Consider the following 72089-nt stretch of genomic DNA (forward strand, 5'->3'; position numbering starts at 1 on the left):
TGTCCCTAATTATCCCCTGTGTTTCCAACTACAAGTGTATCCTATCCCTAAGAATCCTCTCACTGACAAAAGACTCACCAGCCTGTACTTACCATTTAAATTTGGGACGTCCATTTTAATTCTGGACAGCTGGCTATTCTGGTGCAGTAAATAAGGAAAAACTCTTTCCATTGACATGAAGGTCAGTAACTAATAAATGTAAAACAATTGCCAGGTGAATTACTTTTGAATTGAGGCAATTTGCAAATCTCTTGGAGTTGTTTACTGCATCCAGTGCTCCCAATGGAGCCACTTCTACATGAGTGAAACCCAATGTAGATTGAGGGACTGTTTTGTCAAGCATTTTTACTCCATCCACAAAAGACGGGATTTCCCAATGGCCAACCATTTTAATTCCAATCCCCATTCCCTTTCTAACATGTCAGCCCATGGGTTCCTCTATTGCCTCTCAGGTTGGAGAAGCGACATCTCATATTCGATCTGCAAAGCCTCCAACCTGATTGATGAAGATCAATGTCTCCAACTTCTGATAATTATTCCCCTCCCTTCCCTCTTCTTCAATTCCCCACTCTTGTCCCCCTCTTACCTCTTCTCTTCTCCTCACCTGCCTGTCACCTTCCTCTGATGCCCACTCTTGTATCAAATTCCTTCTTCTCCAACCCTACCTTTTCCACCTATCAGCTCCCAGTTTCTTACTTCATCCCCATGTCCCACCCACCTGCTTTCACCTATCACTATGTAGCTTATACCCTCCCCCCTCCCACATTCTTAGTCTGGCAACTTCTTCTTCTCTTCCTTTGATGATGGGTCTCACGTGAAATGTTGAATGTTTATTCATTTCCATAGATGCTGCATGACCTATGAGTTCCTCCAACACTTGTTCTGGATTTCCAGTATCTGCAGGATCGCTTGTGTTTATGAATTACTTTCCCAACACAGCTAATAAATGAGATAGGTAACTCTGCAGTTGAAAGGATATTGAAATCAGACTCCATTCAATGTTTCAGAAACTAGAAGGATATGCACAGGGAGGACAAATATGTGGGATAAAGTAGAAGAAATTGGAGAAGTGGGTGTAGTTCATTCAAAGAACCCACAATATTGAACAAATAGTCTCCTTCTCTGTTGATTCAATCAGGATCATCCTAACCTGCCTAAGAAGCTCATCAAACAAAACTGCCTTCACAAGTACTCACTTACTGGTTTAAAATCAGACTTGAATTGGCTATGAATATTTGTAATGAAATAACCTGTTTCTACATTCTGAAAAATACAATGGCAATTAAAGTTGGAAATTTTTAACCCAGAATGAGGTTCCATACTGAAACAGAAGACCTGTGAAATACCTACAATCACACCTAGTCTTGTAGTTTGTAAGGCTTCTGACCTTGAGTATACCATTCAAAAGCAACTGTATTGCTGGTTAGGACTCCAAATGCAAAAGCAAAATTAGGGAGAGCACTTCTTCTAAAACTTGGCAGTTTCAGTGTACTCTCTAGTTTTGTTGCTCACCTTTTGCCTTGAGGTCTCTTGAGATAAGAAACTTTCGCTTATATAGAAATGAACTGCAACACCATGAATAAAGCACATTCAAGATGTAACTTGAATAAACACTAGAAAGAATAATTTTTTGCATCTCTTTATCTAATCAACAATGAATAAGCAAGGTAAACAGGTTTTCAAAATTCTTTGTCATCTTAAATATTAAGAATTTGCCCTTTCACACTGTCTGGAAAGCAGGTTCAGTGGAGTTTGGTGTATGGCAGCAATCCTTAACTAAAGGGCATCAGTCATTCTTCAGCTAGTACTTACTAACAATGAAATATTTGAGATAGTTAATTTACTTTGGCAAAGGATATAAATATCCAATTAGTAAACAGAAATGGTACTTGCTTTACATGTTCTAAAGCAATGAACTGCAAATGCAGATGGGACCGGTATAAATCACATTAAGGCACAGTCCATTATTTGATAACACATTGTTTATTCAGTGATTAAGGCAGTAAACAAAAATAGTATTTAGTGATATTATATTGCAGGGTAAGATTATGCTATTGTACACTGTTAAAATAAAAAGGCTAAAATCTTTAGTAAACCTGTAAGGAGACTTTGCAAAAGCTTGCCAAATTTGTCTGCACTAAAGGTATAATTTCATCCTGAAGTACAGTGCAATAAATGTAAATGTTAAGAAATACCATCTGAAATAAGTATTCAAGATTCAAAGTACATTTATTATGAAACAATATATAAATTATATGCCTTGAGATTTGTCTACTTACAGGCAGACACACTCTTTTTATCACTCTTCAATTTTAATAGTTATTTTGCTATTTTGACAATGTCACAAAATCAAACCTCATTATATAATACTATTTAAACCATCCACTAATCATTCACCGTTGAATATATAACATCCTTAATATAGCAAGCTGCTTCACAAGTATATTATCAGTTAAGTTTTACACCAATTAGAATGGTGATATTAGAACATAAGTTGAAAGGCTTGATCAAAGTGATAATTTTATTAAGAACTTTATAAAGAGATAGAATTTCAATTTCAGCTGGTTTTGGCATGGACGAGATGGGCATGATTCTGTGCTATACTTATCTATGACTCTATTATAGAATCACACAGCAAAAAAGGACAACTTTCAGCCCATCATGCCTGTGCCCACATTTTAAAAGAGCAATCTAATTAGACCCACCGTTACACTTTTTCAATGTCTTGTCATTTTATCCTCTCTTGTACTTATCAAAATCCTATTTAAATGTTATTTAATCCATTTCTCACTGCTTTGAAGGTTGCATTTTTTCCAGATCTCAATAATTAAATGCATTTTTTAAAAAAGTAATCTCCACTTCATTTCCCAAGTAGCTTAAATCTTAGAGTATAGCAGTCTCTCAATTACTTCATTACAGTCATTTGTCTTTGAGCACCTCTATCAAATTTATTTTAAATCACATTTTCTGCTAAGTTAAACAATTGCAGTACCCCATACAATATGTCCCTTATATCAGTTACCAATCTACTCATTCTTATTCCATCCTTTCTAAAGAATCAAACTTCTATGCTGTCATTCCCAGAATAAGACCAATGAGTGCTTTACGAATACAGTATTTACTAAAGTTCAAAGTAAAACTTATTATCAGAGCACATACATGTCACCACTTAAAACTCTGATATTCTTTTTCTAGTGGGCTTACTTATTAAACCTAGAGAACAGTAACTGTAGATAGGATCATTGAACAACAAACTGTGCAAATGCAAATATAGATAAATAGCAATGAATAACGAGAATGAAATAACAAGTTAAAGAGTCCTTACACTGAAACCATCAGTTGTGAGAACACCAGAAATAGAATTACCGGTAATGTAGTTATCCCCTTTTTTTCAAAAGCCTGATGGTGGAGGGTAGTAACTGTTCTTGAATCTGGTGGTATAAATCCTGAGGCACTTGTACCTTCTACCTAATGGCAGCAGCGAGAAAAGAGCACGGCCTGGGTGCTCAGGATCTTTTTCAGGGGCTGGGTACTGCTTTTCTATGACAATGTTTCAAGTAGATGTGTTCAGTGGTTGGTAGGGCTTTCCCCATGACGCACTGGGCCGAATCCACCACCTTTTGTGGGATTTTCCACACAAAGACATTGGTGTTCCCATATCAGACTGTAACACAGCCAGTCAATACACTTTTCACAACACAGCTTTAAAAGTTTGTCATGGTTTTTGATGACATGCTGAATCTCTGCAGACTTCTGAGGAACTAGAGACACAGTTGTGCTTTCGATGCAATAATATTTATATGATGGGTCCAGGACACCTAGGAATTTAAAGTTACTGACCTTCCAATGATTAAGGGCTCATGAACCTCTGGTTTCCCTCTTCTGAAGTCTACAATCAGTTCCTAGGTCTTGTTGACATTGAATGAGAGGTTACTGTTATAACATGTATGCTGATTCATCATCATCTTTGATATAGCCCAGAACAGTGGTGTCATCAGCAAACTTGTATAAGGTGTTTGAGCTGTACTATGACTATTATCCGACTGTACCTAGTTTCTCTATTAACAAAAAGTACAAGAATCTGCTTTTTCATTATGGTTCAGCTCTCTTTAACAATGTACCAACAGCTACATAACTGTGCCTACCCATCTTATTAACCTGTGTCCTCTTGAAATCTGCTACTTGCCTCCTATTTACCACCTTCCCAAGTTTCTGTTCACCAGATGCAATCTCTCATACCCACCATTATATATCTCCATCCCTTCTGAAAAACATACAGCCTACTTTCTGAACCCTACCCATTCACATCAATTCTCCCTATGTCAATTTAATACCAATTTACTACTACTGAGCAATTGTAACAATTCAGCTCTCACTTTCCACAGCTTAATCACTTCACCATTATAGATCAACTTTGAATCATTGACCATTAGTATGCAACAAGCTGGCAGGACAGGCAAAACAGCACAAGCTGAATCAAGCAACACACACAAAATGCTGGTGGAACACAGCAGGCCAGGCAGCATCTATAGAAAGAAGCACTGTCGACATTTTGGGCTGAAAGTCTCGGCCTGAATCATCGACAGTGCTTCTCCCTATAGATGCTGCCTGGCCTGCTGTGTTCCACCAGCATTTTATGTGTGTTGCTTGAATTTCCAGCATCTGCAGATTTCCTCGTGTTTGCAAGCTGAATCATACCAGTAGCAACATGAAATGTGTATTGTGGCAAACCAAGTTTAAATGGCATGAGCCTGTTTGAGATTTAAAGTAATGCAAGTGCTAGGTAGCAGCTTCTAAGTATGTTGTTAAAGAACAAATGTTAAGCAATACACACCTATAGAAAGATAGCAATCATAACCAAAGATTAACTAACCTCTTAGCTCAGTTAACAAGAAGACAGCTGTGACGTTAAATTCAAACAATTACACAGCTTATATTTCTTTAAAAAATGGATGTTGAAATTAACTGTTGTAAACACTAACATATTCTAAAAATCACACAAACAATAATTCCAGTAACCTAAAGTTTTCTTTCACTCAATTGTTCCTCCATTTAAAATCAGAATCACAGAGTTACAGAGAGAGCATTGAAGGTCTATATTTGCACAGTCATGTCCATATTGGCTCCATTCAAAAGAAAGACATCTCATCCTACTCTCCTGCTCACTCCTGTACTTTCAGATACTAATCTGATTTTCCTATGAACACAACTATTGAATCTACATTGACTACTAATCTTGGCAGAGCATTCATACCCTGACTACTGATAATGTAAAACAAGTTTTTCAAGTCTATTTTGGTGGCTTAGCCAATCATCTTCACTCTAACTCCTCTTGATCCTTCCACCAATGGGAATGGTATCTCTTTACAATGTGCAATTCATGATCTTAAATGCCTCTGTCAAATCACAATTTTTTCTTTTCCAAAACAAAACATTCTGGTTTCTCTTGCCACCCACAGAAATACATCATCCCTGGAATTATTTTGAAAAAGTGCTCTGCACCTTCGTTAGTGGGCACTCACAAATGGACCCGATATTCCAGCTGCAGCCAAATCAATGTTTTATATAGGAGACACAGATGCTGGAATCTGGATTCATAAATAAGCTAATGAAGGATTCCTCCAATAGATTTGTTATTGTTCCAGAGTTTTAGAAAGACTCACCATGCCTTGGTTCCTTAAGATTGCCATAGCTGGGGAGGAGTGTAGTGGAGATAAGCTCTCACTACCTATTAAATACTCCCATTGGTGTGTATCTCAAATCGTCTCTGACAACCACATCCAGCTCCTGACCTTCATGTGTGGCTTACCTGCTGGAGCCCAGTGGAACAGTTTCTACTGACAAAAGAAGAGATAAATATGGGTTACCGGCACCTTAAGAAGTTTTGGATAAGTCGTGCTCATCAGCTTGGTTGGCAGCTCATTTAGAAGGAAATCTCTGATCTCAAACCTCTACTGCCTTGCAGCTATACCCTCTGATGGGGAAGGTTTCAGGAGTAAACCAAGGGAAAATATGGAGCTGGAGTCCCTAAGGCAGATCAATGTTGAGTTGTCCTGCTGGTGCCAAACTGATCAGTCTCTGGCGATCCTTTGTATTCATCAGCGACATGTAGAGGAGGAGACTGCTGCATGAGGAACAGCTTGCATTCCATATTGTATTACCCTGGCTATTATATTGAACATAGACAGCTAGGATGAAAGATCTATGGTTAACCCTGAGCAACAAAGGGTCTCATCATCCACCAGGCTTACTTGCTCTTATACTAAATGCCTCTTTTCCTACAACTCAGGATACTATATGCCCTTTTAACCACTTTCTGAAACTGCCATTTAACCTTCAATAAACTATACATGGGTATGCCCATTCTAAAATTCTGCCCTCTATATTGCCTCCCTACTTCATATCAAAAGGCAACAATTCACATTTCTCAGCATTAAATTTAATTTTTTGTCCATCTGCCCATTCTACCAGCTTGTCCATATCCCAGTGGTTAGAGAAATGGAAACCATATAACCATAAGCATATAACAATCACATTACGGAAACAGGCCATCTTGGCCCTCCTAGTCCGTGCCGAACCCTTAATCTCACCTAGTCCCACCTACCCGCACTCAGCCCATAACCCTCCACTCCTTTCCTGTCCATATACCTATCCAATTTTACCTTAAATGACACAAATGAACTGGCCTCTACTACTTCTACAGGAAGCTCATTCCACACAGCTATCACTCTTTGAGTAAAGAAATACCCCCTCGTGTTTCCCTTAAACTTCTGTCCCCTAACTCCCAAATCATGTCCTCTAGTTTGAATCTCCCCTACTCTCAATGGAAACAGCCTGTTCACGTCAACTCTATCTATCCCTCTCAAAATTTTAAATACCTTGATCAAATCCCCCCTCAACCTTCTACGCTCCAATGAATAGAGACCTAACTTGTTCAACCTTTCTCTGTAACTTAATTGCTGAAACCCAGGTAACATCCTAGTAAATCGTCTCTGCACTCTCTCTAATTTATTGATATCTTTCCTATAATTCGGTGACCAGAACTGCACACAATATTCCAAATTTGGCCTTACCAATGCCTTGTACAACTTTAGCATTACATCCCAACTTCTGTACTCAATGCTTTGATTTATAAAGGCCAGCGTTCCAAAAGCCCTCTTCACCACCCTATCTACATGAGACTCCACTTTCAGGGAACTATGCACAGTTATTCCTAGATCTCTCTGTTCCTCTGCATTCCTCAATGCCCTACCATTTACTCTGTATGTTCTATTTGGATTATTCCTGCCAAAGTGTAGAACCTCACACTTCTCAGCATTAAACTCCATCTGCCAACGTTCAGCCCATTCTTCTAACCGGCATAAATCTCCCTGCAAGCTTTGAAAATCCACCTCATTATCCACAACACCTCCTACCTTAGTATCATCGGCATACTTACTAATCCAATTTACCACCCCATCATCCAGATCATTTATGTATATTACAAACAACATTGGGCCCGAAACAGATCCCTGAGGCACCCCGCTAGTCACCGGCCTCCATCCCGATAAACAATTATCCACCACTACTCTCTGGCATCTCCCATCTAGCCACTGTTGAATCCATTTTATTACTCCAGCATTAATACCTAACGACTGAACCTTCTTAACTAACCTTCCATGTGGAACTTTGTCAAAGGCTTTGCTGAAGTCCATATAGACTACATCCACTGCCTTACCCTCATCAACATTCCTCGTAACTTCTTCAAAAAATTCAATAAGGTTTGTCAAACATGACCTTCCACGCACAAATCCATGCTGGCTACTTCTAATCAGATCCCGTCTATCCAGATAATTATAAATACTATCTCTAAGAATACTTTCCATTAATTTACCCACCACTGATGTCAAACTGACAGGTCTATAATTGCTAGGTTTCCTTCTAGAACCCTTTTTAAACAATGGAACCACATGAGCAATACGCCAATCCTCCGGCACAATCCCCGTTTCTAATGACATCTTAAAGATCTCCATCAGAGCTCCTGCTATTTCTACACAAACTTCCCTCAAGCTCCTGGGGAATATCCTGTCAGGACCCGGAGATTTATCCACTTTTAAATTTCTTAAAAGCGCCAGTACCCCCACCTCTTTAATTGTCATAGGTTCCATAACTTCCTTACTTGTTTCCCACACCTTAGACAATTCAATATCCTTCTCCTTAGTGAATACCGAAGAGAAGAAATCATTCAAAATCTCTCCCATCTCCTTCGGTTCCACACATAGCTGACCACTCTGATTCTCTAAGGGGCCAATTTTATCCCTCACTATCCTCTTGCTTTTAATATAACTGTAGAAACCTTTTGGATTTACTTTCACCTTATTTGCCAAACCAACCTCATATCTTCTTTTAGCTTTTCTAATCTCTTTCTTAAGATTCCTTTTACATTCTTTATATTCCTCAAGCAATTCCTTTACTCCATGCTGCCTATATCTATTGTAGACATCCCTCTTTTTCTGAACCAAATTTCTAATATCCCTTGAAAACCATGGTGCTCTCAAACCTTTAACCTTTCCTTTCACCCTAACAGGAACATAAAGATTCTGTACCCTCATAATTTCACCCTTAAATGACCTCCATTTCTCTATTACATCCTTCCCATAAAAAAACTTGACCCAATCCACTCTCTCTAAATCCCTTCGCATCCCCTCAAAGTTAGCCTTTCTCCAATCAAAAATCTCAACTCTAGGTCCAGTCCTGTCCTTCTCCATAATTATGTTGAAGCTAATGCTATTGTGATCACTGGACCCGAAGTGCTCCCCAACACATACATCTGTCAGCTGACCTATCGCATTCCCTAACAGGAGATCCAACACTGCCCCATCTCTAGTCGGTACTTCTATGTATTGTTGCAAAAAACTATCCTGCACACATTTCACAAACTCTAAACCATCCAGCCCTATTACAGAATGAGCTTCCCAGTCTACGTGTGGAAAATTAAAATCTCCCACAATCACCACCTTGTGTTTACTACAAATATCTGCTATCTCCTTACACATTTGCTCTTCCAACTCACACGCCCCATTAGGTGGCCTATAATACACTCCTATCAGTGTTACTGCACCTTTCCCATTCTTCAATTCCACCCAAATGGCCTCCCTAGAGGAGCTCTCTAATCTATCCTTCCAAAGCACCGCCATAAGATTTTCTCGGACAAGCAATGCAACACCTCCTCCTCTGGCCCCTCCTACTCTATCACACCTGAAGCAACTAAATCCAGGAATATTTAGTTGCCAATCACACCCTTCCTGCAACCATGTTTCACTAATAGCTACAACATCATAATTCCAGGTATCAATCCATGCTTTAAGCTCATCCACCTTTCTTACAATGCTCCTAGCATTAAAATAGATACATTTAAGATACTCTCCATCTCCTCCTCTTTTTCCATCCCTAACAATGCATTCAAATTTATTATCCTTTTCTTTCTTCTCCCCTACATCTTCGGGCTGAGCGCATCCCTTCTCCATCACCTGCCTTTCCTCCCTCACACACTGTCTATTTACTTGCTCCACTGGTGAACTAACCTCCTCTCCCATAGTCTCCTCAAATAGTCTCCTGCCCCCCATCTTACTAGTTTAAAGTCCGCCCTGTAGCCCTAGCAAACCTCCCCACTAGGATATTGGTCCCCCCCACGATTCAAGTGTAACCCGTCCTTCTTGAACAGGTCACTCCTCCCCCAGAAGAGGTCCCAATGATCCAGAAACTTGAATCCCTGCCCCCTGCTCCAATCCCACAGCCACGCATTCATCCTCCACCTAATTCTATTCCTACTCTCACTGTCGCGTGGCACAGGCAGTAATCCCGAGATTACTACCTTTGCGGTCCTTCTTCTTAACTGCCTTCCTAACTCCCTATACTCTCGTTTCAGGACCTCTTCCCCTTTCCTTCCTATGTCATTGGTACCTACATGTACCACGACCTCTGGCTCTTCACCCTCCCACTTCAGGATATCTTGGACGTGATCAGAAACGTCCCAAACCCTGGCACCAGGGAGGCAAATTACCATCCGGGACTCCCGGTCACCTCCACAGAAACGCCTGTCTGAGCCCCTGACTATTATGGACCTCTTTCTTCTAACCCTACCCTTCTGAGCTACAGGGCCGTCCTCTGTGCCAGAGGCTCGGCCACTGTCACTCCCACCAGGTAGGCTGTCCCCCCCAACAGTACTCAAACATGAGTACTTATTGTCAAGGGGTACAGCCACTGGGGTACTCTCTAGTACCTGCCTCTTCCCCTTCCTGACTGTAACCCACCTATCTGCCTCCTGTGGTCCCGGAGTGACCACCTGCCTGTAACTCCTCTCTATCACCTCCTCACTCTCCCTGACCAGGCGAAGGTCATCGAGCTGCAGCTCCAGTTCCCTAACTCGGTCCCTCAGGAGCTGCAGTTCGGCGCACCTGGCGCAGATGTGAACGTCCGGGAGGCTCGGAGACTCCAGGACCTCCCACATCCGACACCGAGAACAACAAGCTGCCCTCACACTCATACCTCCCAAATAACTGAAAATACAAGAACTAAAAGATAAGCCTACTGTGCCCTCTTCCGCCTAAGCCCTCTGAGCCCAAGCCCTACACTCTGCGCCCAGCTCACTCCGCTGCCCGCAAACGAAGCTGCCCACTTCTTAAGGCGGCGTTCTTTATATATCTTCCTTCCTTCCCGGGCCTCCTTCACATGCCTGCGCAGTCCCGCCTCTCAGAACTCCAATCTGAGAAGCAATTGGACAATTTGAAAATGGCCGCCGCCGCACTTCCTCTCAAGCCTCGCTGTCCTCTTCCAAAACAATGTCACTATTTCCCTACTTAAGTTTGAAAGAAATTTGCCTTTAACCTATATCTCTTAAAACTTCCATAGCTTTTCCTCTATTACTTCAATATAAAAATGAGTTTCCCTAGAAGTGTTTATTATTTTAATTATAAAAGGTGTCTGACCAAAGACAGTGATGTAATTTTATTTAATTCTGTAGGATGTTCCATCATTTATTGCCTGTTCTGCATTGTCACAGTTAACTACTCTTCAAAATTGAAAACTTGTCAGTTATTTTTTTAAAGTGTAAAGACATTTTGGGTTCCCACAGAGATATAGAGGCTACTAGCAATTTTGAATTTTAACAATCTTTACCAACTTGAATTAATATTGTTAGATGTTAAAACATTTACACAACTGGTATTTAAAAGTTTAAGCTTAAAATTAATTAAAAATGTTAATCAGCTACAGTAACAGATTTTCAATTTGTAAAGATTAAAAAGTATGCAATTCAAAAGTTGGAAATAGAAAGCAAAATGGAGTTTGGTTCCTTAGATTTGTGACATTGCCCCAGCTGTCACATGCAAAGAAATTAACCATCTCCACGGCAGCCTTGTTCTAATTCAAATCTTTTACTGAATATAAATTTATACATTGTCATCAAATGTCTACATTAGCATCATAAACTCAATAAAAAGCACAAATAGTTCATTGATTATGGCTCTCTCAGACCACTAATACATGGAGTACAGCAGAAAAAGAGCCAAATGTTGCAAGAATGCATCTGCGCAAGTCAAATATTGCAGAGATTGCACTGAATTGAACTCACAATTGTCAGAGCAGCAATGGCTGGAGTTTCTGCAAAATGAGGGAAGTGCAAGTCAGATATTTTCCAAATAAGAAGAAATTTTCAAAGGGAAGAAGGACACTACCATGACTGACAAATGAAGTCAGAGTCAAAGTAAAAGCAAAAGAGAGGGCATACAAGAAAGCCAAGTTAGTGGAAAGATAGAGGATTGGGAAGCTTTCAAAAACTTGCAGAAGGTCATTACGAAGGAAAAGATGAATTATGAAAGGAAACTGGCGACTAATATCCAAGAAGATACTACAAGCTTTTTTAAGTATATAATGGGTAAAAGAGAGTCAAGGGTAGATTTAGGACCAATACAAAATGACGCTGGAGATATTGTAATGACAGGTGCAGAGATGGCACAGTGGAAGACAACTGCAGTATACTGGACATTCAAGAGTGTCAGGGAAGTGAAGTTTGTGCAGTAAAATTACAACTGAAAAGGTACTCAGGAAGCTTAATGATCTGAGGGCAGATAAATCTCCTGGACCTGATGGAATGCACCCTCAGGTTCTGAAGGAAGTAGCTGGAGAGATTCTGGAGGTATTGCAGAGGCTTTGACAATGATCTTTCAAGAATTGATAGATTCTGTCATTGTACCAGATGACTGAAAAATTGCAAATGTTACTCCGCACTTAAGAAGGGCGGGAGACAGAAGAAACTATAGACCTGTTAGCCTGACATCAGTGGTTGGGAAGTTGTTGGAATCAATTGTTAAGGATGAGATTACGGAGTACCTGGAGGCACATGACAAGATAGGCCAAAGCCAGCATGGTTTCCTGAAAGGAAAATCCTGCCTGACAAATTTACTGCAATCCTTTGAGAAATTGCAAGCAGGGTAAACAAAGGAGAAGCAGGAGACATGCTGTACTTGGATTTTCAGAGGCCTTTGATAAGGTGCTGCACATGAGGCTGCTTAGCACAATAAGAGCCCATGGAATTACAGGGAAGTTACTACCATGGGTGGAGCATTGGCTGGTCAGCAGAAAACAGACAGTGGGAATAAAGGGATCCTATTCTGGCTAATTTGGGTTACCAGTGAAGTTTCACAGGAGTTCATGTTGGGACCGCTACTTTTTGCGATGTATGTCAATGTCTTGGACTACAGTATTAATGGATTTGTGGCTAAATTTGCCGATGAAACAAAGATAAGTGGAGGAGCAGGTAGTGTTGCAGAAACAGAGAGCCTGCAGAGAGACTTAGATAGTTTAGGGGAATGGGCAAAGAAGTGGCAAATGAAATACAATGTTGGAAAGCATATGGTCATACACTTTGGTGGAAGAAATAAACGGGCAGACTACTATTTAGATGGGGAGAGAATTCAAAATGCAGAGATACAAAGGGACTTGGGAATCCTTGTGTGAGGTACCCTAAGGGTTAACCTCCAGGCTGAGTCAGTTGTGAAGAATGCGAATGCGATGTTAGCATTCATTTCCAGAGGCATAAAACATTAGAACAGGAATGTGATGTTGAGGCTCTATAAGGCACTTGTGAGATGACACATAAGTTGTATGTGCAGTTTTGGGCTCTTCAGACACGGGTGAATTTGTTATGGGGAATAAGGAAATGGCAGATGAGTTGAACAGGTACTTTGGATCTGTCTTCACTAGGGAAGACGCAAACAATTTCCCAGATGTAATAGTGGCCAAAGGAATTAGGGTAAAGGATATTAGGCAAGAATCGGTGTTGGATAGACTTTTGAGTCTGAAGGCTGATAGGTCCCCGGGACCTGATGGTCTGCTTCCCAGGGTACTTAAAGAGGTGACACTAGAAATCGTGGACGCATTGGTAATCATTTTCCAATGTTCTATAGATTCAGGAACAGTTCCTGCTGATTGGAGGGTGGCTAATTTTGTCCCATTTTTCAAGAAAGGAGGGAGAGAGAAAACAGGGAATTATAGCCCAGTTAGCCTGACGTCAGTGGTGGGAAAGATGCTGGAGTCAATTATAAAAGAGGAAATTACGACACATTTGGATAGCAGTAGCAGGATCAGTCCGAGTCAGCATGGATTTATGAAGAGAAAATTATGCTTGACTAATCTTCTGGAGATTTTTGAGGATGTAACTATGAAAATGGACAGGGTAGAGCCAGTGGATGTAGTGTACCTGGACTTCCAGAAAGCTTCTGATAAAGTCCCACATAGGAGATTAGTGGGCAAAATTAGGGCACGTGGTATTGGGGGCAGAGTACTGACATGGATTGAAAATTGGCTGGCTGACAGGAAACAAAGAGTTGTGATTAACGGGTCCCTTTCGGAATGGCAGGCTGTGACCAGTGGGGTACCGCAAGGTTCGGTGCTGGGACCGCAGCTGTTTACAATATACGTTAATGATTTAGATGAAGGGATTAAAAGTAACATTAGCAAATTTGCTGATGACGCAAAGCTGGGTGGCAGTGTGAAATGTCAGGAGAATGCAGGGTGACTTGGACAGGTTGGGTGAGTGGGCAAATGTATGGCAGATGCAGTTTAATGTGGATAAATGTGAAGTTATCCACTTTGGTGGCAAAAACAGGAAGGCAGATTACTACCTAAATGGAGTCAAGTTAGGAAAAGGGGAAGTACAACGAGATCTAGGTATTCTTGTACATCAGTCAATGAAAGCAAGCATGCAGGTACAGCAGGCAATGAAGAAAGCTAATGGCATGCTGGCTTTTATAACAAGAGGAATTGAGTATAGGAGTAAAGAGGTCCTTCTGCAGCTGTACAGGGCCCTAGTGAGACCTCATCTGGAGTATTGTGTGCAGTTTTGGTCTCCAAATTTGAGGAAGGACATTTTTGCTATTGAGGGTGTGTAGCATTGGTTCACAAGGTTAATTCCCGGAATGGTGGGATTGTCATATGTTGAAAGATTGTAGTGACTGGGCTTGTATACACTGGAATTTAGAAGGATGAGAGGGGATCTGATTGAAACATATAAGATTATTAAGGGATTGGACACGCTGGAGGCAGGAAGCATGTTCCCGCTGATGGGTGAGTTCAGAACTAGAGGCCACAGTTTGAGAATAAGGGGTAGGCCATTTAGAACAGAGATGCAGAAAAACTTTTTCACCCAGAGAGTGGTGGATATGTGGAATGCTCTGCCCCAGAAGGCAGTCGAGGACAAGTCTCTGGATGCATTCAAGAGAGAGTTAGATAGAGCTCTTATAGATAGCGGGGTCAAGGGATATGGGGAGAGGGCAGGAAGGGGGTACTGATTGTGTATGATCAGCCATGATCACAGTGAATGGCGGTGCTGGCTAGAAGGGCCAAATGGCCTACTCCTGCACCTACTGTCTATTGTCTATTATCTTAGAAAGGATATACTGACATCAGAGAGAGTTCAGAGAAGATTCACAAGAATGATATCAGGAATGAAAGGGTTACCATATGAAGAACGTTTGGCAGCTCTTGGGCTGTATTCCCTGGCGTTCAGGAGAATGAGGGGGGATTCTCAGAAACATTCCAAATGTCAAAAGGCCTGAACAGATTAGATATGCAAAGTTATTTCCCATGTTAGGGGAATGCTAGGACAAGAGGGCACAGCTTCAGGATTGAAGGACGTGCATTTAGAACTGAGATGCAGAGAAATTACTTTAGTCAGTGGGTGGTAAATCTGTGAATGCCATGAGTAGCTGTGGAGGCAAAATTATTGGGTGTATTTAAGACAGAAATAGATAGGTTCCTGATTAGCCAGGGCATCAAAGGGTATGGGGTGAAGGCAGGGGAGTGGGGATGACTGCTAGAATTGGATCAGCCCATGATGAATGGCAGAGCAGACTCAATTGGCCAAGCGGCCTAACACGGTTAATCACACAACATCACAGTAAGTACACTTGTATTATAAATCACTAGCCACAGCCGAGTCCTGGAACTAATTGATAGCATGAGTTCTGGATTTGTTAGCTTTATTCTACAGATATTACCACTAAGGGTTATAAGAATGAAAGCAATTTCTATAATGCTATGGAATAAGTTGAATACTTTATTTATATAACAGCATGAGTGGATGAAGTTACAAATATGGATATATTTCCAAAGCTGTATTAAATAACAGAAATGCTATACTCAGTAGGTCAAGCACAAGGGAGGAAAACAAGTTATATGATGCACTTTTATCAGAACTGGGAAGTTTAGAGACAAAGAAGACTGCAGTATTACTTAAGGTTCTGAGTGAAAGGCAGGGAAGCTTGAAAGTGAATGGATCGGGAAAAGATGGTCAGTCAGATGTAGGATTAATTGAAGTTACATAGGAATGTTAACTGTATACTGAAACTCTCAAGTAAGAATTCCATAAATGCTTGTTGCTTAATATCGAGTCCCTAAGTGTATAAAATATAGAGATATTTCCTCATGATCTTAAACTGAACTTTGTTGGAATGATGTAGGAAAAATTTTGGAATAATGGACTGAGATGAAGAATTAAAATGAGTGGAAACTTGGTCCTACATAGCAAACTGCATTTCCTGGAGTATAGACAACTGAAACACGTGCACTGACTAAAAGAACACAAGAAAATGTGAATAGTAAGGCACCAGACCCTTCAAATCTGCCCTAACATTCAACATGATCCTGGATGATCTGCTCTAAGCTGCTGTGCCAGTTCCACACATTCCTTAGTTCTGCAATATTTGTAAAAGAATACCTACCTCCTTTTTAAATACCTCCAGTGATCTATCCTCAATTATCCTTCAGGGTAGAGCATTTCAAAGTTTCACTAAACTCTGCAATAAGAAATTCTCATGCATCTTAATTTTAAATAATCACTTCAGCTTGTTAGAAACATTGACATTCCATCCTATCAGCATTTAAGTTTGGTAAGATCAGCCCTCACTTGGTATGCTTGCCTTCAAAGGCCAGTATATTGAGTTTGGGTTGTGACGTTATGTTGCAGCTGTGCAAACCGCTGGTTAGATCACATTTCAACTACACATATAAATCTAGTCACCATACTACTGGAAGGGGTGGTAGCAGTAGAGAGGGTGCTAAAGAGATTCACCCAGATGTTGCCTAAAATACGGTGATAGGTGATTGAGTTCAAGATCATGAGGTAATGAGACAGCTCTATAAAACTCTGGTTAGACCACACTTAGAGTATTAAGTTCAGTTCAGTTCTTGATGCCTCAGTAGGGAGACTGTGGAAGCTCTAGAGTGCAGCGGACATTTTCCCAGATTAGAGAACATGTCTTTTGAGGCAAGGTCAAGCAACCTAGGGTTTTTATCTTTGGAGCAATGGAGGATAAAGGTGACTTGATAGAGCTGAATGGATTATGACAGTCATATATAGAGTGAACAGTCAGCAACTTTTTCCCCAGGGCAGCAATGACCACTATCAGAGGACGTTAGTTTAATAAGAGTGGAGGAAAGATTAGGAGAGATGTTGTTGGTAGATTTTTTTTTAAAATAGAGTAGTGGGGGCCTGGAATGCACTGCTTGGGGGTGGCTGAAGAGACCGATACAGAAGGGACATTTATAGTTAGTCACACGGATATTTTAAAAATGAGGAATTATCAGCTGTGTAGAAGGGTTCAATTAATTGGTCAGTGAGTAAGTTTTTGTAGGTCAGCACAACATAATGAACCAAAGGGTCCATACTGCACTGTACTGTTTTACATTCGATTTTGTTGTCAAAAGAATGTTAGAAGCCAACAGGTGGGCTTTTAGAGGTTCACAGAATTATAATGGGCATAGATAAAGTTAAATAGAATCATTCAAGATTTTTTTTCTTCCACACAGTGGCTACCTGGAACATGTTTTCAGATTGTGATTATAGAACATAGAAATCTACAGCACATTACAAGCCCTTTGGCCCACAATGTTGTGCCGACCTTGTAGCCTACTCTAGGAACTACCTAGAATTTCCCTAGCCCTTAGCCTTCTGTTTTGCTAAGCTCCATGTACCTATCCAAGAGGCTCGCAAAAGACCCTATAAATATCCAGCTCCACCATTGCCGCCAGCAGTACATTCCATGCAACCACTACTCCGTGTGAGAAACTTACCCCTGATGTCCTCTCAGTACCTATTTCCAAGCACCTCAAAACTATGCCCCCGTGTTAGCCATTAGAGCCCTGGGGAAAAGTCTCTGGCTATCCACAAAATCAATGCCCCTCATCATCTTATACACCTCTATCAGGTCACCTCTCATCCTCCATCACTCCAAGGAGAAAAGGCCAAATTCACTCAACCTGTTGTTATAAGACATGCTCCCCAATCCAAGCAACATCCTTACAGGTCTCCTCTGCACTCTCTCTATAGTATCCACATCCTTCCTGTAGTGAAGTGATCAGAACTGAAAACAGTACTCTCAGTGGGGTCTCACCAAGGTCTTGTATAGCTTTAACATTACCTCACGGCTCTTGAACTCAATCCCATGATTGATGAATGCCAACACACCATACCATTTCTTAACAACACTGTCGATCTGTGCAGCATCTTTGAGTGTCCAATGAACACAGACCCCAAGATCTCTCAGATCCACCACACTGCCAAGAGTCTTACCATTAATATTATATTCTGTCTTCAAATTGGACCTACCAAAATGAACCACTTCACACTTATCTAGGTTGAACTCCATTTGCCACTTCTCAGCCCAGTTCTGCATCCTATCGATGTCCCGCTGTAACCTCTGACAACCCTCCAAACTATCCACAACACCCCCAACCTGTATCATCAGCAAACTTACTCACCCACCCTTCTATTTCTTCATTCCGGCCATTTATAAAGATCAAAGAGGGGAGGCATTCCAGAACAGATCCCTGCAGAACACCACTGATCACTGACCTCCAGTAGAATACGAACCATCTACAACCACCCTTTGCCTTCAGTGGTCAAGCTAATTCTGGATCCACAAATCAAGGTCTCCTTGGATCCCAATGTTCCTTACTTACTGAAGCAGCCTTATCCAGTGCTTTACTGAAATCCATATACTGTACACTACATCCACTGTTCTATCTTCATCAATATGTTTTGTTATTTCCTCAAAGAATTTAATCAGGCTCGTAAGGCATGACCTGCCTTTGACAAAGCCATGCTGACTATCCCTAATCACATTAAGTCTCTCCAAATGCTCATAAATCCTGCCTGTCAGGATCTTCTCCAGGCAGATCAAAATTGGTGAGAGAAAGTGGTTCACCATACAGGGTGAAGTAGTGAGGAACACTGGTTTAAAAAAAGGTTTCACCCTGCAATTTAAATATACAGAATTTGGATCAAATATATTTGTCAACACTTTAAATATATAAAGCCATAGTAATGCTATATTTTAAAAAATTTACCCACACAAGTAAATAATGCCCAGTGAATTCATTTATAGTATTTTAATCTATTATGTTGCATACAATGAAAACTGTGCCAATGATTCATATAAAGAGCACTTTCACAGAAAGTCTGACAGTTTTGATACAAGTCTTTTGAATGAACAGTCATTTTATTACACAAATCCTGGTTATCAAATTGTTGCAGATCAGGAACCATGACAAGGAATAGAAAAAGTTGTAAACATCTTCATATCTTTCTGGTTTCCCACAAATATCCTCTGTAAAAACACTTTATGGCTATTTAGTGTAGACTGCAGCAAAAACCAGTTACTTTTGCTCACAGCACCATTACACAATGTGACATTTTAACTAGTAGCAAAAAAATTCAGTAAGTTTTCCTTTAATTAATGACAGCAATAACTGTACATTGCCCAGTAATGGCAGACTATTCCAGTGCAGTTGATTGCTAAATTAAAATTTGAGTTAAATCTCAAACCTTTTACGATTTGATCAATTTCAATGTACTGTTATGAAATATAATACTTTCATTTTCAGATGAAAAAGCCTAAAAAACAGCCAGTTCTTTGGTTGTCGTGCCCAGGACAGCTAACAATAATTCCTTGTCAGCTACTGTATTCAAAGGGTACAATGGATTGCAAGAACTCCCACCAAGCAACACATTTTATGTCAGAATATGTATGCTCCACAGACAAGGCATTGTAGTACAACCCAGAGTCAGAGTGGGAAGGTGGGTACAAAAGTCGGCCAGATAATGCAGAATGGACTGATATCAATGATTTGTCAAAAACAGGAATTGAAATGTAGTTTTAAAAGTACACAGAAATGTCATCTTCATTAATTCTCATTTAGGAAACCAGCTGGTGATTTGCACATTTTTCTGTTTTTAGTTCATGAAATATCCTTCAATTTAAAATGTTTTAGACAAATATTCAAGTTAACTCAATACATACACAGCCTTAAGCTACTGAGGAAAATAAAGTGGTTCCACATTCTTACAAGATTTAAATAAAGTTTCCCCTAAATTTTGTTAACTTTATTTCCAACTAACATGGAAAAGTCAGCCTGAAACCTGTCATTCCTGCCTGCATAATGGTTGTGTTTATAATAGCATCCTCTGATTTCCTGAGTGTAATTTCATTCATATTTACTGTGATTGCCACCAACTCAGAGAGCTATATAGTCTTCCTTCCCTGATTTGTCAGAGCTCAATAATCACTCTCTGGTGCAATTTGAGTAGAGGAAACTCATGATATCCTCCGCCTTTAACAGACGCATTTAATAAAACTATGAAGACAAGTGACTCAAAAGGCACATGAGTAACATAGCTGCTGTGGCTGGAATCCATAAACATGTTTTAATCCTTGCGTTTCATTTGTTACAGAACAAACTAAAGTCTATTGTCTTTCCTCAGCATTCAGAGCAAGACGTGTGGAGACTATACATTTGATGCATCCATCCGCCTGCCCAATGCTTTAAGATGACACAGGATTTTGAGTCTAATAATGTCCCCAGGATAACCTTGTTAAATAAGCAAAAACTTAGATAGTATACACATACTGCATATTGCAGAATAAAGTTAGTATGGTAGTGTTAGCATATAGTACATTATATTTAAATAGTCTTCTTCCCAGTCCCTTTCCTAACACAATTTGGAGTAATTTGTAGCAAACTTCATGTGTTTTGTTTATACAAAAGACTGCTCAACAAATTTTGATGCTCGATCACCCAACCTGGAAGCTTAATGTAATAAACATCAAGGCTAATCCAAGAATAATTTGACCATCTGAAGGTCACTGCATTAGTTAGGTGTGAAAGGCCACGAAAGAAAGGATCAGATTTTCAGAAGTTAAACATCATCATACTTCTGCAAGGCCTCCTCCAATTTTTGAGTCACCTTCTGGTAAAAAAGAATCTGCTGCTTAAGAAACTGCTGCATTTGTGTCTTGAAGTCTGATACACGAATAGTGTGAAAATGGTGAATTTCGGCTAACGTGGCGAAGGAAATAGTGTCACAACGTTCACGGACCCCATCTGCCTGATGTAGCTCCATCTTCCCTTCTTCCACATGTCGGTTACTCTCCTTTACTTTGGTAAGAGCACCTGTTGTAAACAGAAACCAGTCAGTGAAATGGGAAAATTTAAGCACCATTATGATTCTTAAAAACCTAAATATTAATGGATAGGTTTGAATTAAACAGCTGATCTTTAAAATTGATACAAGAAAAACAATGAAGAACACACTGAACTAACTATTCACTGAATATAATTAAACATAATAAAAATGCAAGTTTCCACAATTTTAAGAACGTTGCATTCAGTTCAGTGCAACTCAACTGGTTGTTCCTGGCAGAGTAACTCTAGAAAACCAGAGTAACAATAACAAACTGCTGTAAAAACCCAATAGGTGAATGTTTTATTCAGGTACAAATTGTTTAATGCAAAGTAGCATCATGCAACTTATTAACATTACAAAGTGTATCAAATTCTGATAGACTTATTCAACATATAAAATAGCTTCTTTTCACCTGCTTAACATTGCAATGCATAGGAGGTACAAAGGACCATGAAATGCTGCAATTAAAGTCCCACAGTATACTTATTCATACAACCTTTTAAGTAAACTAGGCACTTTTTGCTATAAAAAAGTACAATATTAAAGAATACAGTTGGCCCTCCTTATCCACGGTTCCACATGCGCAAATTCAACCAACCGTGAATCCAGAAAACACGGAAGTGCTCTTCCAGCTCTTGTTGTTCCAGCACTGTTTGTCTCACATCTCATTTGTTCGCTACTTTGTGTTCCTGTGGGGGGGGGGGGGGGGGATTACTCCTAAAAAGCAATTAGGTGGTCAAAGCAATTCCACAAAGGCAGAGAGAGAGAGAGAGAGCATAAAGTGCTCTCTCTCTCGCCAAGAAAGTAGAAATATTAGATCTTTTGAAAAGTGGCATGTCGCATTCCGAGACTTGCAAAGACTGAGAAAGCATTAAGTGTGTGGCTAGAGGACATGTCACAGAAGCATATCCCTATCGATGGCTAAATTATACATGAAAATGCTCTTAGTCTCGATGAGCACTACCGTGACGGGGTTGATGAGAGCGAATGAAAGTGTTTTTTTTACTCAGAGTGGTTGGTGTGTGGAATGCAATGCCTGAGTCAGTAGTGGAGGCAGATACACTAGTGAAATTTAAAAGTCTACTAGACAGGTATATGGAGGAATTTAAGGTGGGGGGTTATATGGGAGGCAGGGTTTAAGGGCCGGCACAACATAGTGGGCTGAAGGGCCTGTACAGTGCTGTACTATTTTATGTTCTAAAAGAGTTTAAGGCTAGTAAGGGATGGCTGGCTGGCTATGTAAAGCACTCAAGAACATAAAGATCACGGGAGAATTGGCATCGGCTAATGCCGAGGCCGCAGCAGCGTTCCCAGAGGAGCTGCAATTCTGAAGTCTCTTCGTTCAATGCTTGATCCTCAGCCCTCAACCTCCACATTTCCTGACTTTAGTATTATTGAGCCTCCTCCAAAGCATCCCTATTCCCTACACAAGACAGTGTAACTACTGAACAAGTATTACATGTTTTACGTCGTTTGATCATTGTTCGCGTCGCATCTCATTCGTTCGCTGCATCTGTTGTGAGCGAGAGAAACGTACAGTTTTTTTCTTCTTGTCAATATTCCCTAAATATTACAGTATAACAATTAATTACATAGAATTTACATTGTATTAGGTATTATAAGTAATCTAGAGATGGTTTAAAGTATACGGATTTGAGTAAGTTATATGCAAATACTACGCCATTTTATATAAGGGACTTGAGCATCCGCGTTTTTTGGTATCTGTGGGAAGTCCCGGAACCAACCACTCACGGATAAGGAGGGCTAACTGTATTTGCAAAACTGACTTCCATTAAGCAATCAAGTTGTTTTCGTTAACATCTATTCCTTAATGGAGCCCAACAGAGAGCGAATGACAAGATCAGGAAACATTGACTTGAGAATTCAAAAATCATAGCAAATCTTGTAAGAAATGGAAATTCAAGTTATGATATACAAGTGAAAGTAGTTTATTTCACAATTAGAATTAATTTTGCTCCCTTCTCTCAGGGTTATCCATAGGCAAACGTTGAATGCACGTTATTAAACCTTGCTTCCAAAAATAAACTTGAATTAAACGTGCGAATATTACTTGCAGGTGCTATGGGTAAAATTAAAATACACAATTTCTGTATGAATAGAAGTACATACAGAATGCCAGTTTATTTGAAAAGTTGGCTTGAGTTTTCCATTGATTTATCAATTTGGTGAATTCTCATGAATGAAGTTTTTTTTTGTTATTCTTTATGTATTGGTCACTGCTGGTGATGTTAGACCTTACTGAACATCCATAATTCTCCTTGAACTGAGGTGACGGCTGTGAGTCAATTACAATGGTGCATCAGGAATCACACATTACCCAGACTACACAAGGAATGAATTTGCTTCATTATTTCATGGTCAATATTTCTAAGAATAGTACTCTTTTTTAGTTCCAGGTTTATTTGATTACAGCAATTTTATGTTCCCCAGCTGCTGTTCAAGAATCCAAAAATGTGTTTGTGTTATGGTCCAGAATCCTAACTGCTAGCCCTATTTCTACTCTATCATAGTTGTCATGCCCTCATTACTTAAGTGATTCAAATTATTTGTACGGAAGGTTAAGCAAGAAGATGCTAAAATGCCTGCCACACATCTCCCCATTCTTAAGTATAACACCCTTTCCTTCAATTCACCAGATGCAAGTACAAATCATACATGTTCTCTATTCAAAAACTGTCTATCCACCCCCCACCCCCACCCATCACTGTTTGCTCGAAGCTGGAGTGCAGGCAAGGCAGATACTTAGAAGGTTTTAAATCTGTCATTTCAGCTTCATCCAACAATGGCCTCCTTTTCAGGCTAATGAAGCTCACACAGGAGACACAATTAGTGTTACTTGTTATTTTTCTAAGCAGTATATTTTAAAAATGTACACATGTGAAAGGAAGAATTATGACAGGGTAGTTAGAAGGTAATTTCTCTTGGTGAGGTAACCTAGAACTAGAATGCATAGCCACAGAATAAATAAAAATGTGCAAGATTGAAATTATATTTTTTGCAAATATTAAAAATCACCATTTTGCTTGCAGAGTGGACAGCTTTCAACAACCAATGCTGGAAGTAAGCTCACCTGGCCAAAAATATTTTTTTAAGCTTTTACCACAAAATCCTGCAATATGTATGGCACTTAGCAACAATAACAAATCAAAAGTATGACCTCAGCTTAAATTATGACTTTGGCAGTCTTAATTAATAGCAATGGTAGAAACCTATATATAGTGACCAGATTAAAAAACCAGGGATTAACATGCAGCATGGGTCATGTTAACAAGTACTATCAGCTGAGGTTACTTTTGGAAAATCCACCTTATGAAGAACTCATGAAAGCTGTGCAAGTTCTTAAAATAATAAAAACAAATTTCTGGTATCAAGAGCTTTCCAATGGCCTAATATAAAAAAAAGCTCAATTGTTTGACTACACAAACCAAGCATTTTTTTAGTAAAATAAAATCCAACCCAAAACTTGATAATAGTTAAGATAAACCTATAATACAAATTGTTTTTTGGTTTAAACTGTAACTGTGCTTAAAAGCTATACAAATGTTTTATCCAGCTCTTATTGTTATTACTAATATGATTAGCGTCTTCTAGGAACCTGAATAACCACACTCAGTGATTCAGAAACAGCTTCTCTCAGCCATCAGATTTTTGAATGGTCCAAGTATCTTTTTGTTTTACTATTTTTTTTGTAATTTATGATAACTGACATTGCACTATACTGTTGCAGCAAAACTAATTTGTCAGTGATAACAAATTTGTTTCTGATATTTGATCAAGGTAAAATCAATTTGATTTCTTTAATTGTTACTGTTGGTCTATTATATAAGTAAATAGAACTTGCCTTTTGTGCCCTCTTTATATTACTATCGTGGCAGGGTCATTGAGGGATCATACTAGAACGCAATTTGACTTTAACAAAACAAACTTGGCACTGCACAGATGCTCTCTTTGATGAGAGCACTACAATATAAACAACCCAAGCTTTCATCTTGTGAACATTGTGCATCCATTATAAGAAAAGTTGCCTTTAAGCAAAAATTACAGAATTAATTCTACATTTGAAGGCAAGCACCACAGGAAATAGGTCTTGACCTCCTTCTGCTTTGTGCCCACCATCATTGATAACTGTGGTATTAATCATGCAACCATAGCAAAAATATGATTTTGGGTGCTAGCTAACTGCACAAGTACAAGGTTAAATCAGTTAAAAATGTTAAAACAGCAGAAGCCATCTCTCTGGCACTACATTCCTCCTTAAAACACCTGGAGAATAAAGACACATATGTAAGGCTCTTCTTCATTGACTACAGCTCTGCCTTTAATACCATCATTCCAAATAAACCGATTCCTAACCCCTGGAACCTGGGTCTTAGCACTCAGATCTGCAGCTCGATCTTCAACTTCCTCACAGACAGGACCCAGGCTATAAAAATAGGGGACAAGCTCTCCTCTACAATCACTCTGAGCACCAGTGCCCCACAGGGCAGTGTATTCGGCCCCCTGCTGTACTCACTGTACACCCATGATAGTGAGCCAAGTTTTCATCGAACTCAATTTACAAGTTTGCTGATGACACCACAATTGTAGGCCATATCTTGGTAATGATGAGTCTAAGTACAGAGAGGAAATTAAGAACCTGGTGGCATGGTGCGAAGACAATAACCTATCCCTCAACGTCAGCAAGATGAATGAATTGGTTGTTGACTTCAGAAGGAGTAGCGGACTGCACGACCCCATCTACGTCGGTGGTGCACAGGTGGAACAGGTCAAAAGCTTTAAGTTCCTCGGGGTGAATATCACAAATGACCTGACTTGGTCTAACCAAGCAGAGTCCACTGCCAAGAAGGCCCACCAGCGCCTTTACTTCCTGAGAAAGCTGAAGAAATTTGGCCTGTTTCCTAAAACCCTCACTAATTTTTATAGATGCACTGTAGAAAGCATTCTTCTAGGGTGCATCACAACCTGGTATGGAAGTTGTCTTGTCGAAGACCGGAAGAAGCTGCAGAAGATCGTGAACACAGCCCAGCACATCACACAAACCAATCTAACATCCTTGGACTCACTTTACACCACCCGCTGTTGGAGCAGTGCTGCCCGGATAATCAAGGACAAAACCCACCCAGCTAACACACTTTTTGTCCCTCTTCCCTCTGGGAGAAGGTTCAGGAGCATGAAGATTCGTAAGGCCAGATATGGGAACAGCTTCTTTCCAACTGTGATAAGACTGCTGAACAGATCCTGACCCGGATCTGAGCCGTATCTTCCAAATATCCAGACCTGACATGTACTACCTTCCTTCCCCTTTTCTATTTTCTAATTATGACTTATAATTTAAATTTTTATTATATTTACTTTGATTTGTACTTCAGGGAGTGCGAAATGCAGAATCAAATATCGCTGTGATGATTGTACGCTCTAGTATCAATTGTTTGTTGACAATAAAGTATTAAGTATTAAAGTATTAAATCAGATCCATGAGCAAAATATAGGATGTTGCAAAATCTGAAAGAAAAACTGAAGCCTCATCAAGTCAAACAGCACTTGAGAGGAGAAAAACAGAACTGAAATCTCCAGTGAATAACTTTAGGTCAGAACTGTTTATTGGTCATTGTCTGGATTCACATCCTAATAAACCTGCTGCCCTGATATATAGAATATAATAATTTCTCTATGGATTTTAAAACTACAATGCTTCTTAGCAACTTTGGTTAACTAATCCAGCAACAGGTCCTCAGCGAGGCTAGAAGTACACCTGTTTTTAAATGTATTTTTATGGCATAAGTAAAAGATATCCCAAACATGGCAAATCTTCAATTTCTTCCCCTTTGCCATACAATTCCTAAATGGACATTGAACCCATAAACACAGCCTCACTTCTTAAATATATTATTTTTGCACCATTTTAATCTATTCAAAATATATATTTTATACACATACTTACTGCAATTGATTTACTTATTTTTTTTTATATATCATGCATTACATTGTACTGTTAAGTTAACAAATTTCACAAAACATGCCTGTGATAATAAACCTGATTCTAATCGAGAATACTTAATATGCACAAATCCTGGTCAAAAAAAGTTGATAAAAAATACGTAGCGTATTCTACACTTTCCTTGCCTTTTTAACATTTAAGCCCAATCGACACAGTTCTTAATTAAGATTGGAGAGCAAGAGCAATTGGGTCTAATTTTAGGACTGCACCAATGGTGGATATTTCAGACAGCCCAACCAAAATACTCTCAAACCAGTTCCTAAATTAGAGAAAATCTGTGGTTGTTGAAATCAAAGTAATACACAAAATGTGGGAGGATGAAGGGTCTCAGCCCCGAACATCGACTGCTTACTCTTTTCCATAGATGCTATACCTGGCCTGCTGAGTTCTTCCATTCTGTATTTATTTCTAAATTAAATGCAGCATACAAGTTTACATCAATGCCAAAAGCAAATAATACAGATGCTGGAAATCTGAAAGAGAAACAGAAGACATGAGAACTACTCAGCAGGTCAGCAGCATTTGTGTGGGAGAGGAACAAAGTAAACTGCTTCCAAATCCAGACAACAAACATTAAAGCCAACCACAATTAAAGACAAAATACAGCAGAAATCAGACACGTTTGCTCTGTACCTCAAGCTCACTAAAGATTTTTCCACCGCTTTCTTTTAGTTTTCTTTTTTTTAATCCAGTTAAGAGTTTGTCTTGAACTTTAAATGCTGGATTACAATGGTACGATATAGTATAACGTTCAATTGCACAACTGATGTTACAGGTATGACCTCTTCCAGTTATGAAGATAGACAACTGTCAGTTTCTGTAATGTATTTGGTTGCTTTTCCCTACTTAATCTCTCCTACCATATTTTTTATTACAATTAAAACCTCACTTCTGCCATACTAGTTTGCCTGCACATTTTCATGTCCTCAAGTACTTGCAGAGTCAGTATCTACTGCTCTTGCAGTGAGGGTGTACAAAGCAAGATATGGAGTTAAGCAGCTTCCCAAAAATCACCCAAGCCGGAAGACTACTTCAGGGTTTTCAATAAGCAAGCTTGCAAAACTGCAGAAAGTACATGTTATATTCAATATAAAATCATTGCACACCTGAATATACTAATACGATCTGCTAGTCTCATGATCAGTGTTACATATACAACATTCCATAATTACGCCATGTAGGCCAGAGTGAACTTCTTCATCTCTGTTAAACCATAATTATGCTACAACAAATTGATTTGTTTTTCGCAACAAATTCTACAGTAGAGATCTCTAGTGGAATTTTGTGGGATACATTTAAAGCATATATTCGTTGTCAGATTATTTCATACTCTGCTGGAGTTAGGAAATGAACTAATTCTAAAATATTAACATTAGTTGATAAAATCAAAGCAATTGATAAAATTTATTCAATGACTCCAAGTAAAGAACTTTATAAAGAAAGAGTGGAACTTCAAATGGAACATAGTTTATTATTATCCTCTTTGATTGAAAGTCAGTTAATTAAATCAAAAACTCAATTCTATATGCATGGAGATAAGTCTGGTAAATTATTGGCTAACCAATTGAAAATTGTTTCAGATAAACAACAGATTACTAGAATTCGTAAACAAGATGGTACTCTGACGATCGATCACAAAGAGATAAATAGAGCCTTTCAAGATTTTTATAACTCCTTATATCAATCAGAATTCACTAAGGACTTTTCTATAATAAACGAATTTTTAAGGAAATTGAATATTCCAAAAATAACTGTTGAGGATAATGTAATTTTAGATACACCTATTACGGAATCTGAAATACAAAAGGCTATTTCTTTAATGAATTCTGGTAAAGCTTCTGGTCCAGATGGTTTTCCTGTAGAATTTTTAAAATCTTTTTCTTCTATACTTTCTCCTTGGCTTTGTAAAATTTTTGAAAATGTATTAATTGTAGGTAAACTACCACAATCTTTTTATGAAGCTTCTATTTCTTTAATTCTTAAAAAAGATAAAGACCCTACTGAATGTGCATCCTATCGACCTATATCCTTATTAAATACGGATTTTAAGATTTTCAGTAAAATTTTGGCTATTAGATTAGAAAATATATTACCTCAAATTATTTCTGAAGATCAGAGAGGATTTATTAAAAATCGCTATTTATCTTTTAACATTAGAAAATTAATTAATATTATTTATACTTCTTCATCTAAAATACCAGAATGTGTTATATCTTTAGATGCTGAAAAAGCATTTGACAGAGTTGAATGGCCATATTTATTTACTACAATGCAACAATTTAATTTTAGTTCAAAATTTATATCATGGATTAAATTAATATACCATAAACCTTTAGCTTCAGTTTTTACCAATAATCAAAGATCCCCTTTTTTTTCCAGTTATTTCGTGGTACGAGGCAAGGTTGCCCTTTAAGTCCTTTACTATTTGACATTGCTTTAGAACCGTTGGCTATAGCTATTCAGGAATCACCTAATATTCTGGGTATTACCCGTGGGGAGAGGACGTATAAAGTATCATTGTATGCTGATGATTTGTTATTATATATATCTGACCCTGAAAAATCTATCCCTGCTATTTCGTCTTTGCTTGCTCAATTTAGTAATTTTTCTGGTTATAAATTGAATTTTAACAAGAGTGAACTATTTCCATTAAATATGCAAGTTCCAATTTATAAAGATTTACCATATAAAATTGTTACAGATTATTTTATTTACCTAGGTATTAAAATTACTAAAAAACATAAAGATCTATTTAAGGTTAACTTTTTACCTTTAATTGATCAAATTAAGCAACTTGCTATAAGGTGGTCTCCACTATCTTTGTCATTGGTTGGTAGAGTTAATGCTATTAAGATGATGATACTACCTAAATTCTTATATTTATTTCAAGCATTACCAATTTTTATTCCTAAAGCTTTTTTTGATACTATTGACTCTAAAATATCTTCTTATTTGTGGCAGAACAAAAACCCTAGATTGGGTAAAAAATATTTACAGAAGCCTAAGAAGGAGGGCGGCTTGGCTTTACCAAACTTAAGATTTTACTATTGGGTAGTCAATATACGGTATTTAATATTCTGGACACAAGAATGGACTATAGCTACTTGCCCACAATGGGTAAATTTGGAATGTAAATCTGTGCAAGATTTTTCATTGATTTCAATCTTAGGATCTTCACTTCCTTTTTCTTTATTCAAATTGAATAAACAGATAACTAATCCTATAGTCAGATATACATTATGAATTTGGTCTCAATTTCGTAAATTTTTTGGTTTGAATAAATTTATTTTATCATGCCCTATAATATCCAATTATTTTTTTCGGCCTTCATCTATGGATCAAGCTTTTCTTTTATGGAAAACAAAAGGTATAACATGTTTTCGTGGTCTGTTTCTGGATGATAACATTATGTCCTCTGAACAGCTATCTAATAAATATAATTTACCTAAAACCCATTTTTTTAGATATTTGCAAGTTAGAAATTTTTTGTATAATGAGTTAGTCTTTTTCGAAAGAATGTCCATTGGACATTACAGATAGAATTTTAGCTCTTAATCCTTATCAAAAGGGTTTAGTAGCCATCATTTATAAGATGATCATGAATTTACAGTTAGATGTATCAGAAAAAATTAAGAAGGAATGGCAAGAAGAGTTGCATTGTCTTATATCTACTGAGCAATGGGAAAAAATTTTATTATTGGTAAATTCGTCCTCTATCTGTGCTAAACATGCCCTAATACAATTTAAGGTTGTACATAGAGCTCATATGTCTAAGGATAAACTGGCTCGATTTTACTCTCATCTTAACTCAACCTGTGATAGATGTCATTCTGATGTTGCTTCATTGACTCAGATGTTCTGGTCTTGTCCTTGTTTACAAAATTATTGGAAAGATATCTTCAGTATTATTTCAAAAGTCTTAAAAATTAATTTTCAACCACATCCTCTTACTGCAATTTTCGGTTTACCGAAAATGACGGATAATAATCGTTTATCTGCTTCATCTCAACGAATGATTGCATTTGTTACATTAATGGCTAGAAGATCTATATTATTGAATTGGAAAGAAATTAATCCTCCAACTGTATTTCAGTGGTTTTCTCAAACTATTTCTTGTTTGAGTTTAGAAAAGATTAGAAGTGTGGTTTTTGAACCTTCAGTTAAATTTGAAGAAACTTGGAGACCTTTTATTCAACATTTTCACATGAGTTGAATTGTCTTTTCCTAAACCTTACTTATATTATCCTTAATCGATTGGATGGAGGTTCGGAGTTATTGGCACTACTGTATATGTAGTTATTATTATTCAATGGCCCATGTTGGTTAGTGTTTTTTTTTGTTTTTTTTCTCTCTTTTTTTGTTTTTTTTTCCTTTTTTTCTTTTTACTTCTTTGTTCATTATTGTTCTGGGTTTGAGAGGTTATATATTTTTATTATTACATATCTGAATGTCTATTTAAACTATTAATTATGTACTCTCAAACATTTTGTATTCATGTTTCATTTATGTTTGTTTAAAACTAATAAAAAGATTTAAAAAGAAAAAAAGACTAAAAGATATTGCTGTTTCATGGGCAAATAAGTGGATGGAGATGCGTGTCTTTCTACTATGTGTGCTGCAAGTCAAAATTCAAATTAATCTGTGTAGCAAATGATGTAAAACAAAAAGGTTATGAACAGGAAGCAATGCTCATACAAACCAGTCAACAAAATGAACAACACCTCTAGCAGCCAAAACACAATATATTATACAATCAAGTCACATCAGAATCTAGTTGTTCTTTAAATTCTACCTGTAATACTTCCATCACTGATCATGGTAATTGAAATTTGTTTCAAAGGATGACATCATCTCCTTTGACGCCTGAACTGTTACAACAAATCATGCACAATTTAGCTTACTTCCATAAGCATGTTTCTGCAACGATTACATTGTACCTTGAATGTATGTGCAGTCAAACCCTTATTTGGATAATTATAACCATATGCCCACATACCCTGAGCATTTTTTATCCCATACAAACTGGTATGAAGCTCCTCCCAATGCAAAGGAATATGCTCACTCCAATTTAGATGGCCACATGAATTAGAATTTTGGTACCTATAATAGCCGATATTTACTATTTCTCCTTTGGGATACTATCCCTATTTTCAACATCAATCCTCAAGGAAAAATTCACAGAGTACAACTATTTGTACAACTATTTCCCAACTATTACCCCATTTCAAAGCCAACATCTCCAAAATGACACTGCTGCTCTCCAAGTTCATACACACAATTTCCTGAACTCCCTTAGCGAATTCTATGCCATGCATGTACAATCCTTATCCTTCTGAGATTTATTCGCACTCTTTTTGAAATTATTGATTTTAACATCATTGTTCAATATCCCTTGACAACCATTCTCCTGTGGACTTCAACTTTGCTCTATTTTCACCTATAGAGTAGTACCTACATGGGCAGTGGTTTCTTTATCCACAGATATGGTCATCACCCTTCCAAGGATGCAATTCATGAGTAACTTTATCCAAAACATACTCTAGAGGTACAGTGATCACACACATCTCCATCCTTGGGCTTTAATTGACAGTTTGTACAAGTGAACAGCAATTTCCTCCAATCATATACAATACCAGGAAAAAACAAAGCCAACACAAACATCCTTCTCCATCTGCCAGCTTCATCTTTCTGTATCTGAGCCAAATAGTTTACAAATTCCACAAGCAGACGAGCACCACCAGCTCAACAGGCTATTTATATATATCATCCAACATTTCCCCAGCCCCTTGTTTTCCCATTACCTTTCTATGATCTTTAGAGTGACTACTCCATCGCATTTCTTCCTTATGTCCCTCATTCTGTCTCCGTGAAATTGGCCATTCAAAACGCTGCTGTCAAATGGCAGAGCAAGTTCAAAGTGCAACATAGATTTCTAAAGGTTTTAACATCCATTCTTACATTCTTAGAAAATCCATTCACAGAACTTCAAATCTATTCCAATCCATGCCATTAGTTCCCTTATGAACCTCACAGAATCATCTCTATTTGCTTATCAAAAATACCTTGCATGTGCTCTGATAACTTGAATTTTGGTAACTTCAGTAATTTATCATTCAAGGTCATTCCTACAAAAACCTTCCCAGTTACAGACACCAATTATCATTCTTTACTGCTACTCTATTTCCCTTTTTGCTTCTCAATGTCTTGTAGCAATTTGATTATCCTCTTCCTTTTACATTATCTAGGTCAACAACACTAGTACACCTCTTCAGATGCATCTCACCTGTTGCTTCATGGGGTGTTTAGTGGCAGTCAACCAACACTACTTACTGGTTTAATTCTAGAAATTTATGGTGCCTTATTTTTAAAAAGAAACTTCCTCCCAAAATTTTACAGACCATCCCTGGTATCTTTAAGTTTCACCTCAAAGTATGACCTACACACATTTGAGCATATTCATCTTGCAAAGTACACAAGCCCAACACAGGTCCAGTCCATGTGCCACTTTAGATTTTGATTTTGTTTCAAATACACTTACATTACAAGCACCGATCAACTGTCAGCCCATAGGTGCAAAACTTCATAGATCTAACAATGCACTCCAAATACAGATGGCACCAAGATCAGGGTGTACTGAACAGTCAGGAAGACTATCAAAGCTTGCAGCAGGATTTGGACCAGCTGGAAAAATGAGCTGAAAGAAAAAGGCAGAAGGAATTTAATGCAGACAAGTGTTAAGTGTTTCACTTTATAGGGACAAACCTGTGAAGACTTACAGTGAAGCGGTAGGGCAGAGCTCAGCAGAACAAAGGGATTTGAATATACAAATCTACAATTGTTTGGAAGGGGGGTCATGGGTAGATAGGGTCATAGAAAGCTTCAGGCACAATGATCCTCATAAATCAAAGTACTGAGTGCAGGAGTTGGGATGGTGTGTTGAAGTTGTACAAGACTGGCGAGGCCAAATTTAGATATTTGTGTGTAGTTCTGGTCACCTACCTACAAGACAAATATCAATAAAGTTGAAAGAGTGCATTGAAAATTTTTTTTACGGGGATGTTGCCAGGACTTGAGGACCTGAGATACAGGGAGTGACTGAATGGTTAGGACTTTATTCCCTGGACGTAGTGGAATGAGGGGAAATTTGATAGAGTTACACAACATTTAAGGGTACAGATATCTGCAAGCAGGCTTTTTCCCTCACTGAGGTTGGGTGAACGTAAACTAGAGGTCATAGATTAAGGGTAAAAGATAAAATATTTAAGGTCAGCCTCAGGGGGAACTTCTTCACCCAGAGGATGGTGCAAGTACGGAACAAGCTGTCAGCAGAAATGGTGGATGCAGTTTTGATACAACATTTTAAGAGAAGTTTGGATAAGTACACGGATGGGAGGGGAATAGAAGCCTATGGTGCAGGTCGCTGGGACCAAGGAGAACAGCTTGCAATGGACAAGATTGTCTTCAGGGTCTGTTTCTGTGCAGTATTCTATGATCCTTAATATGAAAGTGCAGAAATCCCACAGAAATTCTAAAGAGAATTCTCAAATTTGACCATTTTCAAAAGTGCTTCCAAATATTTGAATTGAAATACAAATACATGCGCCTAGCCATAACGTAACTGTCCAAAATTAGTGACGAAGGACAGAAACAAAAAAAAAATCAGCTCTATACCACATTACCTGTAACTGAAAATCCAGCTGATATTATAACTTCGCTCTTAAAGGTGATATGTGACTATAACAGACATGATCAATTGAAAATGCCTGTTGTACACAAGCAGAAAAGTATTAAAACTTTTAAGTGCTACCATCTTATAAAACTGCTCCAATATTTAAAAGGTGCCATTTCTGATGGCTGAAAAGAAAATACAGCATCAGTAAAAAGCCATGCAACAAAAGCACATAAAATCTCCTCTCAAAGATGAATCAAATATTTTCATTGTGTTGCAACTGGCAAGGGTTTGCTTCAAGATCAGAGGCTACTCAAGATTGGTCATTTTTCTGTTTTATAGCAAGGACCATGTTCTTATCAAAAACAAACAACTGCCGGTTATAATAATTTATGGCATCTAAATTACAAAAAATAAAAACAATGGGTGGCGTTTTCTTTTTCAATTAAGTTTGGAAAGAAAGGGTTATGTTGCCTTTTATTTTCCAGCATGACCACCAACGTTGCTGTTCTATGACAGTATTGCACCCCTTGCTTCTATCCAGCCTGAAAAAGGAAAAACACTTCAGTCTTAGCATTGGCTCAGGATGAACCAGTTAGGCCAAAATGCCCAAACCTGTATCCAATGCAACTTTCTTATTCCTTCTAATAGAAATTGATTTATAGTAGTGTTATTATTCTTAAAACATTAGAACATCTGGCATTAGCAGCTGGTTAAAGTGCAGAATCTCATGCCTTCTTAATTATGGCAGCAGTGTTCAAAGACCAAATCTTTCACTACTGCTGTCAGAGGTTCCCACCTACTTCAAAAGAGTGACAATCATCCTAGTGTTCAAGAGGAGCAGCGTGAGCTGCCTCAAGAACTATCACCCAGTTGTACTCACATCTACTGTGATGAGGTGCTTTGAGAGGTTGCTTAAGGCCAGAACCAACTCCTGTCTAAGCAAGGACTTGGACCCACTGCAATAGCCTATACCACAATAGGTCTACAATAGATACAATCTCACTGGCTCTCCACCCTGGCTCAGATCCACTGGACAATAGCAATACCTACGCAAGGCTGCTGTTTATTGATTAGAGTTCAGTACCCAAAACAATCATAACCTCAGCTTCTAGTAAACAAGCTCCAAAACAAAGGCCTCTGAACCACACTTTACAACTAGATCCTTGACTTCCTCACTGGCAGTCAGTGCACATTGGAAATTATATCTCCTCGCTGACTATCAATGCCGGCACACCTCAGTGCTCATCCAGCTGCTCTATTCTCTTAGTGGCTAGGCACAACTCAAACGCCTTTATAAATTTGCTGATGACAAGTACATTTGACAGAATTTCAGATGGTGACGAGGAGGTGAATTTGAGCAAGGTAGATCAGCGGTCAAGTGGTGTTGCAACAACCTTGCACTCAACATCAGTAAGATCAAGGAATTGATTGTGGACTTCAGGAAGGGGAAGTTGAAGGAATACACACCAGTCCTAGAGGGATCAGCAGTGGAAAGGGTGAGCAGTTTCAAGTTCCTGGGTGTCAACATCTCTGAAGATCTATCCTGGGCTCAACATATTGATGCAATTACAAAGACACAACAGTGGGTATAATTCTTTAAGAATTTGAGGAGATTTGTTACATCAAAGGCACTCATTCTACAGGTGTACCATAAAGACCATTCTATCAGGTTGTCTGGTATGGAGAGGCACTGCACAGGATCAGAAAAAAAAGGTTATAAACTCAGCCATCTCCATCATTGGGCACTGCCCTACCTAGCATCAAGGACACCTTCAAAAGGACTGCCTCAAAAAGGAGGCATGCAATGTTAAGGTCCCTGTCACCCAGGACATGCCCTCTTCTCATTGCTACTATCGAGGAGGATGCACAGGAGCCTGAAAATACACAGCAACAGTTTCTTCCCCTCTGCCACCAAGTTTCTGAATGGTCAGTGAATCCATTAACACTAACTTGGTATCTTGTTAGTTTCTTTTTGCACTCCTTAATTTCTTGTTGTCATTTATAGATTTTAAAGAATTATGTACTGCAATGTACTGCTACTGCAAAACAACAAATTTCACAACATATAGCAGTGATATTTAACCTGATTATTGCAGGAGATTTTAAAACTAAGTTTTCACAAATCTACCCACTGCTTGCGATGCCAATGCCACAAGTGGAACTTAGTTCGTTAGCTAGATTAAAGAGATTCTTTTTAAAAATGAAACATATCTTGTCATACCTATTAATTGAACAATCCCATGGAATATGTAGAGAGAATGTATAAGAAAAGTGGTATATTAAAACCAAACTAAGAAGAACTGTTACAAGATCTGTGTACAACTTTTGTATGCAGGCCCACATCTTCAACAAAAGTATTTTCAGCAGTTTTCTACTTAGCCATTACTGGGGTGGGGGGAAGTAACAAAGATAAAAAGCTTCTTTTACATTATTCTCTCAAGTTTTCTCTTGCATTAAGTCCATTATAACTTTAACAGTTGCATGTATTTCATATAATCCAATGAAATTACACCTTAGACATTTAAGGGTCTTCAATATTTCATTCTTTTGATATTACAATATCATACAACTTGATTGAATGAATGTTCATTTTGGCTTTAATAACATTTCTAATAAGAAACAGTTATTTCCACAATGTCTGTGCAACTTATGACCTCGAAAGTATGGTCATTATGGTTACCTTGATGCAATACAAACACACATGGCACACTACTGCTAAAAAAAAAAATCTAATCTCAAGTCACAAGACAAAAAGATTTCTGGAGACAAGTGACATTTCACCAAATCAAATAAATTAGATATAAAGACAAATCAAATGGGAAATTAAGCTACAGTAGGACGAGACCCTTCAACATGTGATCAAACTGAAGAAATTACCTTGTTGAATGTGCAAAAATTAAGGAAATGGACTTCAAGGGGTCTTCTTCTCTCGCCCCCCCCCCCAAATCAGATGCAAAATCTGAAGTATGAACATGTCAAGAATTAAAAGAGCAGTGGATTTGTCATCATATCCTGTCCTTAAGAGAAGCAACAAACTTGCACATCCCTCTTCAAAGCATCAAGTTTCTAGAGGTGGCTGTCTTCCAAGTCTCTGCTGAAATTATGCTGCAACATAACTACTATTCTACCAAGGCACCCCTATGATCTTTTGGATGTTTTAACTGTATTGCCTGGCACAGAGTACCAAAGGTTTTGATGGATGCCCATAATTCTAGATTTTGACAAGTGCTCCAACTTTGTAAAGCTTATTCTCAAATCAAAGGTCCAATTTTAAACATATTACAACATGCACCCCAATTTTCCAAGACTAACAAAAACCCTTGCCAAGAATAGCTTTTTGGCAGTCTGCCAGGCTCAAGCTAACAGAGATGATTGTGCCTAGTTTTACTGATCATTCCACTGCAATAATTACCTTAAGATCTGAGTCCTACTTTAGGCTAAACACACAAAATGCTACAGGAACTCAGCAGGCCAGGCAGCACCTATTAAAAAAAGTACAGTCGATGTTTCAGGACAAGCCAGGACTGAAAAGAAAAATTGAAGAGTAGATTTAAAAGGTGAGGGGTGGGGAAGAGAGAAACAAGCTGATAGGTGAAATCGGGAGGGGGAGGGATGAAGTAAAGAGCTGGGAAGTTGATTGTTGATTGATAGATCCAGGGCTGGAGAAGGGCGAATCTGATAGATCTGAGGTTCGAAGGCTCCGGAACAAAGAAAAGGGGGAGGAGCACCAGAGGGAGGTGATGTGCAGGCAAGGAGATAAAGTGAGCGAGGGAAAAGGGGAAGGGGAATGGTGAGGAGAGGGGTGGGGACATTATCAGACATTTGAGAAATTGATGCTCGTGCCATCAGGTTGGAGGCTACCCAGATGCTGTTCCTCCAACCTGAGCGTGGCCCTATCCTGACAGTAGACGAGGCCAAGGATTGACATATCGAAATGGGAAGTGGAATTAAAATGGTGGCCACTGTGAGATCCCGCTTCTTCTGGCAGACGGAGCACAAGTACTCAGCTAACCAGTCTCCCAATCTACATGGGTCTCACTGAATGGGAGCACCACAGCATTTGACTCCAACAGACACACAAGTGAAGACCTGCCTCACCTGGAAAGACTGTTTTGGACCCTGAATGGCAGTGAGGGAGGTGGTGTAGGTGCAGGTGTAGCACTTGTTCCACTTGCAAGGTTAACAGCCAGGAGGGAGATCAGTGGGGAGGGACAAATGGACAAGGGAGTCACATCGGATCCCTGGGGAAAGCAGGGAGGAATGAAAGATGTTCTTGGTGGTGGGATCTCGTTAGAGTGTCAGAAGGTCCAGAAAATTATGTGTAGATGCAGAAACTGTTGGGATGGTAGGTAAGGACAAGAGGAGCCCTATACATGGTAGGGAGGCAGGAGGACGAGGTGAGAGCAGATGTGCTTGAATTGGAAGAGATGCGGTTGACGGCAGCATTGATGGTGGAGGAAGGGAAGCCCCTTCCTTTGAAAAAAAAGGACATCTCCTTCGTTCTGGAATGAAAAGCCTCATTCTGAGAGCAGATGCGGCTGATTGGAGGAATTGAGAGGAGACTGCATTTTTACGTGTAACAGGATGGAAAGAGGAATTGTCCAGATAGCTGTGAGAATCTATGGGTTTATAATAAATATCTGTAGATAAGCTGTCTCCAGAGAGACAGAGATCGAGAAGGGGGTGGGGGTAAGAGGTGTAGGAAATGGACCAGGTAAATTTGATGGCAGGGTGGAAGTTGGAGGCAAAGCGGATGAAGTCGACGACTTCCACGTGGATGCAGGAAGCAGTACCAATGCAGTCATCGATTTAATGTGGAAAACTGGGGGATGGATGCCAGTGTAGGCTTGGAACATAAACTGTTCCACGTAGCTAACAAACAGGCAGGCATAGCTGGGACTCATGCGAGTGCCCACGGCTATCACTTTTGTTTGAAGGAAGTGGGAGGAGCCAAAGGAGAAATTACTAAGAGTAAGGACAAGTTCCACTAGACAGGAGAGGGTGGTGGGGGAGATGGAGGCCAAGGAATTCGAAATCACTGGAAAGATCCAGTGAAGTGTGTGAAGTGTCACCAATGTAGGTAGGAAGAGACTGAACTGGAGGATAAAACAGTTGAGGTATGAAGGTATGAGGTCAGTGGGACAGAAACTAGCTGAAACAATGGTTCTACCTGGACAAACGGGTTTGTGGATCTTGGGTAGGAGGTAGAAATGGTAGGTGCAGGGTGCAGGAACTATGAGTTTGGGGGCAGTGGATGGAAGATCCTCAAAGCTAATAAGGTCAATGATGGTGTGGGAAACAACAGCCTTGTCTCCCTAGTAGGATCCTGTTCGAGGGACAAGTAAGAAGAGGTGTCTGAGAGTTGTTGCTGGGCTACTATAGGCTAGTTGCCAGCACAATTTCAAAGGTCTATGTACAAATCTGGTCAATGGCTTAAATTTATAGAAAGGAGCACATGGAAATGGTAAATCCATTCATTTTGAGCGACAATTTCTAAACAATAGCAAACAGGTGATACTTATGAGTAGCAATCAGCACACAAGTTTTCTTGGACTTTCTAAAGAATTCTTTCCTGTCATCATGAGGAAATCTGGAATGCCTGACAAAAGTGATGTCAAGGTGACTAAACAGCTAACTGAATTTTGACAAGTGCTAAATGGGAAATTAAATGCTTTGGTTTTTTTCTACATTTTAAGATGTCTTGCAGAGGCCATATGAATGATTGAGACACATACATGCATGCTATAACTGACAGACAAATTTAAAAACAAAAATTTAAGTCCAAGTTGGCTTTCATACCAAATATTTGGCAAGCAAAACACAACTGAGTTTGCCTTTTTGTGGTTCAATTCTGATAAAGGTCAATGTCTATACCTTAACTACAGCTCTTCACAGAAGTTTGTACAACTTACTTAGCATTTTAAGCACTTCTTTTAAAAATAAAAATACAAAATGATCACACCAGTTTTTTTTAAAGAAAAGAGACATTAAGAGTTTAGAAGAATAAGATGATTAATTAAAAAAGGTATAGAATTCTTCAGGAAGTTGACAGAGTAGATACAAGCTTAGCCATTCCCCTAGACGAGGTGCCATGAAGAATGAGTCACAACGAGTCACAACCTCAAAATAAAGGTCAGCCATTCAAAGAAATGAAAGAAAACTTATTCACTTTTAGAACAGTCGTCGTAGAAACTCCTTCTCAAATTTGGCTATGCCTGCTTAGTCACTGAGTATATTCAAAATAAACTTTTTAAGATATTAAGAGAATAAATGGAAAACATGTTAATGCAAGAAAGTGACACCAATATAAAATCAAGCCAGATCTTACTGGATGAGAACAGACACAAGGGGCAAATAATCACCTCCTGCTTTTGTTTCTTATGGTCTTAAGAAGAACCTTCATTGTCGTGAAGGTTATGTTAAACTATAAATTATCTTGATCCAAACATGCACCTTCGGGTCTAATATCAGACCTTCCATTCTACATTAAAACTAAAGTTAAGTTGTTTAATTAGAATTTTAAATCACTGGTGGTCTTAATGTTGGTACATCTAAGTGTGTGGGTCCCAGAAATCAGGATGAAATAACCAAGGTCCTACAGGAGGTAGCAGGCAAATTTAGAACATAGAATATTACAGCACATTACAGGCCCTTCGGCCCACAATGTTATGCCGACCCTCAAACCCTGCCTCCCATATAACCCCCCACCTTAAATTCCTCCATATACGTATCTAGTAGTCTCTTAAATTTCACTAGTGTATCTGCCTCCACCACTGACTCAGGCAGTGCATTCCACGCACCAACCACTCCTTGAGTAAAAAACCTTCCTCTAATACCCCCCTTGAGCTTCCCTCCCCTTACCTTAAAGCTATGTCCTCTTGTACTGAGCAGTGGTGCCCTGGGGAAGAGGTGCTGACTGTCCACTATCTATTCCTCTTAATACCTTGTACACTTCTATCATGTCTCCTCTCATCCTCCTTCTCTCCAAAGAGTAAAACCCTGGCTCCCTTAATCTCTGATCATAATCCATACTCTCTAAACCAGGCAGCATCCTGGTAAATCTCCTTTGTACCCTTTCCAATGTTTCCACATCCTTCCCATAGTGAGGCTACCAGAACTGGACACAGTACTCCAAGTGTGGCCTAACCAGAGTTTGAAAGAGCTGCATCATTACATCGCATCTCTTAAACTCTATCCCTCGACTTATGAAAGCTAACACCCCATAAGCTTTCTTAACTACCCTTATCTACCTGTGAGGCAACTTTCAGGGATTTGTGGACGTGTATCCCCAGATCCCTCTGCTCCTCCACACTCCCAAGTATCCTGCCATTCACTTTGTACCCTGCCTTGTAGTTTGTCCTTCCAAAGTGTACCACCTCACACTTCTCCAGGTTGAACTCCATCTGCCAGTTCTCAGCCCACTTCTGCATCCTATCAATGTCTCTCTGAAATCTTCGACAATCCTCTACACTATCTACAACACCACCAACCTTTGTGTCGTCTGCTAACTTGCCAACCCACCCTTCTACCCCCACATCCAGGTCGTTAATAAAAATCGCGAAAGTAATGGTCTCAGAACAGATCCTTGTGGGACACCACTAATCACAACCCTCCAATCTGTATGTACTCCCTCCCCCACAACCCTCTGCCTTCTGTAGATGCCAATTCTGAATCCACCTGGCCAAACCCCTGGATCCCATGCCTTCTGACTTCCTGAATAAGCCTACTGTGTGGAACCTTGTCAAATGCCTTACTAAAATCCATGTAGATTTTAGAGTTAACCAATCTTCCCAGATACATTCTGGATAGATGTGAACTGGTTCTATTTGAGATTTAAATCTCATTTAAATTATGAACTCTACCCTAAAATGGGTAAATACTCTGATGACAATGGGATAATCTGCATCCAGCAATTCACTCTTTGCCACTTCTGCTAACTACTCCCACCAATAGTCACATTTCCCTCTTGGCTCGCCACCTTTGCCCCCACCCCCCCCACAAAAATCACTCCTCATTCCTCCCCTTCCAACAGTAACATCTATCATTCCTTGTCATCTAGGGACTTGAACACACTAGTCAGAGATTCACATGGACCTCTGTTATATTGCAGTTAACACTTACCAAATATTACACCACTGCTCCAATCGGGGGACCAGGCAGACTGGACGACTGCTTTGCGATGAGTATGCACTCCATTCTATGTGGCCACCTTCAGCTTCTAGCTACGTCAGCCTAAAACCCTTTTCCATTCTCAAACCCAACCCGTCTGTCCTCAACCTTCTCTGCTGCCATGGTGAAGTTAAATGCAAACCAAAAGGAACAGCATCCTGGATTCCAACTAGCTGGCCTTAAACCCAAAAGATACAGACATTGAATTTCAACTTCAGGCAACCTGCTCCCTATCTTTCCCACTTCTAGCAGTCCACCTTTGTTATTTCTATCCTGTCCATCACCTACATACCTATCTACCCAACCTACCCTCCCCAATCAGGTTCCATTCACCCATACCACCCTCCATCTACTTGGATCCATTCACCATCTGTCAACCTCCATCTTTTCCCTCCCATCCGCCCACCTGATTCCACCTTCCCATCATCACCAAACCTCATCTGGTTCCACCCGTGCCCTACTGACCTCCATGTCTCACCACTTCCCTTATTCAGGATAATCTTCCCTCTACACTCAGTGCTGAGGTAGGATCGTGACCATCCCTTCATCTTTACAGATGTTGCCAACCTGCCACATGAGCCACAAGGAAGATCTCCCAATCTGAACTGTTTATGGTAATAGAACAATTTGCTAAGGAATAAAGGAGTCTTGAATAAAATATGGAGGCCAACTGGTAGGGTTAAGAAAATCTGTTAGAAAATCTGTAAAAAATATGTGATAACAATATGTGATAATATGTGATAACAATGAACCACGGTCAGAGTGCTACAGCACAAAGAGGATCTTCAATCCATCTAGCCCATGCCCAACTGCTATTCTGTTTAGTCCCAATGACCTTCACCTTGACTATAACCACTTTATCCCACCCCATTAACGTACTTATCCAAACTTCTCTTTTAAGTGTTACAATAGAACCCGCAATCATCATTCACATCACAATCCGAGTAAAGTTCCCCCTCAGGCTCCTCTTAAATATTTCACCTTTCAACCTTAACCTATGACCTCTAGTTTCAGTCCCACTTAACCTCAGTTGAAAAAGTCAGATTGCATTTACCCTATCTATACTCCTCAATCTTGTTTATCGCCATCAAATCTCCCCTCATTCTCCTACACTCCAGGGGAAAAAATCCTAACCCTACTCAACTTTTGCCTAAAACTCAGGTCCTTAAAAACCAACAACATCCTTAAAATTCTCTCCGTGCTCTATCAATCTCAGTGATGTTGTAGGTACTGTAGTTAACCAGAACTGCATACAGTACTCCAAATTCAGACTCACCAACATCATCTACAACTTCAACTCCTGTATTAAATACTTTGATTTATATACAAGCAGTCCCCGGGTTACAAACGAGTTACATTCGTGAGTCCGTCTTTAAGTTGGATTTGTATGCAAATCAGAACAGGTACATCTGGTATTATATAGCGTCAGTTAGTCAAACGTTTGTCTTAGTATATAGTATATATTTTACCTTTCGATGCATATAAACACTTAAGAAACGTATGTATTTCAATAATTAAACCACTGCATTGCTTAGCAATATTTGTAGCTTTCATCGGGGCAGGGCCTTTCACGTGCTCCATTATTCTCACTTTATCCTTTACCTATATCCTTTAAAATTGTTCCAATCATTGATTGACTGCAGCCTAACGCTTTTCCAATGACTGATGGCGTTTTACCTCTTTCCGATCGCTTTATTATTTCCACTTTATTTTCAATTGCGATCGTTTTCCGTCAAGGGAAAGAAAACTGCAGATTCAGCAGCAGCCGCGGGCCGCAGATCCTCTGCTCCGCCGGGTCCTAAATTTCACCCACACCGAGCCAAGTTAAACGGGGCAAGTAGGGGAGGTGCTGACTGGAAAAGGAGGGGGGGGGGGGAATCGTCAGAGTGAATCTTGCTAAGAAATATTTAGGCCAAATACAAAGTTACACACTCACAATGTTAACAGCAACAACTTAAAATGGCAGACAACGTTCTCCTCCCTCCATTCGTAAGTAGGTGTTGTTCGTAAGTCAGACGTTCGTAACTCGGGGACTGCCTGTACTCCAATGTGTTAAAAAAAAGTCTGTTTATTGCCTTAATTTTGAAGCCATTTTCAAGGCATTATGGATCTGCAGTCCCAGACCCTTCCATTCTACCACACTCCTCAGTATCTTTCTGTTCACTGAGCAAGTCACACCCTTATTTGTCGTCATACTTGTCAGCAGTAAATTCCATCTGTCATTTTTTTTTAAGCTGGTCCAGATCCCATTGCAAACTTTGATTGCCTTCCTTGCTGTTTAGTACTCCTCAAATCTTGGTGCCATCTACAAAATAGCTGATCTAGTGTACATTACCTACATCATTAATATAGATGATAAACAAAGGACTCAGCACCGATTGCTGCAGCACACTACTGATCACATATCTACTACTACTCCCTGGCTTCTCACTAAGCCTATGTTCAATCCAATTTACTGACTAGTGTAACAATGACTCAGCCTAGACAAAAAAAATTGCATTGTTCCAATGTGCTAGCGGCATATATGATTAATGTTCCAGCATTCAAAACCACTCTATACACTACCTACATATTATGACATGTTTATAACTTATGATTTTGCATATTCTTGATATTGAGGCTGACTGCTTCCACTTCTGTTGTTGACAAGCCAACTGTAGGACAGGCAGATTGCTTGTGAGGTGATGCACTTTCACCACTCTACTGTGTCTTCCTGATGCACATACTACAGATTCCCAACACCATCACAAATACTCTTTCACTTCAAGTGATCACTTGCTAGAGATTCACAAGAGCCAAGCGGGCATGTTCCATTTTCACCTCAAATTTTCTCCTCACCCCAAGTAATCTTCCCACGATCGAGCTCAGTGTATGTTTCTAGAGTTACACGTGTAAATGGCATGACCTACCAACTGACCACAGAATTTATGCTGACCTAGCAAGTGGACACTGACATTGGTTACTTTGCCTTCCAGTGAACATGGAGCATTTGAGAGATGGTATTGTTAGTATTTTCCAATGCCTTGTGATAGAGCAACGTCAGAAGAAAGGCAGGGATCACAAAGTTTTTTTTCCCCTTCAAATTCCAGAACCCAATTGCAAAAGTGAGTTCCAAATGTGTCTCAGGTTAGGAATTGGGGATCGTCACAAATATTCCTCCTGTCAAAACATCATTACGTTGTGAATGATTATATAAATTAAATTCTTGTAACTTAAATCTTAAAGTTAAACCAACAGTTGAACAATGGCAAACTGATTGTCATATCCTTATTGACAATGCTAGGTTGTACTGCTCAGGTTTAAAAGTTACTACTGCTGATATAACAACAAAGAAACATTTCAGTAAAGTTATCTCTAAAGGATTCTAGCAAGCTTTAGGAAAATAGCTTTTCAATTCAGTACCCCATACATCTGTTAAATGCCTTAGGACATTGTTCTGAGTTAATAAATAGAAGCTGTTCTAAATTCACCAAAGCGATGAAAAGGTCGCTATGTATTTTTACTCCAGTAACCATGACCACTATACGAGCATACCCAGAAATGAACTAGAGTAGCAATTCTGAAAGTGTGTTGTAACATGTTGAATTGGGTAAGCCATACAGAAAAAAAAATAAAAATAGGTTAAAAAGGTCTTAAGTAGAAAGATAAAAGGAAGTACATCAGTGCCAATGTTACAAAATTATCAGATTGAAAATTATGCATCTTAGTTACTGGCAGAAGAGAAAAGATCTTAAAGCTGCTTTGGCAATTTCACTTTGTAAAGAACAGGAAAATGGTGTGGGAAAACAAGGCACGGTGCTGATATGTAGAGGGAAGGAACTAGAGAAAGGCTGCAGGAAATAGAACTGCAACGATTCAGTTTGATAGTTAAATACATGGTTCTCACAACTCTGATTCAGCCTACAGCATTTGAATAGTCCACCAGCCCTATTGATACGGATCTCCAATTATTTACCCATCAGAACAGTCTACAGCATAGAACATTCCTTAATCAGATCAAATGGATCAGGATGGGGTTGGGCAAGATGACATGCCAGAATCAAACTGAATACATTTCCAAGTTGTGTACAAAATCTGAACTATTTATTTCAGTACCGTTTCCCCAAAACCCCACACACAAAAATACTGTATATGGATGACCAAGCTGTAACTTAGTTATGAAGTACATAGCTTTCTATTCTTTAATTGTTCTCAGGCAAGCAGATCTTCTCCAATTAGTCACAAATTTGGATGCAAGCTGATCAGCATGACAGTATTAAGACTTTATAGATCACACAACCTTCTAAATGCTTATATTGTTTGTTCAATTTGGATAACTGAGCTGCTGTGAGCCATGTAAAAGATGATCACCTCCTCTTGGCCTGTAAACCTTGCAAGAATTCACATCCTTAGCGTGCAAAGGAAACTCTTTTGATATTTTCTACATAAAAAGAATCTAACAAAATTTAATATATATAAAATTTTGTTAGGATCATTTACATAGAAAATATCAAATTATAGCAACATTGAGATTTGCATTAAGCTCAGACAATTATATTAACTAAACAAAGATAAACATATATTCTTACAAATTTGCTTAAATCTAGTCAGAAATCCCAAAGGAGCCAGAAACAAGATCTCCTAGCCTGTTGTTGCCTAGTGACCACCATACAGCTTACTTTCACTAATCTGCAGCAACAGTTAGTAATTCTAAAATGAATTTCTTATTGTCACCTTCATCTTTGCTAGAACAAGATAACATTTAAATTTTAAGATCAGCTGAATTATTGCTGAAGGCCCATCAATGTTCTGTTCTTACTTTAAAGTGATAATGCCTGCAACAGCAGTGGCAACCTCAAAAACAGAAGCTAAAAGTGATCCTTTGAGTGTATAAAGAACAATTGTTGAAATTAAAGATGACTACAGTGCAGATACCAGATTAATCTCTCTGCCACATGTTTGCAATATTTAAGAACTACATATTGTGTGAGTTTGTTTGAATCAACTGTTCCGCTCAAGATTTTATCTGCATCCTAATGATCCAAGAGGTTTTAAGAATATTAAAAAGGCTATCTATGCTTTACATTTCACAATAAAGCCAATAGCACAATTAACAACACTAGCAATCAGTAGGGTGCAAATCACTGAGATTGTTTACATTAGCTAGATTAGGATTTCTTCTAACTTCACAATTAGTTAACTGGTACATATTGAACTCCTCTGAGATTATGGCAAAACTCCCCCTCCCCCTCTTCACCATGCCATCTGTTCCAAATTGTGATGTCATTTCCAATCTCATTTCTATTTTGCAGCAGTGTCTTCCCATCTGCTATAATTGACTTTCTTCCCCTCCCAACTAAAGCCCTTAAGTAAATAGCATGCTGTTTACATTTCCCAAATGCACATATTTTGGTCCATAACAGTAGATCACATTTTCATTGCTAATGACCAGTTTCAGAAACAAGAACAGTTTTAGATAGCCACATTAAAAAGATTTTTTGTTTTGGGCAAGCAGTGGGGTGGGGGAGTTTCCTTTGCACGCTAAGGATGTGAATTCATGCAAGGTTTACAGGCCAAGAGGAGGTGATCATCTCTTACATGGCTCACAGCAGCTCAGTTATCCAAACTGAACAAACAATGTAAGCATTTAGAAGATGAATGTCAGCAGTCTGACTCAGCAGCTTACAGCAATAGATCAGCCAATTTCAGTTTTGGTTTGCATGGATTATTTGTGTAATATACAAGTTTACTGGCTTCTTTCCACAGATTAAATTTAATGATCAAAAATCAAAGTTATGATACTGTATCAGAATTTTCTCTATTACCCATAGCTTAACACATGACACTCACTTCAATGTCAAATTTTAGATATCCCAAAACAGCTACACTTGCAACTCAAATAAAATGGACCACAGTCTGATGCTTTTAAATTCACTAGGACCAGCTGACTGTCAAAATCTTTATGACCTGCCATTCTACAGCTTAATCCAGGCATGGGCAAACTACGGCCCACGGGCCATATGCGGCCCGTTAAGCTTTTTAATCCGGCCCGCAGAACTTGATGAAATTATATTAATAAACCTTGTTAACGTTTTTTCCCCGCAATTCTGGCGTTTTCCCAATAGATGACGCACTCTATATACATTTGTGGCAACCCATTTCCTGGCACATCCGAACCGGCTCACAATTAGCCAGCGTTCCAGCTAAGGAAGATAGCCTGTGGGGAATTGCGAGCACAGAGCTTTAGAGCCTCTGCGCCACGGGGGGCAGGTTGAGGGAGGCTGAAAAGTGAGGCTGGGGATTACGAATAAAGTTTTTTTCTTCGACTGCAGTTACCGACTCCGTGTCGTAATTTTAGCGCTGCATGTAGCATGTAGCACACTGCTACACATTGACCTTTGTTGAGATGCAGCGTATTATTCCACATTTGCGCTTTACTCTTTGTTCGGCTCGACCTATTTGTGTGAACAGGCATTCAGCTTCATGAACATCAACAAAGCCAGCCACAGATCCAAGTTAACTGACCAACACCTCAGATCCATCCTCAGAATCGCCACAACAAAACTAAATCCAGACTTTGATGCGCTGGCTAAAAAGGGAGACCAACAACACTGTTCCCACTGAAATTAAAAATAAGTTTCTTTGTTGTGTTATGTAAAAAATGCATTTGAAAATACTTTTTTCAATAAGCCTTACATGTTACATGTCATTTCTGTTAAGTGATGGACATGAGTAGTGCGCAGGTACACGTACGTTCTCAAAATAAAAAACGCGCTCCAGATCAAATAACGCGCTCCGCATACTGGCGTGCTGTCAGTGTTCTGTCTTTGTGCTGGTCGTTGTTGAGTTTTGGCATAGGGGATAATTGAATAAGAAGGAGCAGGACAAGTAGACCTGCATCTCCTACCGTTCTTGAAATAAAGACAGTCAGGAGGAGAGTGATGATGATAATATCTTGAAGGATAACAGCATTTTCAGTGCTTTAAAATAATAACTGTTACTATTTAAAAAAGCTGTATTTTATTCATTTAATTTTCAGTGTTTTAAAAGTCATTTCAATAAATAGCTAAATACCATGGGACTTCAAAGACAGATATTTTGTTGTAATGCATTTGTTCATTTTCAATTGAAATTAAAGCACATGTTTTCTACATATCCCATGATATGTTATTTTCTCTTATGAGGTGTATTACCAAAACACTCCGTCCATCTGCTCCTGGTCCGGCCCCCCTGTCAAATTTTAGAACCCTTTGTGGCCCACAAGTCAAAAAGTTTGCCCACCCCTGGCTTAATGCAACAGCAAAGAACTTGAAGACATACACACTTGCTTGGCATTATATCATGAAATGAAAACAACAAAGATCAATAAAATAAAATCCATCCTTTCGAAAGGGAACGGCAATATATTTGTGAGAATAAGAGAATCTTAATCAAGAAAAAGCAAATTTTAAATATCTGTATAATCATTCTGAAATTTCAACTTTACTCTTAGTTTTAAAGATGGTCCAGTAATCCAAATAACTTTAAAATATACGTTTTTGGAAAGTTCCAATTGGTTGCCACCAAAGACTCTAGCAAATTTCTACAGATGCACTGTGGAAGTATGACTTGGTGAATGTGACTATGCCTGTGTCACTGTAGGGTGGCGAGACTGCAGGATTGTGGAACATTCTGACTGTGTCTCCTCTGGAATGAAGATCAAAGACCCAGACAAATCCATCATAGGTACAAGCCTTCCCAACATCAAGGACATCTTCAAAAGTCAGACCTCAGGGAGGCAGCATCTATCATTAAGGACCCTCACCAACAGTACATGCCTCCTTCTCTGTACTGCCAACAGGGAGCTGATGCAGGAACCAGAAGATGCACACTCAATTCTTTCAAAGTTTAAATTAAATTTATTAACAAAGTACATATGTCACCATATTCTGCCCTAAGATTCGTTTTCTCGCAGTCATTCACAGTGGAACGAAGAAATACAATAGAATCAATGAAAAACTACAAAGACTGACAAAAATGAGGAAAAACTGGGCAAATAATAATAATAATAAAATGACAAATAATACTGAAAACAGGAGCTGTAGAATCAGTGAAAGTGCATCCATAGGTTATGGAATCATCCAGTGTTGAGGTGGGTTAAGTTATCCACACTAGTTTAGGAGTCCAGTGGCTGAAAGGTAACAATTGTTCCTGAACCTGATAGTGTGGGACCCAAGGCTTCTGTACCTCCTTCCCAATGGCAGTAGCAAGGAGAGAACATGGCCTGTATTGTGGGGGTCCTTGATGTTGGATGTTTCCTTCTTTTGGATGTGCTCCTTGTAGATTTTCAGCTTCTTCCCTTCTGCCATCAGATTTCTGAATGGTCCATGAACATTACCTTACTATTACTCTTCGGCACTTTTTTTTACAAACTGTAATTTAGGGATTTTTTTTCAATCTTCCACTGTACTGCTACCACAGACTAACAAATTTCACAGCACATGTCAATGATAATAAATCAGATTCTGATATTGCTTAAAAACAGCTTTAAGTTCCTCGGCATCCACATCACCGAGAACCTCATGTGGTCTGTACACACCAGCTGTGTGGTGATAAAGGCACAACAGTGCCTCTTTCACTTCAGACGGTTGAGGAGGTTTGGTATGGGTCCCCAGATCCTAAGAACTCTCTACAGCAGCACAATTGACAGCATCCTGACTGGCTGCATCCTGCCTGGTATGGGAACTGTACCTCCCTGTACAGGATTCTGCAGACAGTGGTGCAGACAGCCCAATGCATCTGTAGTTATGAACTTCCCACTATTCAGGACGTTTACAAAGACAAGTGTGAAAAAAGGGCCCGAAGGGGACCCGAGTCACCCCAGCCGCAATCTATTCCAGCTGCTACCATCCAGGATGTGGTACCGCAGCATAAAAGCCAGGGCCAAAGCAAGGACAGCTTCTTCCACCAGGCCATTAGACTGATTAACTCACACTAATTTGAGTGTATTTCTATGTTACATTGACAGTCTATTTATCATAAATTACTATGATTGCACTTTTAGACGTAACAAATATTTTTACTCATGTATGTGAAGGATGCAAGAAATAAATTAAATTCAAAATGATTGCCTTGTAATCTCTGGATTTCTTAGGATACTGTATAAGGATACGGAACTTTTATTGTCAAAATTAAACTATTTATTGATGTTAAGCGGATGATAGAAAAATGAAAAGCAATTGTTCATTCATCTGCTAGACTTGCCCACTTAACAATAATGGGAGGTTTTTTTTAAATAATGAAAGAACCTCAAAATGAACCTTAATGATCCTGATTCAAACATCTAGGAACAGCAATTCCACCCATTCTCCTCTCCAAAATTTCATCTGAGTTATTGATTTTAAGTCTTTATGCAGTTAACCAAATTCTAAAATACAGCAAAATAATCCATCAGCTTTTTCTGGCATTTCAGTAGTACTAGCTTCGAGCTTTACTGAATCTTACTCTTGTTAGCATCCTTAAAAACATTTCACTTTACAAAAACAACACTGCAGATGCTGGAAATAAATAAAAAAAACACAAAATGCTGGCAGAACTCAGCAGGCCAGACAGCATCTATGGGAGGAGGTAGTGACGACGTTTTGGGCCGAAACCCTTCCGTCGTCACTACCTCCTCCCATAGATGCTGTCTGGCCTGCTGAGTTCTGCCAGCATTTTGTGTTTTTCACTTTACAAAAACATTAGTTTGCAGCTACATCTCCAAACTTCTCCTGAACCTGTATTTACATAGTGCCTCTGACTGAAAATATTCCGATACATACATGGAACAGTACACAGGAACAGGCCCTTCAGCCCACAATGCTGTGCCAAACTACTGGTATTAGTAATCAAATTCCCACTAAACTAATCCTTTCTGCCTAGAGAATTGCTACTTTCTTCCATGTCATGTTTTCATGTGCCTATGACAAGGCTGCTGAACACCCCTATCACTTTTGCATCCACCACCATACCTGGCAGTGCTTTCCAGGCACCTACAAAACTGCCCAGTTTATTTTCTTTGAACTTAACCCTTTCATCTAAAATGCACACTGCCCTCTGATATTAGGCATTTCAGCCCCAGGAGAAAATATACTGGCTGTCTACTCTATCTACACCTCTCATAACCTCTGAGATCTCTCCCAAAAGGAAACAACTCAAATTTGTCCAACCTCTCAATAGAGCACATGCCTTCAATCTTGGGCAGATAAATCTCTTCTGCATACACTCCAAAGCCTCAACATTCTTTCAATAATGGGATGAGCAGCACCAAATCGAATAATCTAGAGGCAACCTAACTACTTTTGCAAAGCTGCAATATAACTCATCAATTCAGTTTCTTGACGAAAGGCTTATGCTTTTTTTTTAAAACCACACTGTCAACCTGTGTAGCTACTTTCAGGGAGGTATGTACATGGTGCCCAAGATCCCTCCGCTTGGCAACATTAAGGATCTTGCCATTAATAGTGTACAGTTTTAAATCTTTACATTTGATCTCCCAAAATACATCTCACATTTGGCTGGGTTAAAATTCATCTGCCATTTCTGCAAGCAATCTTTTCCTTGCTGTATCATCTGGCAATTCTCTACAGCATCTACATCAACAACCTCCATAGCATCTGAAAACTTACTAACTCACCCATCCAGATTGCTTATATACCAACAACAGTGGCAGTGTGGAAAATTATACAACCATAACAATAGTACCAAGTACCACCTTTTACTGTATTAAAATACAGAGGACACTTCAAAGGGAAACATACCCGCATAATCACTGACATGGACAAAGTTATTACACAACGCTGCTATAAAAGATCCAGAAATTCCTTTGTAAGGGAATGATTTTCACATTGCAATGAACCTCGAGTAGATTCTAGGCTGACAAAACAACTGAATTCGATATGCTTTTACAACATGCTCAGAGAATATTTATATCAGAACTCAATAATCTCTTTGCCTTGAGATCACCCATCACAGACGATATGCCCCAAGGCTCGACAAACCACAAAAACCAGATCTTGAAACGTTAGCACCCTACCTAGCATTTTTTTTAAAAAATCACTTGTTCAAAAAGTTGCAAAACTTCAGCACATGGTTTGACTGGGATAAGTACAACCACCAATTTGACTGACAGATGATCAACATGCTCAAGTTTACAAAGAGAATTGCATATATGGTACATGATGTACCATATTCTACAAGGGCTCGAAGTAGTGATACATCTACAACATTGACTAACCTGGTACCATTTAAATTACTGTAATCACATAAATCTGCATACAAGTCAAAATATTAGGAAAGGTGTTACGCTAACATTGTGTAATGTGCAAAACGATAATTGTGTGCGTACCTTTCTGTACGTGGATAATATCAGGAAAGTTGGTCAGATGTCCTTGGTAAAGCGTTAGTAAGTCCACAATGGGGTCGATATCTTGTTTAGGCTGTTCTGCAAAAAGCTCTCCGATAGCATCGTACACGTCTCCAGTAAATGCGATGGCACGATTGAGTCCAACCGAGAAGGACTGCTGGTCCATCTCGAAAGCCTGGCTGAGCAATCGGAAAGAGGTGCCGACTTTCTGGTATTCTTTTTTGAAGCCCACTACCTGCTTCCTGGCAAATTCGTTGGCAGTGTGACTGAGCTGGAACACGCTCTCGTCCATTCTCTTGGTGAACGCTTTGAAACCGTCCACCCTGCTCTCCACCTCCTGCAGGTCCAGAGGGGTGGGCGGGGTGCTAAGAGTCAGGAAGAAGTTGGCACCCACCATGTCGTCCTTTTCGGCTTTGCGCTTGCCCTGCTTCCAAGCCTTCTCGTCGTTACAGGTGAGGAAGTGCTGGAAGACATCGCAGCGTGCAAGCACCGGGTGGCTCGTCATGTGGTTCATCCACAGGATCAATCCCTTCTTGCGCTTGGAGATGAAGTCTTCCTCGAAGCGGCCAGTGGCTTGCTTCTCAGGGATGTGAGGCACCGAGATGACGGGGAACTTCTCCACCAAGCGCCCGTACAGCCAGTCGAAGTGCTTGTAGCGCCGGTTAACCTGGCTCTGGGTGTGGCTGGGTACCAGACGGTAAGAGATGTAGCTCTTGATGCCCTTGAACTTGGTCTGCTTGGTGGGCTCGTCGATGGAGCAGGAGAACGGGTAGGGGTTCTCCTGCCACTCGGGACCGTGCGAGCCCAGCACCACGCAGATCTTGTCGCCGTCCTTGACGAAGCCAGCCGCCTCACCCAGGATGAACGCCTCGCCGCCCGACTTGACGAAGGTGGAGAAGCGGTTGAGGTTCCTGCCGACTGTGGCCGTGCTCTTGGAGGAGGCGGTCGACGAGACGGAGCCCGAGGCGGCCCGGCCACCCGAGCCCACGCTCACTTTATAGCGGCCGGTCCCATCGAAATCAGAGTAGCCGCCGCCGCCGCCGCCTCCTCCGCCGCCCCCCATCCCGACCGCCGACAGCGGCTCATCCGCCACCGTCGAGTTGTCGTCCCAGTCATCGTCCCAGTCGTCGTCGTCCCCGCTGCCCGACGGCTGTTGCTGAAGCCCCCCGAGGCCGACCCCGACCCCGAGCCCGAGCCCCGGCTGCACCAGCGGCGACGGGCAGAAGGTGCTGACTACCGGGCAGGCGGGCAGCTGGAAATTGCTGGGGGGCTGGGCCTGGGGCGGCACCACCATTGCGGCCGGAGGGTCATAGCCGCCGCCGGGCACGTTGGCGTAACGGGAGGCGGGAGGCTCGGCGTCGCCGCCAGCCCGCAGGATCTGCACGTACGAGGCCGGGAAGAGGCCCCGCTCGCCGCGGCTGTTGGCTCCTTCCAGCCAGCCCTCGATGTCGTGCTCGCTGTAGACGGTCAGCACCTCGTCCTCCCGCACGGAGATCTCGCCCACGTTCTCGCTCTGGAAGTCGTACAGAGCCCGAGCCTGGAGCGCCATCGCCCTCCGCCGACACCCGGCTCTGCAGTCCCGCGGGGAGCGCCCTCCCTCCTCCTTACCCCGGACCCTCGCCTTACCCACGCCCCACGCCCGCCCTCGCCCTCGCCCTCGCCCTCGCCCTCACTGGAGCTGCGTGGGGCGGCTTGCACTTTTCCCCCGCTGTTCGCCGATTTGTTTGCTCTCTCCAGCAAGCTGTTGCTTTAGTCACAGATTCACATAAATCCTGCCAGTCAGACAGAGAAACAAGTCCCAGATGGATTCGGGGTACCAAAAGAGAAGTCCTGACAGCGAAAATTAACCAGGAACACCGGGGATAATTTCTTTTAGCAGTAAACTTCCAACTGCAAACCTCGGGAGCCGCTCGTCTGTGAGTGAGTTAGTTGACTGACTGACTGCCCCAGTCAGAGAAAAAACACACGTAACCAGTCTGTGTAAGCGAGCTCCGACAGCAGGGGCAGGGCAAGAGAGCAACTCCCTCAGTAGGTTAGGCACAACGTAACGAGCACCAACCCATTCATCACTGAGCATACTAATTAATGCACTATTTTAGTCCCCACGTGTTACTTAATATGGCTATATATTTAATACGGTTCTTCCGACTTCGGTATAACTTATTCTCATGTTAGTGGAAGTTTCTCCCTTGGTTTCATCATAAAGGGGTTTCATTATTTCAGAGTAAGTAAATATGTGATTAGTAATAATTCATTACTTTAATTGTTGAAATGCTTGTATCGTCTGCTTTTTATAATGCATGCATAATTATAATTACCGGCAGCAACGGATAACAATACAGTATATTAAGAGTAGAGTTTATGATTTAAAGAATGGCTTTATACTGGAGCACATAAAGGGATATTAAAAAGAAAGACCCAGAGCTTGATCAAATCATCAAGTTTTAATGAGTGAGAGGAGACTGCAGATGTTGAAATCCGGGGAAACACACAAAATGCTGAAAGAACTTAGCAGATCAGCCTGATGACTATGGAGGGAAATGGGCAGTTAACGTTTCAGGTTGAAACTCTTCATCTACACTGAAAAATAAAGAGGAAATAGCCTGTATAAAATAGTGGAAGAAAGGCGGTGGAGGAAATCAGTGGTTCACCAGCAGGGAGGGAGGGAGGGGGGGGTGGGTGGGTGGGTGTGTGTGTGTGTGTGTGTGTGTGTGTGATCGATGCCTTGGGTCTGAGTCCCGCATCAGGACTGCAGGTCGAAGAGGGAGTTGCCCAGAGGAGATTAGTGGATTGAGGAATGGTGAAAGATGAGAGGCAGTCTGTACCGGAGAGGCAGGTGAATAGTAGATAGAGACAAACAGAGAGGGGAAAAATGAGGTGAAGGAGAAACCTTAATGATTGCATTTCAAGAAGTAAAACGAGACAAAGGTTTAAAGAGAGCATCGTTAGAGCTTAGGACCTTGAGCAACTATTAAAAGAAGAATTCTAATGATGGATTCTCAGAAATGTAGAACTGGAAGAGCATGGTTGATTCAGAGTGCTGTGTAACTGGAGGATATTAGAAGAAATGGAACCAGTGAGCTATATGGATATTTGAAAGCAGACAAAATATGGAAGCCATTATCAATCAGTAAGCTTCGGTGTAACAGCTGAATAGGACTTAATGTGAGTTAGGATACAGCTAACAGAATTTCAGATGAAGTATTCAGAAGAATTTCTATTTTCCTGGAAGATCCTCATATCCACTGAAATAAAATACCCTCTGAAAGTCATTAAACCTTCATAAATTTTCAATATATATAAATTTCAAAGAATTGCAAATCTGTGAGCAAAGACTTCATTTTTTCCACCTTGCTCCAAAATAGTCCTTACTTTCCAACTGTTTCTCTAGTTTTGGATTCAAAGTCCTGTCACGGGTAGAGTGGTGAAGAAGCCTTTTGGCACACTGGCCTTCAGGGCAATAAGTATAAAAGCTGGGAAGTCATGGTGCAGCTATGCAAGACACTGGTGAGGCCACACTGGGAATATTGTGTTGCACTACTAGAGGATGTAGGTTTAAGGTGAGAGGGAAAAGATTTAATAGGAACTTGAGGGATTAATTACAAAGGGGGGAATGAACTACCAGAGAATGTGGTTGAGGCAGGTGCAATAATAACTTCCAAAAACATAGTTGGATAAGAACATACATGGGAAATGTTTAGAAAATTATGGGCCAAATGCAAGTAAATGAGATTAAATTGGATGAAGCATTGCAGTCAGCATGGACCAGTTGGTCCGAGGGGCCTGATTGTGTGTTGTATTCTTCTATGTCCTGCCCCACTACCTTGTCACATTCTTATCAGCTTCAGTGTATACAGTCTCATAGTTATTCTTTCCTCAGGGGCAGCGGTCCCATTCCAATAAATGTGGGTAAGTGTAAGGTCATAAAAGGCAGACTAAATGGCAAAAGGCTGTGGCTGAGAAAAATACCGAGGGATCTGAGTTTTCTGGTGCACAAAATGCAAGGGTTAGTAGACACATGCAACAAGTGTTTAGGAAAATGAGGAGCATATTGGCCTTTTAACTAGAGGATTGGAATTTAGAAATAGGGAATCATTGCTATAGTATTACAGGATAATGGTGAGGCTATATCTCGAGTACTGTACGTGGTCTTGCTATCTTTAAGAAAGGATATGCTGGTATTAGAGGCAGCCCAAAAGGGATTCATTTGACTTATTGAAACTTGACTATTCAAATTAGACGTGCTGTACATTCTCTGAAGTTTGGAAGAATGAATGACAGGTGATCTTATTGAAACCAAGATGATTCCAAGCAGGCAGATTTTTAGATGTTTCCACCAGTGGGAGAATTTTATGCAGGGGCCATGGTTACAAGATTTGGGGCAATCTTAAAACTGAGATGTGGGAACATTTTCTTGGAGAGTACCACGAATATCTGGAATGTTATATCCTGGAGAGCACTGAAGATTTGACATGCATTTTACTAATTCCGTGGCATGAGTGCTCTGTGGCACCTGGATGGACCCATATAATTGATTTCAACATCTGGTCCTGTGAAGTCCTGCTTTATGTGGGCAGTTAGGTAAAATGCATATCATTCTTCATTAGCTGACCGTGTGTGTCAGTTGTGCAATGTACATTTGAGGGGGTTAGCACTGTACAAGATTTTATTAGAACATATGTTGGGTGTGAGTCCTGATTATTTGAGATAGTTGCAGGTGAATGACTCCAAGGGTGTGGTTCCTTGAGTAAAGTGCATAGTTTGTGATGTAGATCATGGAAATGGCATTTTAGGAATGTGCTTAAATCTTAAATTTCCCAATGAGCAGATTTAACCCCACTGTCTATCCACTGTGAAGTCAGGACAGTTGTCATTCTCCTTCAGCATTTGGAAAACCTGGAATTGTGATGCAAATTCTTGACCCCCTTCTGAGGCAGAATTGGTACCAGAACACAGACCAGCACCTCCTGCAACCACAATACTCTTCACCAGGAGAGTTGCTAGCTGGTTTTAACCGCTGTAGGCTAGTTTCAGTTATTTTAGCTACTAATGAAATCAGGGTCCCGACTGAAGCAAAAAGTCAATGAACACGGATCAAGCTCTGCAACAATCATAAATGAGCCAGCAGCAGCCGTTGGTGTGATCCCAAAAAAGTCGGTGGGAAAAGATTAACAAGGCATTGCATTGATTTCGCCCATTTCTGGAGTTTTCCAGTTTAGATCCCAGTTTATCTGAGACATTATACCAATTTATTAGTGAAGACTTCCTGTATCACATGGTCGTTAAGAGTGTGTAATCTGAATGTCATTCTGTTGTACAGAATTGCCCATTAATTAAAAGTAAATCATTTGTTAGTTAAGGTGAATATCAAATGAAAATGTGAATTAACTTTTATTGTTATGTTGTATTCTGATGTTTCTTGCTTTTGGAATATGTGAGGAATCCGGAGCACACAAGGAAACCCACATGAATCACAGAGATGAATGCAAACACCACACTGATACCACCAAAGTCAGGGTCAAACTGGAGTCACGGAGCTATGGGTTAGTTGGTCTAATGATTGTGCCATCACACTAGCCCAGAGCCACGTGGTTCTAAGATTCTGTAATGACTGTGTCACTGAGCTTCAGAATTACAACAGAATTTCCCGATGTCACTCACCATTTCTGTGCTGCTTCTACTTGCTCACTTCATTACTTGGGACAAAATCTTTAAGTTGAGGAGCAATTTTTTCCCCATTTTGTCAACAGATTATCAGCGTGAAATAACTTTGCTACATCCACTCTGTCCATGCCTTTCAACATTCAAAATGTTTCTGAGGTCCCCCCCTCATTCTTCTAAACTCCAAGGAGTACAGTCCAAGAGCGGTCAAACGTTCCTCATATGTTAACCCTCTCATTCCCAGAATCATTCTAGTGAATCTTCTCTGAACCCTCTCCGATGTCAGCACATCCTTTCTTAAATAAGGAGCCCAACCTGATAATCACAAAGATCTACATTCCAGAGTTTTGAAAAATGCAGTATGTCTACAGAGATAGTAGATGGTTAGGTTACCAACATCCAAAATTCCCTACATTACACACAGTACAGGACAGGCTGGCCCACAATTTTGTGCCAAATCAATTAAATTAGTAATCAAATGGCCAACACGAGTAATTTCTTCTGCATGCACAATGCCCATATCCTTTCATCTTCAAATTCATGTCCCTAGCTAAATGTCTCTTAAAAGTCTCTAACATTCCTCCCTCTACCGCAGTGAATTCAGGGTACCCACCACTCTCTGTGTATAAAACAAACCTGCCCTCAGATTTCCTTTGAAATTATCCTTTTCATCTTAAATACATGCTGTCTGGTATTAGACATTTCAAGCCTTGGAAAAATATGTTGTCTATCTATGCCTTTCATAATCTTGTATTTACCATTAGATCTCCCCTCAGCTTCCACCTCTCCAGAAAAAACAACCTCTTGTTATAACACATGCTCTCTAATCCGGCAGCATCCTGGTAAATCTCTTCTGTACCCTCTCCAAAGCCTTGACATGGGGCAACCAGAACTGTGCGCAATACTCCAGATGCAGCCTAACTAGAGTTTTATAACACTGCAATATAACTTACTGACTTTTAAACGCAATGCCTCAACTAATAAAGGCAAGCATACTATAAGCCTTCTTAACAACCCTATCAATCTGTGTAGTCACTTTCAAGGACCCCAAGATCTTGGACCCCAAGATCCCTCTACTCATCAACACTGTTAAGGATCTTGCCCTTAACAGTGTACTGTCTCTTTGCATTTGACCTACCAAGGTGCAACACTTCACTTTTGGCCGGGATAAACCCCATCTACCATTTCTCCACCCATATCTGCAGCTGGTCTTTATCCCATTGTACTCTTTGTCAGTCTTCTGCACTATCCACAACACCACCAATCTTCATATAATTTGTATTTTTATCCATGTCATCACCAACAACAGAGGTCCCAGTGTGGAACAAGATTAATCACAGATCTCCAGCTAGAATGAGTCCCATTGACCACACCCCTCTGTCTTCTATACGCAACCCAGTTCTGAATCTGAATGGTCAAGCCACCATCAATCCATGCATTGTAATCTTCAGGGTGAGCCCATGAGGGACCTTGTCAAACACCTTACTGAAATACAAGTAGATAATGTCTACAGCTCTACCTTCATTAATCACCATCATCACCTCATCAAAAAACTCAATCAAGTTATTAAGACATGACTGGCCCCAACAATGACACTGACATGACACTTACCGGTCTATAGTTTACATTATATCCCTGATTCTTGAATAATGGAATACTATTAGCTACTTGCCAGTCCCAGCAATCTCTTATCTTGCCCCTCTCAATAATCTATCAGAACATCCCATCAGGCCTTGGGGACTCATCTACCCTGATGCTCTTTAAGAGGCCCAACATTACCTCTTCCTTTACTTTGGAATGCCCCAGCATATTAATACTCTCAATACTGATCATCATATCCAAGTATGCAGGTGATTATGTAAAAGATTGACTGAGAACACGAGATGAAGGAACAGTCAGAGTCCCAGCTATAATACAGAAAATGCACACTCCACAAACTCCTTATACCTACACAGCTGTTCCAGAACGCTGTCATCTACCTGGTAATGTGGAAAACTTTCCAGGTATGTCTCAATCACAAAAAGCAGGACAAATCTAATCTGGCTGTTTGCATCAAAGTCAATTCTCAATCATCAGCAAGATGATGCAAGATGCCTTTGACTGTGTGTTGTTCTGTAATAACCCACTCCCTGATAACAGTTTGGGTTTTGCTGACTTCACTCAACTCTAAAACTTAACAGAGCTTCACCCAAAGGTCTTAATTCCAGAAGTGAAGTGAGAATGCTTATCCTTTTTATGAAGGCAAGTATTGCATGAAGACACCTTGGTAAAACTGAGATCAGAGTGCATCAAAGGGAAAACATTTCAGTACCTGGAGTTGTATGTCACACAAGGAAAATGGTTGTGGTTCCCGAAGGTCAATGATCTCAGATCTGGAATATTACTTTGGATGTCCCTTGCAATAGTGGCAGAAGGCTCAACAACCTTCAAGCGTCAAAGTAAATGTATTATCAAAGTATGTATATGTCACCATATACTACCCTGAGATTTACTCTCAGATGCTCATTGTGGAACAAAGAAGTACAATAAAATTAATTTTAAAAAAAGATTCACACACACACAGACTGACAAACAACCTTCAGCTCTTTCAATAATGATCTTCCATCATAAAGCTGAGAAGTAGAGATCTTCATTGATGATGCTGCAGTGTTCAATTCTTTTCATAACTCCAGCAAAGAAGCAGTTCATGCTTGTAAAGCGAAGAGCTGAGCAATATTCCGGCATAGGCTGGGAAGTGAAAAGTACAATTCACACCATAGAAGTGGTAAGAAGTGACCACCTCAGATAATAGGGTATATCACCAACTGCCCTTGGCATTACCATTGCTAAATACCTCATCGCCAATACACTGAGCAATGCCATTGAGCAGAAACTCGGACTAACCAGCCTCAGAAAATCCAAAGGTTGCAAATACTGGTCAGAGGTAGGGTATCCAACAGTGAGTGAGGCAACTTTTGATAACCCAAATCTATTGCAACATCAACAAGGTGCAAGTCACAAGTATGATAAGTACTTTCCATTTGCCTGGATAAGCTTCAAAAAGCTTGTTTCCATCCTAGACAAAACACTATGAAACATTTATTCCCTCCACCACATAAACACACAGGATGTAGTACCTACAAAATACACTGCTTTTATTCATCCAGTGTACTCGAACAGGACCTCCCAAATCCATAACCTCACACAGTCCTGGCTTCAAAGTATATCATTCATCCTTTATTGTTACTCAGTCTAATTCTAGGAACTATCTGCTCAACAGTTCTTGGGAAAACATTTATAATTGTCCTTGAGGGTTCAAGAAGACATATTCTTGATGAAGATCATAGACCCTCAATGATAATTTAATAAGTTCATGGATGTAAATGGTTGAGATGGATTTGGGCCAAATGCAGGCAAATGGGGGAGCTTGGTGTGCACCATGGTTAACAAGAATGCATTGGGCTGATGGGCTTGTTTCTGTGCTATATTACTCTGTGACAACTGTGATTAGTGATAAATGGCCTTACCAACAGTACTCTAATCACAAAAATACATTTTATAAAAGAAAGTCACTGGCGGGATACAGCAAGACCTGGTGTTTGTAGTTAATCAGAATCGGCATTAACTATTGGACTGAAAGGACTATACAGTTGGTCCTCCTTATCCACAGGGGATTGGTTCTGGGACCCGCCGTGGATACCAAAAAAATGTGGATGCTCGTCCCTTATATAAAGTGGCATAGTATTTGCATATAACCTACGCACATCCTCCCATACACTTCAAATCATCTCTAGATTACTTATAATAGCTAATACAATGTAAATGCTATGTAAGTAGTTGTTATACTGTATTGTTTAGGGAATACAAGAAAAAAGTCTCTACACGAGATGCAAGGCAAACAATGCTCAAACAACGAGTGCTGGAGAGAGAATTTCCGGGTATTCCCGATCTGCAGTTGTTTGAATCCTCGCATGCGGAACCCGCGGATAAGGAGGGCCGACTGTGTATAACATTTCCAAGTTGCAGGAATGTGAGTTCCAATGCAGACTTTGTACAGAGGCTTCAAGGTGATATAAACAAGCTAATTGAGTGGCAACTAGATTTGGTAAAACAAAGTTGCCTGGATTCAAAGTTTGAAGTATATTTATTATCAGGGTATGTACAATATACATTGTACAATTTTGAGATTCATCTCCTTTCCTTTCAGACAGCCAGAAAACGAAAACCAAAAGAACCCATAAAAAAGACCAACAAACACCCAGTATGCTGTGAATGAAGAAAAAAAAAACAAATTGTGCAAACAGCAAAAGTAAGCAAATAGCATTTAAAAGGAAAGTGAGTCTTCAGACACCAAGCCCAGAGCAGGCCACAACCTCTCTGTTCAGTGAACAGCAGAGCCAGCCTGACCCTCTCCTCTGGTCCCAGTACACTGCCTTTTCAATCCACCTGGCCCAGTGTTTTAATCATCCAAACATCAAGTTGTTCCTCACTCTTAAGACCCAAACCCTGTCACATCAATATGCTCTGGGCCTGCATCCTGCTGCCACGTTTCAGCCTGTACCTGACCTTTCCAAATCAGCCCAGCGCTTTGATTGCTTAAAACTCACTCTGGGTTTGAGTGGACAAACCTGAATCTGCCTCTCCTCCGCTCTGTCTTTGCTCTGCTCCACTTGCCCCGACTTTGCCTCGAATATGGCTTAACTTCATCTCAACTTCCTCTTGAACATGCCTTGACCTCACCCTGACTTCGATACCACACACATGCTTCAGCCCTGGACTCAGCCTCGCTTTCACTAGTCTCTTTTGTTTGCGGTGATTCATTACCATAATTTTTTATTGAAAGGTGTTATTAATAGAGTATTTAGTTGTATTTCTTGTTTTGTAACTGCCGTTAAGTTGATTCTCACTTTCAGCAGCACCATCTTAAACCAGAATTCATCATTAAATCTCACAGCAAATGTAAATGAAAGAATATCAAGCCCTGTTATTATCTAAGCACAATATGTATCCAGTCTCCGCTTCTCTTCTGCAAGTAGCAAGTTTTGCCAGGTGGAATTGTGTATGTGCCAAGCAGAGTTCAGTAACTCAATCAAATTACCATCCTAAATTCTTCCTAATACAGTACTCAAATAATTAGTCCTTGAATAATGAGTCCCGAAAAAGAGTCTCAGCCTGAAACTTCGACTGTTTATTCATTTCCATAGATGCTGGCTGACCTGCTGAGTTCCTCCAGCATTTTGTGTGCGTTACTCAATTAATTATTAATTGGTTGTATGACTGTAAGAATTGGTCAATAACTACATTAATGTCTCCATTCAAAATAAATAGATTTATAGAATTAAGGAGCAGGGGCTCTCCCATTTTTTCGTTTTGTTTTCTCTGAAGACCAAACTTCAAAATGCAACCAGATACTACAATGGGGGGTGGGGGGTGGAAGGTCGTTTGATCACACTTTCTCCACAGTCTTTTGTTTGTTTTTTTTAATCTTTTTATTAGTTTTAAACAAACATAAATGAAACATGAATACAAAATGTTTGAGAGTACATAATTAATAGTTTAAATAGACATTCAGATGTATAATAATAAAAATATATATAACCTCTCAAACTCAGAACATTAATGAACAAAGAAGTAAAAAGAGGAAAAAAAAAGAAAAACCCCAAAAAAAAGAGAAAAAAAAACAAAAAAAAACACTAACCAACATGGGCCATTGAATAATATTACGTACATATATAGTAGTGCCAATAACTCCGAACCATCCAAATAATTAAGGATAATATAAGTAAGGTTTAGGAAAAGACCATTCAACTCATGTGAAAATGTTGAATAAAAGGTCTCCAAGTTTCTTCAAATTTAACTAAAGGATCAAAACACTAAAGGATCAAAAACCACAGTCTTTTGTTTTAGTACAAGTTTTCACAGTCTTTTCCTTTTCTTGACTTTTATCCAGTTTTTGCTGCTTCTGCTAATTTCAGCTAACTACACAAAAACTGAAAACTGATCCCGAAGACTTCTTGATTTGTATGGCAAATTTTCACAATGAAACATTCTAATTACCAGCAGAACAATCAGAGAAATCATTGGCTTTATTCACTTTTCATTGGGGAAAGAATCTGATTTTGTGCTTACTGAAAGGAGCTTTACCCACTGTAATTACATATCAACAAGCCATATTTGTGTAATTTGTTAATATCCATTTAAAAAGCACAGACTTAAATCTCCTGATACAAAGGTGGGGTTAGACCATCCCAATCCTTCTCTTTCATAAAACTGATCTTTACATATTTTATAAGGAATTACCCAAATGAAGTAAATTGTCCCAGAAGCTATTAAATGCTGCATCTAGTATATTTCAGAATATTCTCTGACTTGAGAAGCCAAAATGTTGTATCTGATTCCCATTGAAGATGGACATCAAATCCAGATCAGAAAACAAAATTAGATCAGTTACTAGGCTTTCATGCCTTGGGTTGGGGTCACCTGTTGCAGCCAGCAGGAAAGGAGACACTGGAGCTGGCTGTGTGCCGCTGAATTTCTTACTGGGGTATTGGGGTGGGTTGGGTGGGGGGGGGGGGGGGGGGGGTGCTTGTCTCTCCAGTCAGTGCTGCCCTCCAGTGTTTGCTTGGGGTAAAACAGGCTGGATTCCATTAATCTGCGGCTGCACTCGCATGAGATGAGGAGCTATTGCAGGCTGCTCTTGCAGAAACATGCCCTCAGGACAATATCAATGCACCATAAATCTACAGGCCATGACACTCGGGGACTGGGGCTGTATATATATTTTTTTTGAAACTGTATTTTTCTACTATCACAATGATATGTGCTCTGTGTTACCGCTGGTAATATGTTTTGCACCTTGGCCCCAGAGACACACTGTTTCGTTTGGCTTATTCATGTATTTGGTTGAATGACAATTAAACTTGAAATAGACAAACGCATGGTTTTGGAATAGCTGAATGTGTAGGAATCTAAGTGAAGAAGAGTTACTGCAATGTTTGAGTGCATTTATTTACAGAACAATTGAAACTGTTGTTCCGAAAAGCATACAAGTACCGTAATGTCTGACCAGACCAATCACTAAGGTCCTTTTTTTTGTCTGGTTACCTCTAAGGTTGACCCACATCACTTTTGCTTCAAATTAGCTGCAGCTACTATAAAAACCACCCCTCATTTTAAAGTAACAGGAAATGAATCAAACTATTTTCCTTGATTTGAAAAGGCATGAGTTTTGTAGAGGCCAATTACTTTTATAAGTAGTCAAGAATTAGCATAAAAATAGCTTGCTTTCCATTAATAACTGAAAGGCCTAGATAGAGTGGGTGTGGGGAGGGTGTTTCCAGTAATGGGAGAATCTAGGACCAGAGGGTACAGCCTCAGAATAGAAAGATGTCTCTTTTGAACAGAGATGAGGAGGATATGTCTTTAGCCAGAGGGTAGTGAAGCTGTGTAATTCATTATCACAGACAGCTGTGGAGGCCAAATCACTGGGTATATTGAAAGCGGAGATTGATATGTTCTTGATTAGTAAGGTTATGGGGAGAAAGTGGGAGAATGGGATTGAGAGAGGAAATAAATCAGACACGATCGAATGGCAGAGCAGACTCAATGGGTTCATTCTGCTCCTATGCCTGTGGTCTTATAAATCGTTCTGTAATTTAATCACCATCACTAGCAGAAAATGGAGCAAACTTTCATGAATATTTTACTTATGAGAATTTCTGAATAAATGCAGAAGGAAATATCCTCCGTCTGGATTTGCAGACTTACTTCACTTTAGTCTAGATTTGCAATTTACTTCAATGTTTAAGTTATAGAGATGATAAAAGTTGGTACTAAAATGATACTGATTTTTTTAGCATTTGATATTTGGGATGAAATGAAACTTGTATGTGTAGATTTTTGTTTAGTGCTCTACATATGGAAATCAGCTACTTCCAGCTTAGAATATTATTCCCAAAGTTTGCAAGAATAATTACAACATGGGAAGTTTGACTGGGCATCTCCTGTTGTGATTTGTACTTGCATGCAAGATTTAATTCTGTACAGACATTCATGGAATGATGAAATTCCTGATGCAACATGTTGCATTGTAAGTTAGGTTTCATTGTGCTGAAGTCACTTGTCATTGGGCATTTCCAGACCAACCACGTTTCCATTTCACTACTCTCTGTGTAGATTTCAATAGACAGGGGATCCCACTTACACAGGTTTCCCAATTTAACTCTTCTCAAATTCCTCTGCAACTGATCTCTTGAATTTTCCCTGCGTCCTACTCACATACAGTGCCCTGACTGGCCTCATTTATATATACAATAAGGGACAGTGCTACATCAGCTCAGTTTCCTAAAGACCCCTAAATTGCCTACAGTGGAAGATAGACATATCACTGGGGAATGTCTCTGTCTCCACTCATATGCACATTTCAATGCAACATTGTCTGATGGTAATATTCCCTTCCACCATTCCAGAGATTTTTAGAGACATTTATTGTTTTTTTTTCAATCTTGTGTTATAGGAGTTATTATAGATTTAATATTCTCCTATTTCCAAATAGCTTGAGTATTTCTAAATTTATTCCATCTGCTATTTAAACATAAACCCATAATTATAAACGAATACAATAAGTTGATGCTAATAAATTTGTATTAAACTGAACATGTTATAGTGCCAAATATTTTTTGTAGAACTTACCTTTTGTTTCACATTATTTTTTAATTTGTCCAATGATTCAAGAGGCAAATTATGTATGATGAATTTGAAACAATTAGTGAAGAAATAAGGGATCAAAATAAAGGATTTTTTAAAGTTGTAAATTAATTGACTTTCAGTAACTTGCTTTTATAATTGTTGCATGACAGACAATAGATGCATGTTAAAAGCTACAAAAAGCCATCAGTTCTTGATGGATTAATTCATTTGCTTAGGAGGAAGAAAGAAGACATTTTCTTCTGGTACATAATCTGTGAAGAATCATTAATTTGTCTCTTTTTTTAAATATTTGGCAAAATAAACCAAGGCATAATGCATTTAACATATTGTTACCTACTGTGGAACTATGTTTCAAGATTTACAACACTGCAGAGGCATTTATAACTTCCAATATTATTGCAAGCACTATTGACAGACTATCTGTGACTGCTAACTTTTTCACTCAGGAAGTTTTGAGTGTGATGAATTTGAAACAATTAGTGAAAGAACAAGGAACCAAAATAAATGAGATTTGTTTTTAATTAAATTGCAGATATATTTACAATGTATGTGACTGACTATTTAAATATCCTTCGAAATGAATTATTCAATTGCTTTAGAAACTAATAAGGGGTACCATATAGGGGGTACAATTGCCATACTGTAGTTATAGATAATATGTAAAGAAACTTGAGAGGCTAAAGCACTGGATAGCAAAGAGATATTATACAATAGGAAAAAGAATTAAGCAGATTCACTTGTTCCTGAGTGAAAAAGAGGAAACTTCAAGGTGATCAATGAGATTCTCTAAATTACAGATTTTAAAATCATTGAATATAATTTTTAGAAATGAATCAATACTTGTGTGCACTCATTGGTGCCACGAGGACACACAGACAAGAAGGAATCTGAACTATGAGCCACATAAAAGCCAGACAAGATTATGTGTCAAGTCCTTGGTCCCGAAGGTAATTAGTGTTTTGGGCTCAAATACTATATAACTAGCAATTTTAAGAATATAATTTTACTATTTCTTATTGTGAGGTTACATTGAAATTATTGTATGCATTCTATTGCCCTAAGCAGAAAACTACTATGACCTTAATGTTTAAATTACATTTCAAGTCCAATACTTTATAGAAGAAAGGAACAAACTTGAACTAAAGGAATACCCAGGAATTTCTCAACTCCGACTACGTTTGAAGATGCCATATCGTATCTGATCAGTGCTGACAGCTCAGAGAGCAAGGAAAGCTGACTCTATTAGCTCCTCCCAATCTCAGGGCTAGAAGCACTGCCCTTGTGCGCTGTCCACCTTCTATCTGTTATAGGTGTGCACTTACTGGCAAAGTGAACATGCATGTAAAGTGTAAGGGAGGATGTCTCTTATAGGTAGAATTATATTTGTTTCCTCAAATTTGAAGATTCAGTGGGTCTGGATTGTCACTGAAATCAGTTAAGGCATCTTTGCTCTGTGTGTTCTTTACACTAAGAGGGAAGGGAGGCAATAACTAAACATGAGGTAAGAGAACTGAGCTCCCTAGGTCTCTGTTAAGATGGCAGATCTTCTAGGGTGCATCACAACCTGGTATGGAAGTTGTCCTGTCCAGGACCGGAAGAAGCTGCAGAAGATCATGAACATAGCCCAGCACATCACACAAACCAATCTTCCATCCTTGGACTCACTTTACACCACAGGCTGTCGGAGCAGTGCTGCCAGGATAATCAAGGACACGACCCACCCAGCCAACACACTTCTTGTCCCTCTTCCCTCCGGGAGAAGGTTCAGGAGCATGAAGATTCGTATAGCCAGATTTGGGAACAGCTTCTTTCCAACTGTGATAAGACTGCTGAATGGATCCAGACCTGGATCTGAGCTGTACCTTCCAGATATCCGGACCTAACTTGCACTACCTTACTTTCCCTTTTCTATTTTCTAATTATGATTTATAATTTAAATTTTTTATTATACTTACTTGGATTTGTGCTTCAGGGAGCATGAAGTGCAGAATCAAATATTGCTGTGACAATTGTACGCTCTAGTATCAATTGTTTGGTGACAATAAAGTAAAGATGATTAATGTGGCATTTATTTGTTCTAGACATAAAATGGGTGGAGATATCCTCGAGCAAATGGTATGATTAAGGTCTTATTCGAGCAACACTGTACAGAGCACAGCAATGTAGCTATTATATGGAAAATGGAAGGAAATATTAGGATGATGGAATATGAGAACCTTGATGTTGCTGATTGTGGCAAAGCCATTTCTGTCCAGTTGGATGGGTCTGATGTGGTGTCAGGGAGTGTGCAGGTATTGCAAAAGGACATGGTATCCGTGAGATTTCTGCTGTTGATTGCTAAATGACGCATCCAAGCTCAGACTGAGCTGGAAAAGAGGACTGCATTGCCACAGCAAAAAAATAGAACTTCCTGTCCTTGATGTTACCTCAGATCTGGGTGTTGTGATTTTGGCTCAGTAATATCATAGCTGAGAATCATACACTGTAAACCATTTACAGAGGAAAGATCAGGAGCACTGATTTCATAACTTCAAAAGGTTCACCGGGGAAAGGGAAAGTATAGTATCCACTGGGAGCCACAGGAAATCATGATGTGAAACAGGGTGTGTGTAAAGAAGTTGGGAGCCACTCAGTAAAATCCAACTTAGAAATTGTTATCATTGGATCTGTGATATTCTGAAATACTTTTGGATAGACGATTCATTTGAGAATACTCCAGATGTTAATGGGTGTCCTGGTCTGTGATAAAGTTAGGGGTTATAACTGATGGCTGAAGCTGTATGTAATATATTGTGTCTGTTGTTATGTATAATTAAACGTACACTTCAGAAGAGGAAGTGAGGTTTGTCTTTTATAGAGTTCAATGGAGAACTCGCTTTTACACGGAAAAAAAAATTAATTCCTCATTAGGGAAGCCAGATGTTCAATCATTGCTTCCAAAATTGCACACATGAGAAATTGCTGGAAGATTCAATACTGTGGGTCCTAAGACTGTAATGGAATTATGTAGTAGCCACATAGTAAGGTGATATGGTAGGAATATCAATGAAAAAATATGCCTTATGGGAAACTAAATGAATTGTAGGAATGTTTCTCAAAATGTTAGAATTTGCAGTGTTGACATAGGAGAACATGTTACCAAGAGAAACCTCCTGGGCAAGGGTGAGATGTTCTGTTGAACAAAGAGACAGGGAGGTAACCGCTTCCAACAGGGAGGCATAGAACCTTGCTGGTCCGCCAACACCTGAAGCAGCCATTGCCAATCCTCAGCACCTTCTGTACTCTCTGTGGGGCAACTCAGAGCCCCACATCACAGAGCTGAGCACCAATACTGCCTACCCCATCCAACCTAATCCCAGTTCTCACAGGCAGTCTCCACCAAAACTATGGCATGATTCATTGCTGAGGGAGGGCAATTATTGACACCAGGATCCCAGCTCTCAGGTCCCAGCACAGCAGCAGGGAGGGGTGAGGCTGTGTAGCGCACAGTCCCAGGTAATGTCTTTTTTTTTAGTGT

The 72089-nt window shown here is 39.7% G+C and overlaps 1 protein-coding gene across 1 annotated transcript; it reads right to left on the reverse strand.

The window, feature by feature from the left end:
• Window positions 1–18913: 18913 nt before the first annotated feature.
• snx18a (sorting nexin 18a) lies at window positions 18914–55893 on the reverse strand. The gene is made up of 2 exons (XM_059989425.1): window positions 54206–55893; window positions 18914–20988 (listed from the first exon to the last, which is right to left on the reverse strand). Exons 1-2 carry the CDS (start codon window positions 55770–55772, stop codon window positions 20735–20737), a joined length of 1821 nt encoding a protein of 606 aa, XP_059845408.1. The 5' UTR covers window positions 55773–55893; the 3' UTR covers window positions 18914–20734.
• Between the last annotated feature and the right edge of the window lie 16196 nt (window positions 55894–72089).

Source organism: Hypanus sabinus, chromosome 14 (genome assembly GCF_030144855.1).
Source record: "Hypanus sabinus isolate sHypSab1 chromosome 14, sHypSab1.hap1, whole genome shotgun sequence".
Classification (NCBI taxonomy): domain Eukaryota; kingdom Metazoa; phylum Chordata; class Chondrichthyes; order Myliobatiformes; family Dasyatidae; genus Hypanus; species Hypanus sabinus.

Excerpts from the sequence above, each read along its gene's own strand:
- snx18a (XM_059989425.1), bottom strand. The coding sequence starts at position 55,772 with ATGGCGCTCCAGGCTCGGGCTCTGTACGACTTCCAGAGCGAGAACGTG. Across the intron at positions 20,989-54,205 it reads TATTATCCACGTACAGAAAG|GTGCTCTTACCAAAGTAAAG; the intron begins GTACGCACACAA and ends TGTTTACAACAG.